The sequence below is a fragment of the Pecten maximus genome, chromosome 6, assembly GCF_902652985.1.
Source record: "Pecten maximus chromosome 6, xPecMax1.1, whole genome shotgun sequence".
NCBI lineage: Eukaryota > Metazoa > Mollusca > Bivalvia > Pectinida > Pectinidae > Pecten > Pecten maximus.
Window position 1 is genome coordinate 28,291,327 of NC_047020.1, and position 72,089 is coordinate 28,363,415.

Genomic DNA, 72,089 nt, shown 5'->3' on the forward strand with positions numbered 1-72,089 from the left:
TTTATTTCTTATGTTATATGCTGATGATTTAGTCCTGTTTTCGGAATCTGTCGAAGGTCTACAGAAACTACTAGATAACCTGGACGATTATTGCTCACAATGGAAATTAACTGTGAATAGTGAAAAAACAAAAGTTGTGGTTTTCCGTAAAGGCGGTAAAATTCGAAATAATGAATCGTGGACTTACCACGGGAAAAAACTTGATAGTGTTGACGAATTTTCTTACCTTGGTGTAAACCTTAGATACAACAATAAATTCACGAATTTACAAAAAAAATTGGCGGACCAAGGACGTAAAGCCATGTTTGCTTTATTTTCTAAATGTTCAAATATGAGTTTAAATTGTAAAACCATGTTGAGTTTGTTTGATACTTATGTAAGTAGTATTCTGTTTTATGCATGTGAAGTGTGGGGCTCGACCAAAGGACCAGATATTGAAAATGTACATGTTCTTTTTTGTAAGAAATTACTTAAGGTTAAAAAATCAACAAATAATGTAACAGTTTACTGGGAACTTGGTCGTTTGCCCTTAGAATATACACGCAGATATAGAATTATTAAATATTGGTTCAAACTACTCGACACAAAAAACTGTATTTTGAATACTGCATATGATTTTTTATTAAGTAAAAACACTGGTTTATGTTTTAATTGGGTACACGGTGTAAAGGAGTTATTATGCTCTTTAGGTTTCGGCGAAATATGGTTCTGTCAATCACCAAATAACTCTGAAACTATTTTACCTTGTATACGACAAAGAATTTTTGACCAAGCCCAACAGTATTTGAGAGATGCATTAGAAAAGTCCTCGAAATGTGTTTTATATAAACATATTGTGGATAATTTTTCTATTCAGTTTTATTTAACTAAGTATATACCTATGAAATTCAGAATATGTTTATCAAAACTACGCATGTCTGCGCATTCCTTAGCAATCGAAACTGGCCGCTTTAACAATATTGATCGAATTTTGAGACACTGTTTAATTTGTAAATCAACGACTGAGATAGAAGATGAATACCATTTTGTATTAATATGTAATAAGTATACCAATTTAAGAAGACGCCTCATTAAGAAATACTATTGGCAAAAGCCTTCAATGTACAAATTGATACAGTTATTAAGTGTACAAAATATCAAAGAATTAAGTCGCTTAGGCAAATTTATATTTGAAGCAAACAAAATCCGATCTTTATATCTTTAATCCGTACTCCACATTGTATTTGTACTGTAGCATTGCTGTTCTATGCCATTATCATGTATTGTTTTGTTTATAATATGTACTTATGGGCCGTATGGCCTACAGTCAATAAAGAAATTGAAATTGAAATTGAAATTGTCATATGGAAACTTTTTGCATTTCTCCTATCCTATAGTATGCCTTAGGGCAGTGGCTGTATGCCTCTGACCAATTATTCACTGATCAAATATAACGAATAGCATTCAGTATCACTGATTCAAACCAATATCTAATTGATGAATTAGTCTTTCGTATATATACTACAGTAGTCTGATATCTATAATAATATTTGGTATACTTAAGTCTTTGATATAGTATACGTAATACACATGCATATAATTTAAACTTACTGTTCAATCCAACAATTTTCCCTTCCACTTCCTCTCCGTCCCATATGCATTTCACAACTTCCTCTAATTTTGTTGTCCCGGTCATAATTTTGGTGGTAGAGATAATCCCACAAGTTTGATCCAAAAACACCATAGCTGCATACCGAGGCACTTTGGCTGTAAAATAAATCTGGTACTGTTTTCACGTTTTCCAAACACTAATCCTTATTAGCAAAATTACAAAATATATCTAAATTGTGAATTAAAAAAAAAAACAAAAAAACATTAGCTAAAGATACGTGTACATGAAATTGTAAAATCTTTGTTAAGAGTTAACATTTATATCTCTTACTCAGTTTCAATTATCTTTTAAAAAATATGTTGATATAATTATCAAAGTATATGAATCCATAAGTTTATAAACTTACAAATCATAGATTGTTGTCTGGCAGTCATTTTATTTCAGGAAAAAATGGTCCACACTCGTTGACAAAACGTCCAGAAATGACCGACACAGGTACAACTGAGGAGCCACTGGGAGATTAACTTGTTCCTCAGTTTGAACTGTTTTCATAATTATGTAACGCGACTAAACTTAATACAGTTCTGTGAACAGTATACCATAGTAAACAGTGCTCGGTCAATCGTTTCATATTTTGTATCTGCGGTAAACAAAATTGTTTTTGTTTTCACTGAATTTTCAGTTTCATTATTTAAATGACAATCAAAATGCAGTATTGCTAATTAGTATATGGATGAAATCTAAAATGATTTCTCATTTTATAACAAACATGACTTTCAATGGAGATTACTTATATAATTAAAATTCATATTAAACAGGTCATTTTTACTTTATTTCATATGGTATTGATTGAGTACATATATGTAATCCGTTCACTAAGTACAACGCGCCAATGGACCATGACGATCTATTTTTGTAGTGTGGGAATCACTGAGGTCACGTGATATTTTACCTGTATTTTAAGCCCAGGCTATCGCTGTACGTAGCGTAGGTCAGGATAGGCGCAAAACGACCATACCTCTTTGTTCGCTTATTCAATATAAAACAATTGATTAACATAAGTTGAGGGGAAGCTACATACTTTTACACACAATGAATTATATAGTGCCACTAAATCCTAATAAATTCTTAACTGCAAGAGACTGATACCAGTCCAGGGCCCTTGGTGCCCCTAGACCACTGCCATTTATACCTGTTACATGTACATATTAATTACCCTGTGTGGTGTGGGTCACACCTGATCAGGCCGGTTTCCCCAATTAACTCCAAGGGGGTCCATTTATAGCAGGCATTCATGATACCGATACCTTATCTAACTATAGGTATCCTCTCATAATATGTAAGTTAATGATTGATAAGATGAATGTACCTGCAGTCAGGTTTCATTAATACATCATTTACAAACATGAAATAAATATAAAATCAAACCACTAAAATGTCTGAAGATGGAACTTAAATATTTCATATTGTTTTAGCATAGTATTAAAAATACACATTTCCTGCATCTGGCATATGGATTGAATTCCTCTGGCCTTTATACGTTAAGACTGACATTTTGACAGAATATATTATATTATATTATATTAAGTCTAAATAAGAAATCTCTCTGTCAACAAGACTAAATTAGTACTGAGTCAAAAGGTTTAATCGTAGTGCACTGGAGTTAACATCGTAGTGCACTGGAGTTAACATTGTAGTGCACTGGAGTTAACATCGTAGTGCACTGGAGTTAACATTGTAGTGAACTCAAGTGCACTACAATGCTTAGTCTAGTGCACTACGTTGTTCACTACGTGTGCACTACAAAGTGCACTTGGTACCAAGTTTAGTTTGCTCCCAACTGTAGCTTGGCATTCTAGCCAGTGTCTTTTATAACTGGTAAATTCTGACTCAGTCACATTTTGCTTACACTTCTAACTTCAACAATTTTTTGAAGTGATATGAATCCCCTCGCATGCCGAGTATACCCGCTGAAATAGCCTGTGAAAAGTCTTGGTTACGGACAACTTGCTTGAAGCATGTAATCTCATAATACTAATCATGCAAGTTTTTATTTAAATGCCTTAAACAAGAAACTGCTAGAGCACTGACAAAGATTTTCTATAAATAGCAACAGTGACCCTGTCCTTGGCACCCTGAAGTACAGACTTGTTCATGGTATTCTCATACTCAATTCTTATATGAAGCTTGATTGGTTTAAATCTGAAGTGGTTAGAGCACTGACAAAACGTGAAATTACGAATGTCAACGACGTTTGTATTTACACACAAAGATGAATGGAATACTATATCTCCTTGTCGACTTCGCTGCAAGGGGCTAATTAACCCTAATTTGTGTTATTAGGTGTGTCTACAGGAGATTAATAGAATTACATTGAACTAGATATAAAATTGGATATTGTCTACCATTACAGTAAAAGATTCCATGCTTCATCATCAATACAATATAACTCTAATGTATCACTATTACTGTTTCCCTATACAAACCTTTAGTGATCATTCTGTTTCCCTATACAAACCTTTAGTGATCATTCTGTTTCTCTGTACAAACCTTTAGTGATCATTCTGTTTCTCTGTACAAATCTTCAGCAATCTTTCTGTTTCCCTGTACAAATCTTTAGTGACCTGTTCCCCTGTACACATCTTCAGCAATCTTTCTGTTTTCCTGAACAAATCTTACGTGATCATTCTGTTTCCCAGTACAAATCTTCAGTGATCTTTCTGTTTCCCGGTACAAATCTTCAGTGATCTGTTCCCCTGTACACATCTTCAGCAATCTTTCTGTTTTCCTGAACATATCTTCAGTGATCTTTCTGTTTCCCTGTACAAATCTTCAGTGATCTTTATAGATCTGTTTCCTGAACAATTCGTCAGTGATCTTTCTGTTTCCCAGTACAAATCTTCAGTGATCTTTCTGTTTCCCTGTACAAATCTTCAGTGATCTTTCAGTTTCCCTGTACAAATCATCAGTGGTCTTTCTGTTTCCCTGTACAAATCTTCAGTGATCTTTCTGTTTCCCTGTACAAATCTTCAGTGATCTTTGTTTACCTGTACAAATCTTCAGTGATCTTTCTGTTTCACTGTACAAATCTTCAGTGATCTTTCTGTTTCCCTGTACAAATCTTCAGTGATCTTTCTGTTTCCTTATACAAATCTCCAGTGATCTTCTTTCCTGATCTTACCCAAAATGTCACATAGTTTTTTTACCAAGAAAAAATGTTTTCCTTGAAAATCATGAAAAGGAAAACACTATCTAAGCAGATATCATATCACACATATATCTGCTTTGAAAAGGATGCTTTTCAATTTTTATCATATTATTATTATAATTTATCAATCAATACATTTAATTAGATTAATTATAACTTCAATATGTCAAACAAGTGCAATCAATGTTGAAAATTAAGACATAACCCTCCTCAAATCACTGGAGTGTAACTGAAAGGTCATGGAAGGATGCCCATTCCTTGAACATCAGAAATCAATATAAATTTACCTTCAGCAAGGCCATATTGATATAGTGTTCCTGCTGTAGATCGATTTTCTATAGAAACCATTTTACTCCATTAATACCCCAACTTTGATATGCTAATGGCAGGGGTCACATTGTAATTTATGAATGCATAATTAATAACATCTGTAGATTGTTGACATGGAAATGTGGGTTTACCTGATGTAGAGAGAAAAATAGACAGCAAAAGCTTGGGATGGTTGAGTGAACACAACTGCTCCATTGATTTTAATCAAATGGCAGGTCCCACGTCAAGCATTGTCCGTTTCATGGCATTTTAATTTGGTCTAGAGTTTAGAAGCATTGTCTCATCCAATGAAATTGAAACTGTAAAATAAAGAACAATTGTCAAGCGTGTTGTGGTCATGAACCTTTTTCAGACTTGATGATTGGTAGATATATAATTTATTACTGTATTTAAATGACTGAAAACAGACAATAAAAGTATATTGCACAAAATGATTAGAATCAAGTCCGGCACATGTCTAGGTAACAATTAACTCACTCCCCAATAAGTTGGACCCCATGCCTTTCATAAAGTATTTAGCTGTAGTCATGACTCTGCAGACAATTCAATATATCTCTGGTTGTCATAGGACGTGGGATACAACATAAGTCCATACAGCGAGTCGTAAAGTTAGAGAGAATTATGACCGGTTCACCTGGTCACCCGTCACTCTTCTCTCGTATTTAGGTTTTTATTTCCAAATCTGACACAAAAGCCTTTTCATGATATACAGCTGCAAAACAGAAATCAACATATCAGACTTGAGGATTTGAGTAAATGTAGTGAAGACGATTGAAATTAGATACAAGTTTACAAGATTTTTTTTATTAAAGTACGCGGTGACTGTTACACGCAAGTATCGTTCGAAATGACATAAGGCTGTACGAGTTATCCTCCTTCTTTGATTCTACAGAAGTGTGTGATCACATCAAATATTGAATAGTACATGCGGCAGATATGAATACTCCGTATTATATCTATGAAAAAACTTGCATACGAACTCATTATCTGTAACATTTAGTTATAATCTGCAAATGATTCTAAATTGTTTGCATGCTTACAGAAACAATTGGCAAGCGAGATGTACTATCCCTTCCCCTGTGTTCATTATCAGCCTGATAATGAAAACCGGAGGCGTCATTTGTACCAAATTTAATCTCTCTCTCTCTCTCTCTCCCCCCCCCCCCCCCCCCCCCCCAAAAAAAAAAAACAAACCAAAAACCGGAAAGGTATCAAAACGTGCTATACACACTAGGAAAGGTCCAAATACATGCAGACTATCACAAATTCTCAGGTCCCTGTGCTAGTCAACTATTTGACCGTACGAGTTGTCTCCCTTCATCTACCGTGACGTACCTTATCGCCTTTGTATGCGTCACTGTGGTAATTACTGAATAGAACATCATAAGATGACTTATTATCGTTTTAAATCAAATAAGCGTACATTAATTAAATACTTCGCTTCATTTATTACTCAGATCTTTAGCATGTCTGGGAATTCTCTACGGAGTTTTCGCCAAGTAAATGTTCTGTACATTTTGTAGGTGACTCTTGCCCTTCAGAATCACGAGCTTTTGGTATTGGTGTTTGTGGATTTATACCTATTAAGCAGAAGATACTCATCCTTTAAGAACACGTGCTTTCTTGTTATCGTCCATTAGGAAGTGTGACATGTTATACGCCCGTTATTCTCTTCTACAAAAATAACACCAATACAATAACTATATTTCACTGCGACATAGGCACTGACTGATATGTTTATTAAAAACATCATGAATGAAAAAAATAAATAAATAAATAAATAAATAACATCAAACAAAACAACAAAGACACAAAAACACACATTTCGCACACACATACAAATTCATCACTTACCTATACCTATCTCATTAATAGAATAAAAACATTACATGTGTTAGCTGTTACCCGTGTCGCCTAAATGAGACGTACACGTTAAACATAAGTCCATTTACACGTACAAGTACCGGTAGTGCCACCTCAAAGAGAAAATAATTACATCTTGATTCCTACCGTCAACTGGTTGAAAGCAATATGTATGTCTGGTACTTTCGTTGTCACTACCTTGTTCTAGATTTGAAAATTGAAACTGGCTTAACAATTGATTACCCTGCCCCTGCCTCAACCAAAGAGTTTGGATTTTTCCGCCTATAAAACTCATCATATAGACGATTCCTTCCTTCCTTCCTTCCTTCCTTCCTTCCTTCCTTCCTTCCCACACACTCACTCGCGTATACTATAACCGTTACTTATTTATATTAACGTAATATAATTCGTAACACGCCGACACAATTCGATCGTTAAACTTCGACTTTCCAACATTTTCAGGTACTTGATTTGGATGAGACCAGAAAAGCCGGAACCCCATTTTATGTATTTGTCTCAGTAATTCTAAATAGTCGGCGAAGATATTGACAGGCCAACGATTGGTGACAAAATGAACTTCCATGTAAAATTGTTTGACATCCTTTAAAATTCCGGTTTCCAGAATGTTGGGTAGGGATATCCATTCTGATCGCTCTATGTCCATTTTCAAAATGTCAATTTGACGCTGAAACACAGAACGATTTATGATTAAAAACATTTCATTAAGAAATCATTTATAATTCCAGGTAGTAAAATATAACTTAGGTACATTGTTTAAAGATTGGATGATTTTTTGAATGCCATTTTCTTGATCTTTATATACATGAATGATGTATTTTTCATAAAAGACATTTGGCTTTGAAACTATCAGTTGTCTAATTCGACTTAGCATGTTTATCATTTGTCTATAAAAACATTAAGGAACAATCACGTGATTGATATTTTTGACTTTCTTTTAGGAGTGCCATTTCCATTTATATATGTTTGGATTGGAATTTTTTCCTTCCGGCTCATCAGGTAGGTGCTCCGAGGAGAAGCTGTTCTGATCCTAGTGTCATCATGGGACAGACTCCCTGTCAATAGAGGCGTGACTACTTACATTGTTATGTCCCAACATCGTCCGAATCGATTTCAAATTCATCATGCTCCATTCGACGCCTTTCCTTTTAATGGTGCCATTTTGGCCGGACAATCCGAGATTGTGGAACCATTGTAGTTGAGATCGTCTTTGGTCCAGTAGTCCAATACTAAAACATATTTAATAATTGAAAGAATATAACACGTTCATAGATGTAAGAAACAACATCATTGAAACAAAAGGCAAGTCACTGCCCTTGCACTGTTATATTTCCGGTGGTATTTCGTTAAATATGAGAGTGGAAAATTTTCTCCTAGACCATCTCCCCCCTACATCTCCCATAGACCGTTTCCCATAGGCCATTTACCATAGATAATTCCCAACAGATCTTTTCCTATACACCATCTCTCCTAGACCATCTCCAATAGACCATTTCCCATATGCCATCTACCACAGATCATTCCCTATAGACCTTTCTCCCTTAGACCTTCAAAGTCCTATTATGACAAACTACATACCTAGGATCGAAGCTGTGCACTTCACAGCCAAATCGCGACGCTATCCTTTCATCGAATGACCAGTCATCCTTTATGCTTTAATAAAATAAGTAAATTGTTTTTAAAGACAACAATGCATTCTACATAAACAAAGGCATATATGGTAATAAGGTGTGAGTAACGAATAACAGTACAACGCATAACAAAATTAATTAAAAAAACACCAATAGTTTACAACATAGATTTGAAATGATTATATATGATTAACATAGCTTATTTCACTATTTTACTAATAAGATGCAGATCTTACCCAAATGAGTAGACTAGACATGGGGAGGACGGTCTGTATTTATCATCGACACATACATCCCAGCCGCCATCGTCAATGTCACCAACCCGTAGTATTTCTTTACAGAGTACCTCGGTCGTCAATAGGTAGCTAGTAACAGTACATCAAATATTACCTTTACCTGGCTAAATATCTAGACTTGTAAAAATATATACGATATAAAGTATTGTTAAAAGGAAATGAAAATTCCTATACTCCAGAAGAGTTAATCATAAGTGCGTGCGGCAACAAATACAAAGGCCTGATCAAGGCATGTATGTGTGAAAACTTGTTTTTAATTACCCCCCCCCCCCCCCCCCCCCCCCCCCCCCCCCTTTTGTTTTTACATATAATGCATTTGGCTAACTACAGATGTGTGCGTTATTGTAGCTATTGATATTTATTATAAATCTATACTATTGGATCAAAGAGTCTATAACTGGAATATGTTGCAACACAAGATTTCCAGAGATGAAGGTTGATGAAGACAACGGGGAAATCTTATGGACGTCATAATGATCTCATTTGAAAAAAATGCTTTTCTACTGGTATGTGAAGTCAGACAGGATCGATGTTTGTTGATACATATGCCCCGTGATTCCATTGTCACCGCCCTAGTTTTCACTTTGAGAACGTGAAGTTACCCGGATTTGCCCTAGATTTGTACAGCGCATGTCGTCGATGAGGAAGACGCTTGCTCTCAGGAACGCCTTGTCTTATTCTCCGTTTATTTTTTCAACGGGCTGTATTTTGTCATTTTATCTATTTCGAGTTGGAATTATGGTTTCGTTATTATGTCAGTCTATACTTTAAGTAAGTAGTTCATGCCAAAATATTTATAATTTATGAAAGCAGCCAGGCTGATTGGTAAATTGCGTTTAATGCCCTTTTAATAGACCGTTGACTACAGAAAATCCACCACGTACTATACATATATGGAAGCTTTCATATATGGATAGTACGTGGTGGATTTTCTGTAGTGCCAAAAGAAACATAGGACTATATTTACATTTGCTATAAATATATATTTCAATAAATCCCCAAAAAACCCAAAAACAGACTTCCTCTGTACAAATGGCTGATTCAGGTTTTAAAGCAACATTGTGATGTTTCACTGATCGACAGGAGATTTGCATGTAAGCCAAATTCTTTACCTTGTGCATGAAGTCATTTGATCAAAACTCATCTTTCTTTCCAAAGCGGGCAAACATCAGGTCATTTAACACCACAATTTGTTTCCTCTCCTCCCATATTTGTACAGATATCTCATTAGAAAGAATCTTAATAATAAGAATCATAATAATAGGACTGTTTCAGGAGATATCATACGTGTTATCGAAACATTATCTCCCTTCACATTAAGTTTCTCCTCTTTACATGATACCAACTGTATAGACTGGACAGTTAGGACAAGACAACAGTTCCTTCCTATTGTCTCACCCTCCTCTTCCTCTCTCGACACTAGAATATTACAAAATCATGAGCACATATCTGCCTGATGGCTACATCCTGGACACGATAGGACCATTTCCTGGTAGTCAAAAGGATGCTAAAATAACGAAGGCTGTGATCGATAGTCTTTCTTGGGTGGAAAGGGATGGAGAAATGCTTGATAGTTTCTGTTTTAAGGCATGTTTTAACCGTAGTAGATTCTCAAAGTTTGACAAAAATGCCTACTAAATTACGGGCATCACAACATGACGATCTACAAGCTAATTTTGGATGGATTATAAAGTAGAGATGGGAATCTTACCATGGAAGATTTGAACAATGGGCCCTTTTAAAACACAACTACTTCCCTGATGTCACTGAGGCACTTGACCTGACTTGACTTGATAAACCTTGCCTTAATGGTATCCGAAAACACATTTATTATGAAACAAATATAGTAATCAATGAAAAACAAAAACTGAAATGTCTTCTTCGAATGGACTACTTGGCATAACAAACGCAAGATAAGCCAGAGTTTCCATAGTGAGTCATGTCCTTGTTTGTCAAACTTGACGCCACGACAGCTAATTGTTGTTTATGGCTAGTTAAGTAATCACCTCATTGATGAATGAGACTATACAATCTGGACCTGTCAACACTCTCTCACGAAATATGCGCTGTCAGATCCACTCTCGGCACAAAAGCAGGATTGAAGTGCAGGGATACAATATGTGGATATACAATATACAAATGCAATGTAAAATAGATGAAATGTTAAGCATTCTTTAGCTGGATATCCACAGAATTAGTTCAATGATATTTTAGATGATAAATATCTAGATTTATTACCTCTCCACGAGACAATATTGAAAATCAAACTATTGATAAAGGTCTTAAGAGTATATCATAAATTATATATGAAATGCACAAATAAACAAGAAATATCTTTAAAAAAGATAAACGGCATAGTTTTAATGCTGATGGTTATAATGTAAAACTGTTGGTGAAATACCAACAGTTGGTACCTATATTAATTTAGTATATATGTCTCTGGTAAATGAATTAACGAACTAAAGCGTTTTAGCTAGAATAACAAAATTATATCAGTTTGAATCATTTTTGGTAATAATAAAACTGCATTTGAATCTGGAATATGATTATATTAATGTGTCATTTAAAAAGATACATCCACTTATTTAGCTTGCATTCAATTTTATCTTTGTTTCGTTTTTAACTGCATATCTGCATTTTCCTTTTACCGCTACATTGACCAATCACATACTTCATCTTGACCAGTAACGCCACCTGTCGCGTCATATCCGGGACCACAATCATTTACCTCGAAACACTTTTAAAAATAATAAGGAAAATCAGTTTTTTTGTATAATTCAAAAATGTGTTTGTGGCAGTTTTTAAAAGACTGCAAAGGGAAGGTTTAATTTTAGCTTTCAGACGATTTTTACACAGGTGGTTGGCGCAATTTCTGATCCATTCTTTTCCCTCTTATTCTAAAAGCAATCAAAACGAAATCTTCCAGTTTCGTTCATGCAATCTATAACATACATTCTCGAAGGAATAAAACAGTTTTTTTTGCTCCCCATTTTTTTGCATTTTCTAAAACCAACATGGCACTGCGTCGTTGCTTATGCTCATCATACATGGATGAGATTTAAGTGATAATTTCCAATGGTTAATCCTAAAGACTAGTATAAACACATAAACAATATTTGATTCCTATGCCACTCAACGTCGATCATGTAAAACTTGAATAAAAAATTTCTCGCATCATTATAAAAGAGTAGCTATATAGCGGAAAAACAACAGTTACGTTATCTCCATGCCATATTAGAGTTGATATTCAATACTGTGTTCATACAAATTGTAATTCTAAATTTCCTTCAGCAAATTCCTTAAGCAATATTTGCTGTAATTTTCCAGACAACTCTTTTACCTTAAAAAATCTATAAGTTACCGAGCCGATTGGATACGACTGTTGCATATACCACAATTACCTGAACAACGGGTTGAGCAACTGTCTTTTCGTCGAATTTTTCACCGTGATGGGAACACCTAGCGGGCCGTCTACTCTTCTCTCTCTCATCTTGAAAAGAACAGAAACACGTAAGATATACCCAATATGTTCAGGATGGTTGTCGCAATTGTATTAAGTTCGATACACTCATTGGGCCTTGAAATGATCAATTTTCCTGAGGTACTCAAGTTTTTCACACAATATGCCCCGCCTCCGTGCGCTTAATGCAGGTAAATAAAACTTAGTTATTAGTAATAGTTATTAATGAAAATTGTTTTACTATGATAAGAATTACCTTTACATTTTTGACTATGTTGAGTATTTGTCTGAATAGATATTCAGTATAGTATGATATTGTGAAGATTGGTTTAAAAACTATAGGCTTAATATAAATTATTAAAAATATCAACTTCAATTTTTGTGTCAGATGAATGATTGAAAATTAATTAAGCATTTATCTTTAATTATTTGTCTTTTATTCATTTGTTTAAGTGTTTAAATATAATAAATCAGGAGACATATAGTGTACTATAAACAGACTTTGGTTTGTTTCTTCGTTTATAAGGGACATAACTCGTTGAACCTCTATATAAAGGACACCTCTCTATAAAGGACACTTTTGTCTTGTCCCTTAGGTGTCCTTTATAGACAGGTTCGACTGTACCTTGTTTCATAATAATGACTGTAAGATAAGGACCAATGCAACATTCTTTTAAAACTATAATCCTTTCCATGATAATAGCCAATCAAGCACAATATCCAGGAATTACAAAAATGAATGAAAAACTGATGAATCAAAAACCTTAAAGAATATTAATTCCTTCTAATGCCATCAGAGACATGACCTGTCATAAAAGTGACTTATTATTGTAAAAACACTGGACGTGACACACTACCATATTTAGCGTGTATCCTCCTGTCCGCCAAGGATTGTCTGAGAAGATATATTTCGGATCTCTTTCAAAATGGTAGATTCTGAATCCTTCCTCGTAAAGAGTTTTTAACAGGAGTATTTGCTTGATGTAGTTGGAAACGGAAGTGACGTTATTCACTGCGTGGAAGTCTATGGACAGCTGGTCGACGTGACGTAGAACCCCGCGTTGGAGAAGTCCATTAGCAATGTCGCCTGCTCCGTCACCTCGTATTAAAAGGACGTCGATTCTTACCTGAAATAAACAAAACCTGTCATGCCTCAGCAGTTTTAATTTAGTGAGGGTGATGTTCCATTACTGTGTCAATAACTGTATTTGTTTACCAACATAGAAACAGCCAAGCTTACTTAAAGACGGATTCTTTATAATCATTAACGTTGTAAACTTGAAAAACTGAGACTTACCTCACGGGTCAGCATGTTTGTGAGAGGTGTCTCCAGGTTCAAACTTTCCATTTCTGTTCTAATATCACTGTGGTTAGTAAAGTAAAGTACACAATATATTATATACAGAAGGAGAGTCATATTCAGCAGGATATCACCTCCAGCCTACAGTAATAGATACATAGCAAACAGATGTACAAGGTACATTCACTGGGTATACAAAGGGAATCAAAACAGTTCTATACCGAGGCGATATAAACGCACGGTTTATTATCATTGGTAGACCAAATTTAACCCAAATTGTCCAATATTTTCCGAAAATATATATCATAAATTACTTCGTCTGAATTTACATTATGACGCAGACCGTTAATTATTTGGTCTGTATTTACAACCTGACGTTAGACTACTAATCATTTTGTATTCTGTATCAGTACTTAATCTTTAAATTAAGATAATACCTTGTTAGGTCGCTGTTTAGTTATTGGAGTTAGAATATTAATTATTTAGTCTGTATTTACGATTTTAAGATTTCCAATCCTCAGTCCTTTGTCCTATCTTACCTTGTTTTTAGCTGTCTTTGTTCACATTTGTACACATCTTCAACATCTGTTTTAAAGAACACAGTTTTCTTTTCATCGCTGAAATGACATGTTGAATTTGATAAATCACAAAATATCAATAAAATCTCAATAACCTAGTTTAACTAAAGTTACTTATACTGTACTGACTTCCAGTTCAGGTCTAACTAATGGATTGATATTTGACTGTGCTGAGCTCCAGTTCAGGTCTGACTAGCCACAGGCGCCTGACTCGTTTTTATAAAATAATAACATTTAAGAGTACATAAAATTTGAAAGGTTCCGAATTCCCTCAGACTTGAAATGTGATTTATTTATTTCTAAGTACCATAGCTTCGATTGTATTGGGTGGATTTATTCGAAGTAGGCCTCAAATTGAAGAGAGATGACCAATCTTTAAAATAAGTCATAACATGTTGTCTCGATATTAGTACACGAAATCGGGCGGGAAACTTCAAAATTCTCTCGATTTTGTTTACTCGGACAAGTTGACGTATTGGGGTCACCACACTTCAACTCCATTGGACATACTTTAAATACGAAATACGAGGTACACCTAGTTTGGTTGATATTGGGACTGTACTGACTTCCAGCTCAGGTCTAACTAATGGACTTATATTTTTCTGACTGACCTCAAGTTAGGCTAATATTGGATTGTGCTAATCTAAAGGTCAGGTCTGACTAGCTGGGCTGATGCTGGATTGTGCTAATCTGAAGTTCTGGTCTGACTAGCGGATTAATATTTGAGTGTACTGAACTCCAGTTCAAGTCTGACTAATGGACTGATATTTGACTCTTGTCTGACAAGTTTAACTGACATTGTATGGTTCAAGTGTATTGTTCTGAACACCAAATGCTGCAATGTATACCCTGTTAAGATTGACGTCACCCATCATACTCACGTGATATCGTAGACAAGACATTTCCCGTTCGTAGAGAAACCCGTACAGACGTATCGACCCGAACCGACACCTCCCAACATATCCTTGTTTGGACAGAAAAACTGAAGCGTGTTCATATATCTGAAACATTAGCGATTTCCTTCACATGACACGTTTCTAAAAAGTACAACTTCTTGACTTATAGGAAAAACAATTCTACAGGTGTATTACGTGCAATTCATAATAATAGATATCTCTGTATTATTACAGATATCTTTGTTATATCACCTCCAATCAGGGAACAGGGATGACTTAAAAAAACAATTGGCATATCAATTATAAACATACAATAACCTAGCTCGAGTTTCCTCTGGTCCTGACTCCATCCTACACCAGACATGGCCAGAGGGCTGACAATAACCATGGCGTAGTATTATAATTGTGACATAGATATATAATCCTTTTTGACTAAAGTTACGATGAGACTTAAGATGGTTTTTGCCATATTTAGTGTGTTATGACCTAATTAAGCGGGTTGTAAATATCCTGATAAAGTTCCATACATACCTATGATAGATCTCGGATACCACTTCTCTAGTCATTCTCTGTAAACTCTCGACACGTACATCCCTGAGGCTACTCTGTACGACGTGGCGGATTCGTTTGTATTGTGAGGCTCCGATCCTATAAACAGAATCCACACGTATTTCCTTTTGGAGGATAGCATCGTCTTTGAATCGCTCTGCCTAGTAAATAAAGTCACGTGGATTTGAGTAAAATTGACCATACTACAGAATCTTATCTGAATCCCTTCATATATTATTTCGACACGCCCCTTTACTCCCAGTCTCATCAGAAAAAGTAAAACTGGTCGAAATTTGAGGGCGCTACGAAAATATGAATGGACTAAGAAACGGATGATATGCTGATTCGCAATTTGGTTCTGGAAGTAACTACATTAACTTATCTACTGATACATCGTCGGACATGCACTTCATTTTAAAAGAAACATTTTCGTATGACACGAAAAGAACGAATTGCAAATTCTTCTATTTGATCAATTATTCAGATTCCTTATTACTGATAATTTATTCAATCACATTGTTAACATACAAGAGTAGATTATGACAGTTCCACCTCATATTTGAAATACAGTGGTCTCAGTATAAATGACAATCTGGTGGTCTGAGTAAAGTGGTCTTAGTACAGAGGTGGACCAAATTGTCCTTCAACCAAGAACCTTAACTCTATATGATACTAGTAGAGTAAATGTGTGTACTGCGTATGTGACACGTGAAATGTATCCTTAAATGACCATTGCTTTTAATATCCAACTCAACTTCAGTAAAAACACACATATATACATAAAATATAAATCATTCGTGACATGATTGAAAATACGCATACATTATCCTCATTCGACTCTCGAGTTCGACGTATCATAATAATTAAACACCGAATTATGAAGGTACTCATTTTGATAGAATCAATTATTCTTCTAATTATACATTTCAATTTCATTCATTATAGAATCAGGATTTCGACACGTTTAACAGTTCTGTAATTAATTCAGTCATGGAGACGGTCAACGATGTTTGAAATGAAGTAATCACAGAACGAAAATAAACATTATCAAAGGATTCTAACATTGGAAAGACACAACCATACGTTAACAATATGTGGTTTGTCACCACTTGGTATGTTAGACCCATAGTACTAGGTATGTTAGGCCCGCAGTACTAGGTACGTTAGGCCCATAGTACTGGGTATGTCAGGCCCATAGTACTGGGTATGTTAGGTCCACAGTACTGGGAACGTTAGGCCCGTAGTACTAGGTATGTTAGGCCCACAGTACTGGGTATGTTAGGCCCACAGTACTAGGTACGTTAGGCCTGTAGTACTAGGTATGTTAGGCCCACAGTACTAGGTATGTTAGGTCCACAGTACTGGGTACGTTAGGCCCGTAGTACTGGGTATGTTAGGCCCATAGTACTGGGTATGTTAGGTTCACAGTACTGGGTACGTTAGGCCCATAGTACTAGGTATGTTAGGCCCACAGTACTGGGTATGTTAGGCCCACAGTACTGGGTACGTTAGGTCCACAGTACTGGGTACGTTAGGCCCATAGTACTAGGTATGTTAGGCCCACAGTACTGGGTATGTTAGGCCCGCAGTACTAGGTACGTTAGGCCCGTAGTACTGGGTATGTTAGGCCCACAGTACTGGGTACGTTAGGCCCATAGTACTGGGTACGTTTGGCCCATAGTACTGGGTATGTTAGGAACACAATATTCGGTACGTTAGGCCCACAGTACTGGATAAGTTAGGCCCATAGTACTAGGTACGTTATGCCCACAGCACTGGGTACGTTAGGCCCACAGTACTGGGTATGTTAGGCCCATAGTACTAGGTATGTTAGGCCCACAGTACCGGGTATGTTAGGCCCACAATATTGGATACGTTAGGCCCACAGTACTGGGTATGTTAGGCCCGCAGTACTAGGTACGTTAGGCCCGTAGTACTGGGTATGTTAGGCCCACAGTACTGGGTATGTTAGGCCCGCAGTACTAGGTACGTTAGGCCCGTAGTACTGGGTATGTTAGGCCCATAGTACTTGGTACGTTAGGGCAACAGTACTAGGTACGTTAGGCCCATAGTACTGGGTACGTTAGGCCCATAGTACTGGGTATGACAGGCCCATATCACTGGGTATGTCAGGCCCGTAGTACTGGATATGTTAGGCCCATAGTACTGGGTATGTTAGACCCATAGTACTGGGTATGTCAGGCCCATAGTACTAGGTATGTCAGGCCCATGGTACTAGGTATGTCAGGCCCATGGTACTGGGTATGTTAGACCCATAGTACTGGGTATGTCAGGCCCATAGTACTGGGTATGTTAGGCCCATAGTACTGGGTATGTTAGGCCCATAGTACTTGGTATGTTAGGCCCATAGTACTGGGTACGTTAGGCCCATAGTATTGGGTACGTTAGGCCCACCGTACTGGGTATGTTAGGCCCATAGTACTGGGTACGTTAGGCCCACAGTACTGGGCATTACTGGTGGGTCGTAGAAGTGTTATGCAGTGTTATCTAGTTTGTCCCTATGGTATAGCCTACTCCTATTTGTTTTAAACGTGATAATATCTTGTGGGTCGTTTTACGATCCTGATGAGTTGTGAATGGATTACTTTCCCTGTAAAGTTCTCCTATTCACTTTATATAATATCCTACTCATTGAATGAGTTTAAATAGATGTTTCCGTTTTTCAAGTTTAAAGGAACGGTCCCTGAGTACATTGTGGTGTCCTGTAAATATTTTGAAAGCTAACGTTACTTTAAACCGATTAGTATGTATAATTATAACAATAGCTGGAAGTAAACAGTATACAAATGTTGTATACGCTACAATGGTCTACCAATACGACAGTGAGTGGAGCTGTGAAAACCCGTATTTTCACTGGCGCGCTTCACTGTAGACTGACTTACAATATATATCTCGTTAGCGTCAATCAGTAGCAGACATGTCTCTTAGGCGTTGGTGTGTCCATAAGACAAGTCGTCCATTTTACCACTTTCCTCCCCGTTTTATTTCAAAAGGGATGGCATGTTCGGAAAATTCTAAAAAAGGAAATTTCACTGTTCTGGCCTACGAAACTCCTCATCCATTATCCAACTGACAATCGGACAAGTATTTCTCTGTCTGCTCCGAATCTGCCATTGGGTGGTCTCATAGTCTCCCAATCCTGAGGACCTTGAGGCAGATCCTGTCCAGCTGATTCTTTCCAATCCGTAGAAGACCCTCCTGTTAGTTCTATTTTCGTGTAAGACGATAAGGATTCGGATGTGATTTCCCTGCCAATTCCGAACAGCTGAGTGGACTATACATCCTCGCTGTCCGAAGTCCGGTATAACATTGATAACCTCACAACGGCGACTATAGATGTGTGGACCGCTCCTGGACGGTTTGAACTTCTCTCTCCGAAATCATTGGGTTTGGGGTAAATCCAGTCTGCCGGTGTTAGGTGGCTCGAATAGCTCCAAATGTTGCTTCAAATGAAGGTACCACTTAACTTTGTCTGTCCATTAAGGAAGCAACACATACTTTGTAAAATGGTTCGATTGTACCGTTCCACACTTGCCCATTCAAAGATGGATGGTATGACGACGTACATGTTTTAGAAATATGCAGAAGCTCGCATATTCCAGCCACAACACTCCCATCTATATTTCCCCTTGGTAGTATGGTGTTCAGTTGGACATCCCAACCTGATTAAAATTCAATCAACAGCCATCTTCACTACTGTCTCGGGATTCTAGCATGGCAGGGGAAACCACTCAAACCACTTAATGAACATGTCCACTAGCATGAGGATATACTTATTCCCATCCCGCGACACTTGTTATGGTCCATATGTATCCGTTCGCGGATAGTGAGCATGGCGTGTTCCGAGTTCAGCCCGAGCTTTCCGGGAAAGGCGTTTGTTATAATAACAGGCCTTGTTGGAAGTATTGCCTTACGCTGCCAGCTATTCCATACTAGATCACTGTACGTTTGAGTTCTTGAAGTGTTTTAGTCTGCCCGAAATAGCGCCAAGATGTGAGGTCATGAGCTTTCTCCGGGGGGACCTGTTGTGTACATTTGGGGGTTAAGAACAAGAGTTTCGAGCCGGTCGGGTCCTTCCACACATAACATCGAACCCTGTTTCTACACTTCAGCTTGAAACGGCATCCCCAACAATTTCGGACTGCCGGACTGGTGAAACGCAGCTGGTTGGGATAAGCCAAGGTCATTGGCCTTAGAAACACTGACTTCAGATTATGGAAAGCAATCTGGTGCTCTCTAGTCCAGTAAGTTCGTGTTAACGGGGCAGCAATGCCTGCAAAGTTCTGCACATGTTCCCTGTGGTAGTTTGCGAAATCTAGGAAAGATTCAACCTCCTTGTTAGTCGGCACAGGCCACTCCTCTAATGTTTCGAGGTTGTTTGGATAAAGGGATACTCTGTCTATACAAACCGTCTTCCCAAAGAACAATACTTCGCTTCGAGACAGATGACATATCTTCTATTTCAGTTCCAGGTTGTAATTCTGCAGTAGTGTAAGAACCTCAGACAGGTTACCCAGATGAACCGAGTAATCAAAGTCCCCAAATGAGTGCCATCATAAAGTGGTCGTACTTAGAACTATAATGTCTTCTATGTAGGCTAGGCACTCCTTCCAACTTAGGCCCAACAGGACACAAGTTGTACAACACGACTAAATGTAGCAGGACTATTATTAAACCTAAACAGTAATCAACAGTGCTCAAATAATCCATATTTAGTAATGAAAGCAGTCTTATGTCGGTCACTCTCGTCGACTTCAACTTGCCAATACCCCGTAGCCATGTCTAAAAAGTACTCATAAATTGATTACCGGCTATTGCGTCAAAACAACTTTCGGGAGAGGGAAGACGTCTTTTAGGTTCCGTAAAAGTGATAAAAACACCCGGTACATTTGTAAGTTGGTATCATAAATGAATATTTTGCCTGTATCCTCCAAGGGCAATGCATATATGCAATATGTGTTATGACACTATAAACACCATTTGATCACAGACCACTAAAGTGGAAATCTGTAAAGAAAAACACATCGCCTACTGAACACTGGTGACATTAAGCCCGATTATCACGACAGCTTGAACACTCCGTAAATATGAAAGGTTAAATACATTTTAGATCTAATTCTCATTTCCTTATCACTGATGTCCCAACCGTAAAAAAGAAACTACACTGTATTACGAAAAGCAGTCCCTGTCATTAAATTGTAAGGAGTCCCAGCCAAACATTCTGCTTATTTATACAATATATTGAAGCCAGTGTAAATCGAAATGAATATCTAGTAACTAAGCAACTTATATGTGAACTTATATCTTATCATAATACCACTTTGAGCCTATTTTACGGAAGTATTCTCAGCCACCGTCGCTTCGATATCCGATCTCTAGTTTGTAAAAACGTCAAATATTTATGGTCAAATTTCGGATTCCGTACCACTCTGATATTGTACAAATCGTTTCTGTTTTAAGTGCTAAAATTGAAAAGAAAATAGTTGAGATTTTTGTTTCTGTATAGACCATAGTATAATGTTGTAATCACAATTTGGCGATAGTGGAAAATGTAACATTAGTGCGTATACGTTACACTCAATCAAAATAGTATTCAGCAATAAATATATGGAGTTCTGATACTTTAACATCCAATGTTATTGATGACAAAAACGGACTGTTGTGTGTTACAGTTAAATCATACTTAAATGAATCTTACATCGTAAAGTGCAAATGGCGCTGTGTCGCTAGATACTTCCTTTTTCGGCCCCTCGATGTGTCATGGTCATTGGGACGCTTTGAGTAGCGGCTTTACGAGTATTTGTCGTACCTCCAGGCTGGACTGGTGATTCCATGAATTGACAAAGTATATAATACACAGAAACGAGGAGTCCAATTACACACAAGGACGTCCGATACTTCAATGATAGCGACATCGTGTTGTTTCTGTGGATAAAAAATAAAACGTTTGTGTCACCATGAGTCAAATAGCCGAATCATACAAGCCTATTATATCCCTACGTTGTTTCAATTGGTATTGTCGATTTGGCTCTATGATGTTTACATAATCAATAATATCAATCAATTTCTAAGGTGTCTTTTCTTAGTTATGTATTATTGGATGTTTGTCAATCACGAACGTCATATGTTTACTTGTAACGACGCCAGTCTAGGATTATGTATGAATGTCAATTTTATATAAACGTTTTTCCAACTGGCATTTAGAGATAAAGTCACACATTTTTATAAGGTGGTTATTCCGCAGAATATGAATTCGTTTTAGACTACAGTTGAGTGTAGACTAAATGTTACACCCAAGTGCACTCCGAGTGCACTCCGTTTGGACTTGGAGTTCACTCCGTTTGGACTCCAGGTAAACTTGGAGTGCACTCCAAGTGGACTCCGAGTCTACCTGGAGTCCTATAAGACACCATGTCTGTTCCGGGTCTATAATCAGACTAAATCATATATAAATATTAATACTTTGATGCTTTTAATATAATTCATTATAAATAAAGAGATTTTTACAAATTACTTTTGTTCTGTTCATATTACTATTTACATTTGTTTAGTCTACTAGGAATATTTATTTTATTGTTAATACATGGTAATAATGCCTACATGTTAAATCTATATTCATTAAGATCCATAAAATACAGTTATACAATTTATGCTATAATCAGGTTTTTATGAAAGTTAATTGCTTATTATTTCATATTTTATTAAAATGTAATTAAACTGTATTTCATTTTATTAAGGAAGTAAAAAAATATTTCAATTAGAATATTTATTTCTGTACACATATCATGACTTTAAAGGAAGTTTAGATAATGTATCTATATTATGTTATTGATTATTCAAAATATTGAAAGTTTACAGTATTTAATTACTTATGTGTTTTTTTTAATAAGACATTCTCTACATGAAAGGAAAATATAACTACAGATATGTACTCAGTTCAGGCAAGTAATTATAAAATAAACATAATCAATATAGTTTATATAGGTTTATATTTTTAAATGTATTGTTAAAAAGTATACATTTACAACTGTAAATATTTACGAGCATTACCTGGTTAAAATAATGTTCTGACATAATGTACACACAAGTATGAAGTTCTGTACTACCCATAATAAATGACAGTATCTGTTATAATTGCTATTATTATTGGCCATGCATGACTGACTCTGGCCTGACACACCTGAGAACTGTGCCAGGTGAGTTTTAGTAGCCAGCTACAGGTACTGTCCTGGGTTCACAGAAATACCTATGTCCATATTTGTTGTTGTATGGCTTTAAATGATGAAGCTGTGGAAAGCTGGGTGTGTAGCCTCAGGCCATCAGAACAGTAAGATTATACCCTGACCTGAAGGAAAGGATTGTAGCTCTCCATCTGAGAGGCCTTAATCAGACCAAAATTATAAACGAAATACCGATATAATTAAGGTGGAAATGTCAAAAATGTAAAACCATTAACAAACTGGTAAACAGGTTTTAGAAGACCAACTTTATTGAAATGAAGTTATTCTATACCGAAATTAGAAAGTAAAAATAAGCTGTTTCTTATAACATTGTAACCTGTCTAAACTGTAAGTCATTGAGACTAAACGTATTGGCCGGTTTATGCAGGTGTCCGGTATGTAGAGGTGAAATGTTGAATGATACAAGTTAAGAAAAAAATAATGTAAATCAAATTAAGAAATGACGCAGTTCTTATCTTGTTATATTAAAAAATATAAAGACATTGCTTTAAAAAAAAAATTTGTAAAGAAAGAGATTAAAGTAAAAAAAAAATCAGTATAATTCCCAATGGTATAATAAATGTAAATTCACCATTTCCCAAAACCAACCTATAGCCGTATACCCGTAATTAGTACACATTGTTCTCGTCCAGGAAATGGGATCATAATAGGAAACAGGAAACTGCCTGAGGTACAATTTGCCCCGTGGCAGTTGGACACTGGCAACCTATGTACCATTTACCTGTAAAACTTACCTGTTGGAACTACATCGTTTTCTATTCCTATGCAGTCAATATCTATCATCGATGTGTCACTCATACATGTAACAGATACAGGTCATGAATGTACAATGGTTGTTCAAGACAATTATAAAATCATAAAGTTAAATGTTTAAACTTTAAAAAAAAATTCATAAGGTAAGCTGCAGTTAGTGTATGGAATGTTTGATAAGTATTTACTTATAACTCAAACATGGAAATCATATTAATCTATGGTGATTTACATTATAATTGACTTCTAATACTCTATTCATACTTACATTATAATATTAAAGACACAAAGTAATAGTACCAGTTTGAAATAAAATATCTTTTGTTATGTTTTTTTTTATATATATATATGATAATGACTTATAACTGTTGTTGTAATAGTATTTTAATAGTAATGAACAATCATATCATTTCAAAAGTGTCAGATATAGACAGTCACAAGTCTGTACCTATATTCTATATGACCTTGGTATAGGTCAGCCTGTGTTTCCTCTAGCCCTGACACCATACACCAGACATGATGTCAGGGCCAGAGGAAACTCAGGCTAGGTAAAGGTAAGGTGTGATGACCAGTTTCCTTCTAACAATTAAGGGGGTCTTTATCTAGTTAGATGACTGTGTACACCTGTCCTGATCTTCACACCTTATGAGGTAAACTTGGAGGAAGGGGTCATTATTGGGGTCAGTGTACAAGTCTGTCTTTTCTCCACACCCCTGTAATCATGCTTGATATACAGGTAAAATATTGATTCTGGAAGTGGGGGGGGGGGGGGGGGGGGGGGGGGGGGGGGAAGGGATTGTATCTTACATAACAGTTAAAAGAACTCCATGTATGACCTGGATTTAATTAGGCAAGTATAACAAAACAAAACAAAAACAGTTGGTTTACCAAATGGAAATGTAAGTCTGATGTTAAACTCTAAACAAAACTAGACATAGGATCCAGAATATGCTATCAAGGTGATAAAAAAACCAGCTTTCTTTTGTATTGTATGTTAAGTAATATATATACTGTTGAGTACAAGATAGTTCCAGTACACATTCAGACTCTACATTTTGAGAGACCACAAACAACTTGCCAAATACATTTCTGTTTATTCCCAATTTCTATTCATTTATGTCGTGGCTTGTTAAAATTCTTCAAATCAAAGGAATGCTGTCATATATTTTTCAACAAAGTGCCATATCTATTCAGTCACTTATACAGGGTTTTCTAATAAAAAAATCAATTATATTAGATGCATTGTTTGTTAACCAAGTAAAAATGAACCAACGAAATTATATGGTATATACAAAGATAAAACAGTAACACATATCTTATTGTTACATGTTTTAGGAGTCTTAATTGTATATGAGTATACATCTATATATAAACATTATGCGTATATGTACTTGGTTACAGGTACATGTGATACATGTGGACCAAGGTATAATTGGGGCCTGATAGGACTCCAGGTAAACTTGGAGTGCACTCGGAGTGCACTCCAAGTTTACCTGGAGTCCAAACGGAGTGCACTCCAAGTCCAAACGGAGTGCACTCGGAGTGCACTTTGTGTAACCTTTAGTCTACACTCAACTGTATGGACGACTCGAACTCGGAAATAATCCTGAGATGGTTTTGACTAAGTGTTGTTATTTTTGGATGGGGTCCGACATCCAAGATGGCCGGCTTAGCAGCCATCTTGAAAAACACTTTTAAAGATTATGTTTCAGTTCCACTGGTACCATTGAGCGGAAAATTGGTAGGGATGTTGAGGAAGAGTTTCCAACAAAGTGTTGTTATTTTCAAGCCTCTTAAAAACTTTGACATAACAATGGCCATCCATTTTGAGAAAAAAAATACGTTTCAAACTTCTTAAGTTTTATCACTAGTTGGTTTCGACTCAACCTTATATTAAATCATTTGATCATTTCAATTAACAGGTGTGCCTGTTATTTTCGGTGACCGCTACATTTGCAGAATGACCGTATATATGTGAAAAACCAACAACTAGGCATCTATAATAAGTTTATTTCAATTTTGTTCTCGTTTGAAATAAAGAACTGCGAAATGCATTTCTTAACAGATAATGGTGTATCTGTGGCGATAAAAATGTAAGATATTTTCTTCGGATGATCATAGCGGGCGGTGAAATTAGAAAATAATAAATCTTGGATATGCAATGGTTATAAATTCGAATTTTTTGATTAATTCAACTATCTAGGTGTCCTCTTGTACTATAATTGGAAGTTAGAAAAAAGAAGCTGAAGAAAGCCGAGGCCGAAAAGCACTATTTTATGGTTGTGAAACATGGGCTTAGCATAAGGCTCCAGAGGTTGAAAAATACATCTAACTTTTTTAAAACAATTAATAGGTCTACAGAAAAATACCTGTAATGATATTGGTTTACTATAAATTAGGCCGATTCCCTTTGGTGATCTGACGAAAGATTAAGACACTTCAATATCGGATAAAATTGAAGAATACAGATAATTGTATATTGCAAGCATGTTATAATGAAATGAAAACTAACGGAGATGGTTGGATGATCGGCATAAAACAAAATTTCAATAGAATAGGGCTTGGATATGTATGGGATCTCAAGGAGATAAACGATATATCATACCGATTTTTTAAAGAAAGGTTAGTAGATATTTTCAAACAGGATTGTATAGCACAATTCAATACCTGCAGTAAAGCTCAGCTGAAGGATTTATTGAATATTTTACTCAAAAGACTACAAATAATATCTACCGAGTCTACACCTGTTCTCTTTCCTAAACTCTCGATTCTTCATCAATTTAAAGACATGCATAACTATGAAAGCTTTGATTAAGTTTAAAAATATCAATATAATTAATCAGTATAGCTCACCACCAAACCCTCCTCCCTCCTATATATGTAAACAGTAGAAGAATCAAACTTTAGGATATTACAAGTGGTGTATATTTAATCAAATTCTCTTTCACATTTTGTTTTATTGCTGATATTTCCCATCTCAATATTGTAAATTTCAATAGAAGGGAAGGGGTTTAACATAAGCTTTACAGCTTGTCTTCATATCCTGTTCAGTCCTGAAGCGATATGAAACGAAATAAAGTTTATTCTAAAGTTCAGCTACAGTATATAACTGAATTTTGTTTACAGAGCTGTTTAAATAAAGCAGCCGATAATCAGTATTTGAAGGAGACCGCTAGAAGAAGACTGCCATCTCATAGAAACAGATAGATATCAAAATATTTATCGCAGAAATAGATCATGCTCCTTGTTTGATCTTGAAGATATAGAACATGAATTTCATTTTATTCGTAACAGCTAGCATTTCTCCGCATTGCGTATATCTCCAATAAAATCATATTTTACCAGGACTGCAAATGTCTTAAAGCAAGTACAATTACTAACGACGGGTATAATATATGGGGAATGGCAAACCTTTGGAAATAACTCGCTATGAAGAAAAGAAAAACTACATTAGATACTGAATATGTAGATGTGTTGTCTCCACTGGAGAGTGTACGTATGCCTGCTATGTACCTGTATTAGTGAGTACTTGTGTACTATAGTCTTGTTTTGAACCGATAACTCGTATGACTCAAGGTAATACCAAACTTGAACCAGAACTTGAACTCTTCTTGCATGATATGTCTCTGTAGGCTAAAATGATTCCATTAAGCCAACAAACCAGCTATGCAACAAAATGATATAAACTAATGACTTACCGTTAAACTGACGTTTACCCTTGGCCATTCAAAACAGGTGTTAACTGACCAAGTTAAGCAATCAAACATCATGTAAAGGAACGAGGTATACATTTAGACCTTGCCAAACTACCCTAGATTATGTTCTTGTTGATGAAACTACGTTTGACAATATATCCTATAGTAACATCACAGACAATGCCGATATTGAGATTGCTTCAGATCACCTTCCAATCGTGTGCGTGTTTGATTTCAGCGTTCCAAATCACGAAATACAACTGGAAAACAATAAAGCTAATTCTGCGTGGAATAAAGCAACCGTGGATCATTTAATTTTATATCAGCTATAAACAGCACATAATACAGCCCTAACATATAGACAAATTTAATGAGAACAGACCTCGTGGGCTACAGTTTCTTTTTCTTTTCTTCCTTTTGTACTCTCAAATTTTGAGGAATAAAGGATGATGATGATGATGATGATGATGATGATGACGAACAAACCCGTTATGCAACAAAATGATATAAAATAATGACTTACCGTTAAACTGACGTTTACCCTTGGCCATTCAAAACAGGTGTTAACTGACCAAGTTCCACCCTATCGGTGTATAGACCCAGAGCATTGATAGTAGCATTGTGTTAATATACCAAAGTCGCTCAGGCATGAAATTTATAGAATACACAATGCATGTAAGCTAAGTATAAACATGTTTAACGACGTCTTAATTACAAAGGAAATGGTCTGTCAGTTTTTACAACGTATAGACGACTTCCCCATAATGTATCAATAATACAAACTATTCTTAAACATTTTAAGTATATTGTCGATGCATTATACCTCATAGATTATTGATAAATATTCATCTAAACATACATTCTTCTCATAGTGTGTGTATTGTGTGTGACAAGTGTCCACGTGTGTGTTCAGTACATTTTCCCCATACTGTGTGTAGCGTGTGTGACTAGTGTCCACGTATGTGTTCAGTACATTTTCCCCATACTGTGTGTATTGTGTGTGACTAGTGTCCACGTATGTGTTCAGTACATTTTCCCTCATACTGTGTGTATTGTGTGTGACTAGTGTCCACGTATGTGTTCAGTACATTTTCCCTCATACTGTGTGTATTGTGTGTGACTAGTGTCCACGTATGTGTTCAGTACATTTTCCCCATACTGTGTGTATTGTGTGTGACTAGTGTCCACGTATGTGTTCAGTACATTTTCCCCATACTGTGTGTATTGTGTGTGACTAGTGTCCACGTATGTGTTCAGTACATTTTCCCTCATACTGTGTGTATTGTGTGTGACTAGTGTCCACGTATGTGTTCGGTACATTTTCCCTCATACTGTGTGTATTGTGTGTGACTAGTGTCCACGTATGTGTTCAGTACATTTTCCCCATACTGTGTGTAGCGTGTGTGACTAGTGTCCACGTATGTGTTCGGTACATTTTCCCTCATACTGTGTGTATTGTGTGTGACTAGTGTCCACGTATGTGTTCAGTACATTTTCCCCCATACTGTGTGTATTGTGTGTGACTAGTGTCCACGTATGTGTTCGGTACATTTTCCCTCATACTGTGTGTATTGTGTGTGACTAGTGTCCACGTATGTGTTCAGTACATTTTCCCCTTACTGTGTGTATTGAGTGTGACCAGTGTCCACGTATGTGTTCAGTACATTTTCCCTCATACTTTGTGTATTGTGTGTGACTAATGTCCACGTATGTGGGCATTACATTTTCCCTCACACTGAGTGTATTGTGTATGACTAGCTTCCATGGATGTTTTTATTCACTTGATGTAAATGTCAGAGGTGTAGCCGAATGGTTATGTCTGTGTACGCACGGGTATATGTAAGACTTTAGACAGCGCCATTTGGTTGTATTTGAATAGTCCTTACCTGGTAAATAATACCACAAATCATTCACACTGAATTGGGTTACGCCAATATGTTTACTTCCATCAGACGTCACAGAAAATCAAACATGTATCATGATTGGTCATTTACTGGCCAGTACGTCATCTATATACGTATATACAATATTCAAATATATAAATATACAATATATCAATAAATATTCATTTCTATCACTGGCAATGATTGTTCCCTCTAATGGTTGGTATTGAGATAAGTCGATGTAAATATCACTAGCTGATGGACTGTATTGATTAATTTTTGAGGAACTCTAAAAAAATCAGCTGTGGACAAGATATCTCCATTGTAAAACAACTCTTTACTTCGCCAATATTAATACTGCGAGAATTTGGGCTATTTAACCGATCAGGCATTCCGAATCCCATTGTGAGAAGAAGAAGAAAACCAAAACATAAAACAAATGAGTGCTCCATTTAAAACAAGAAGCCCAAGGGTCTTCACGGCCATCTGGCTCTAAATTAATGACCCTTATACTATTGTAGTATGCATTCTCTGTAGCAGGTATAGTGGCACTGTTGGCCATGGTGGCCATCTTGGAATTTGGATCAACCCGAAAAATAACAACACTTGGTCAGAATCATCTCAGGATCATTTTTGGTAAGTTAGAACTGAATCCCAGAGGTGGAATTTGAGAAGACGTCTGAAATAGGTGTTGTTCAGAAAAACCAGAATTGCGCAATCATGCTACAGAATGGCCGCCGTGGCTGCCGTGTCAAAGTTTTTACGAAGCCGAAAAATAACAACACTTTGTTGGCTCTCCTTCCTTGACGTCCTCACCAATTCCTAGCTCAATGGCACCTGTGGAACTGGAGAAGAAGTTTAAAATGTGTTTTTCAAGATGGCTGCCATGGCGACCATCTTGGATTTCTGACCGACCTGAAAAATAACAACATTTGGTCAGAACCATCTCAGGATCATTTTTGGTAAGTTAGAACTGAATCCCAGAGGTGGAATTTGAGAAGAAGTTTGAAATAGGTGTTGTTCAGAAAAACCAGAATTGCGCAATCATGCTACAGAATGGCCGCCGTGGCTGCCGTGTCAAAGTTTTTACGAAGCCGAAAAATAACATCACTTTGTTGGCTCCCCTTCCTTAACATCCTCACCAATTTCCAGCTCAATGGCACCAGTGGAACTGGAGAAGAAGTTTAAAATGTGTTTTCAAAATGGCGGCTTTGGCGGCCATCTTTGATATCAGACTGACCCGAAAAATAACAACACTTAGTCAGGACCATCCCAGCATCATTTCAGGCAAATTTCACCTCAATCCCACTGATGGAACTTGAGAAGAAGTTTGAAATGTGAAAAGTTTACGCACGGCGGACGGCGCACGGCGCACGGCGACGGACGAAACACGATGGCTATAGGTCATCCTGACCTTTCGGGGTATATTTGAAAATATCCCGCACGTGGAGATGTCGAAGTGTTAAAAGACGTTTCGTCCAAAATAGATAATATACAAAAATTGTATATAAGCATTTTCATACGTCTTTGTCGTTAATCACATAGCGTTCCATCATAGAACATGGCTTTGTCATTTGCAAGGACCCAAATCCAACCCGGAAATCAACCATTTATATCACTTCTTTGGCCCATGTATACAATGTACTATATATTTATATATATATATGCATGCATTTGTGTATATTAGTGTAGTCATCACCACATTATTTGGGGCTTGCTCCGCCATTTGTCTGGCCTAAACGTAATAACCATGAAGCTTATAATATATGGACTGCATAACTTGCATATCAGACATAGAACTATGAATACAATTATAAATAATTCTTATGAATGAAAAACTTATATAAGTCATATTTTTTATAATATAAGCACTAATATAGGTACATACATAATTTACTCTGCCACTGTATTTTTAAAATGTAAATAGCAATATGCAATAGGAACTCGTAAGTCGTTGTAGGGATGCACACTAGATTGCATCAGAATCTATAAAAAAAAACCACAAAAATACCTCTTCACAAGACGCCAACCTTTTTCGTTAAATTTGCTTAGTGTATATTATACGGTACATCTAAGTTTACAGTCTATGTTCGATATCATGAGAAAAGGGCAAACCATAACTTTGAGCTAGACTCCACTGTGGAGTTAGGAATAGTATAGGTGTCTCTTTAACCCCAACCAGGCCTCTTTAACCCCAACTTGACCTACTTTAACCCAACACCTGCGTGACCTACATAGACCGGGAAAACCCCAGTATGACCCAGCCCCAACCTAACCTAGCCCCAACCTGACCTAGTAATGTTTTAACCCCAGCTTGACCTAGCCACACAGAGACCTACTTTACCGTTTAAAAGATACGAGATTTGTATAGTGTAGCATCAGATATATTTGTATCACAGGAGTAGAAGCAACATAGATTACATGTTCTTCCCCGTTTTTCAAAGACCCGAGAGCTAGGTGAGTAACTTGCTTTTATTAACTTATTTGTAATTATCTCAGCCTTATCTGCTATATCGTGACCAACACGTACTGGCTATACACAACTCAGTCAAGCGATATGCATGGTGTTTAAAGGTGTACACACAGCTGCCTAGTGAGTTAAAACCCAATGGATTTATTGCTACGGATTCTGAAATACAATTGATAATACCAATCTGGAACTTTCCCATGGCGGAGTATCTGTTGTGTCATGGGTGCTTGTGGTTCGTTTCGGGTCAATTCTTTCCATTCTTCATTAGACATCTTATTTGCGCGTGCCCAACACACGGCTATGGAACGTGCCATACACATGCTGTCCTCGTTGACGATTTGGACAAGAGACGTCTTCTTTTTGATGGAATCATCTCCGCCGCATATGTCCGTAATCCGTCTCCTACCACTCCTTTTGGGGACGTTGATAATGCCAATGTCAATATCGAATCCTTCCGTCATGGTGAGCTCCTCGTGACTCTGCAGGACCTTTTCGACATGTTCCATGACAAGATCGGCATCAAGCTCTTCTAATGGATGTAATCGAACCACGATAGCATTGTCCAAACTCTGATGATGGATGAGGACACTCCCCACATCGTTGTCTGCTGCTCCATCTTTAGCTTCATCTAATACATGTTTAAACATGTCATGGATGTCGTCGTGTATATCTTTTAGTTTTTTATTATTCCAAAAATCCTTGTCTAAATGAACCTGATATTTGATGTCAACGACCGTCTTTGTTTTGAACTGTTTTTCTCTGACTTTTTCTAAGTGGTAAGGCCTGGGTAGATGCTGGCCGCCATACTGGTCAATTCTTTGACGTTTTGGTAGTGGTGGTAAATCCAGTTCCATTTCTATTTCTCTCCATTTCAATTCCAGGAATTTTGTTTCATGTAGTGATCGTCTAGGAATCCAGTAATCTCGGCAAATTCTCCCAATTCCTCGCTATTATCGAAGGAATCCACGATGTCTTTTAATTCGGGAAAATGTTCCATTCTGAAAAAAATACGAACACGTTCAAAGAACGGTAACTCCAATATTTTTAATATGACCGTATAAATAATTTTCTCGTCGTAGGCCCCTTTCATGTTTTTACTAATATGTAAATTTGGGGGAGCGTTAAGTGCCTTATCGTAAAACCGAGTGTGTAACAAGATTCCCCCAATTACAAGTGGAGGCGCACGACACTACTGTGTGAAGTGCTAACCCGAGATAATGAAAAACACATGGGAATCTATTCATATGTTTATATGAAGGGATCTTGTTTGAGCTGTGTATTGATAAGCTAAATGAAATATAAAAATACACGGATGGATTCACCGTATTTGTGATGTAGTATCAACAACCAATAGGTTGATAACATAACATATTTATAATAAAACCACGGCGTGAAATGTCACTAGAGATAATGAACAACACGTGGCATATTAGTAATCCTATGGACATTATACATATGAAATTTAGGAAACGGCAAATACACCACTCTTAACAGTAACTTGCTCGTAGCTTGACCCTTATAAAAACGAAATAAGATAAGTATTCACCATGTTTACATACTCGTCTTACATATGTATCTCTGCAGTGAAATGCCAGTAATAACAACACGTATTCGTTTGTTTTGTGTGTACATTGAAACTATAACAAACCAATTTTATTTCAGAATCCGTAGCAATAAATCCATTGGGTTTTAACTCACTAGGCAGCTGTGTGTACACCTTTAAACACCATGCATATCACTTGACTGAGTTGTGTATAACCAGTACGTGTTGGTCACGATATAGCAGATAAGGCTGAGATAATTACAAATAAGTTAATAAAAGCAAGTTACTCACCTAGCTCTCGGGTCTTTGAAAAACGGGGAAGAATATGTAATCTATGTTGCTTCTACTCTTGTGATACAAATATATCTGATGCTACACTATACAAATCTCGTATCTTTTAAACGGTAAAGTAGGTCTCTGTGGGGCTAGGTCAAGCTGGGGTTAAAACATTACTAGGTCAGGTTGGGGCTGGGTCATACTGGGGTTTCCCCGGTCTATGTAGGTCAAGCAGGTGTTGGGTTAAAGTAGGTCAAGTTGGGGTTAAAGAGGCCTGGTTCGGGTTAAAGAGGCCTGGTTGGGGTTAAAAAGACACCTATACTACTGTTAGGTATTTCTACCCCGGTATGACTTTTATAATGAAGTCTCCCCTCTCCGATACGTTTCGGATGATAAATGTATTTACATAATAATCCAAGTTCTTATGTTAATAACCGTAGCGACTAACTGAACAACAACTGTTCTGAAGACATATTGGCAAAATTAGATGCTCTGACCAAACGTGGACATTGTAAAAGACTTACATGCCGAAATAACGCTATTCAGATTCCAATTCCAGCCGTCTGGCAGCTTCAAGACGCCTTTCTTGTTTACAGCTCCAGCACTAGAGCAAATGCTCCTTTGAACAGCCAGTACCGTAAAGCTTCAAAACGATCATGCCCAAATCATTCTCTCGAAGGAAAATGTAACTAATACATTACATAGCAATTGTTTCCTATTTGTTTTCTTTTTGTACCACTTTAATTAATTCATACAAAATAAATTTAATTTTTCCCTTCAAAAAAATTCTTTTGAAAGTGATCCCCCTTATTTTTGAGAAAATAACATTCCTGTTTTGTGGTTGTATCATAATGTCGTCTGCTTCGCAAATATGTGAGGAAATATTGATTCGATGTATTGATTTTTTAATATTGCAATATGTTTTAAACTACATGTATATATAATTAACGAACATTTAGATTTTATGGTACCGTGTATTGAAATATGCATACGATCCGCATGATACAAGTAGGACTGTTTTGTTAATAAAGGATAAAAATATTCTCACAGAAGTGTTCCTCAATACACGAGTGGTTAGAATGTACTTTTGATGAGAGATCGATCACAGGTCTCTAGATTAAAAAAAAATCATTTCTATTTTCTTTTGTTTTGAAAAAAGGTTCAGCGGTTTAATAAGCGCGCGGATCGGTAACATAATCATGACGTCGTCCATTTGTGACGTTACCGGAGCGTCACCTAGACGTCGCCGTTTTTCAAATGACTGATCTACGCAATTGTAGCGTTTTCTACTGTTACCTGATGATCTCTGTACAAAAAGCTAATATCAAGTGAATGCTTTATCAAATACTAAACTGAAAATTGCAGGATACAGACATATTCGATATTTCGCATTAGCGCTATAAATTGATTATGTCTGTATCCCATTGCTTTCATACCACCGTAAACGCAATAAAAACACCGTTCAAAGCATATATTTACATCAAACAAACCATGCGAAGAAAATAAAAGTCGTGATGTGTTGCGACGTTGGTAAACAACTCAACATTTTTGTTTAATAAGCGTTCAATCCCCATTTGAAGAAGTGTTTATTTGCAGCCATAAATGTCGACGTAATTCACTATTACTTGCAATTGCATTGTAAAACAGTGTGCATCCCATTTACAGACTACCATATCAGATGAACAGCTTGGAAAGCAAAGCACAGCCGCAACAGTCTTAGATTTCACAATGTTACACTCACTCCTAAGGAAAAAAAGGTTTTCGGACCCCAAAATTATGGACATTTGCAGGTCACAACTGCAAGTCACCATTGGTAAGGATGATATATATCGTTCTCACATCAGTGGAAAAGAAAATAGGAACGGAAAATATCAGATCATATGCAGATTCAGAAGTTGGAATGTGAAAAACGAGGTATTTAAAAGCAAAAGAAATCTGAAAAATAACACAGATAAAATGTACATTACAGACGACTCAACAAAAATAAGACAATCAATCGTGCAACTCCTAGGAAGAGCAAAATGGAGTTAAGAAATTCACTCTTTCTCGACGTCAGATAAAAATCATTCTTCAACTTCTCCAGATCGTCCCGTCCCTAGGAGTTGAGGATGCAGCAAAAGTCCGCACGTAATCAAATGAACAAATCAATCTACGTAATTAATGAGTGACATCATATAATCATGAACAATAGGCGTGTTTTATAAATAAATATATCTGGTATCATATTGATTAATGTCTGGTATAATATTGATTAATGTCTGGTATCATATTAATTGATGTCTGGTATCATATTCAAATACTTAATTAATGTCTGGTATCATATATATTAATGTCTGGTATCATATTAATTAATGTCTGGTATCATATTAATTATTGTAATATGGCTGGAGTGTTTGCTTGAATTTCATTGCCCAAAAATAACCCAGCTGGGAAGTTCCCCATGCATTGGGGACCTGTTCGTGCTATTTTTAGGTCGACAATCTTTGCCTCCAATCACACAACGTGTTACTTTGGACAGCAGCTAATCAGAATGATGGAAACAAACGATTGTTCGGCATCACTTTGTTTACAATATGGCAGACGAGACACTTGAAAAACGTTTCGCTACAATTAACGGAGAGGAATTACAGGAAGAAAAGGGACTTGTAGAACACCCTTCAGGTGCAACAAAGCTATTCCTGCAATATTTAAGTGCCTAGAGTCAATCTGCATGCCGACTTTGAAAACTTTAGTCAACATGATTTGGACAGAACTCTTGGGATTTTTATTATTCATTCATTTTAGTTGGCCATATTACAAAACAGTTATTTCCTTTTGTGTTCGGTGTACACGAGACTATACGGACCTGGTCAAAAGTTTGTTCACCTCGGCCTGCGGCATCTTCGATAGCCAGGGCCTCTGTTCGTGGAATGAAACATAATCAGAAGCCTTGGCTAGCGAAGATGATTGAAACCCAGTTATCTGTCTTTGACACATTCGTAAGTAGTGTTGTAAATTATGCTTCCGAAATTTGGGGATTCCATCAAGCGCCCGATGTCGAAAAATAACACGTCAGTTTCTTTTTTTTCTTTCTTTTTTTTTAATATAAGATGTTAAAAAAGTACATGCAATAATTTTATCTACAATGAATTTGGACGATATCCTTTACGTATTATTAGAAAATTTAAAATATTAAAATATATTAGATAAAATTGAGGCATACAAACAACTGTATTTTATAATCTTGTTATAATGATATGTTGGAGAATGGCGATACGTGGTTAATAAATGTTAGACAAGAATTATATAATATTGGCCTTGGATATATCTGGGAGTCAAATGTAGTCGACAACACCTCATTTAATATAATTAAACATAGATTATGTGATATTTTCCAACAGAAATGTCAAGAAACCATAACGTCATCTCCTAAAGGTCATATTTTTTCAATACTTAACAAATATTTCACATTACAAAATTTCAAAAAGAACTCACCAGAATTAGAATGTCTTCGAATTCTCATAAACATGATATAGAAAGTGGACGATTCAGAAATATTGTACGGAATGAAAGAAAATATACCAAGTGTAACCTCGAGAAGGTTGAAGACGAATACCTTTTTTGTAATTGTTTGCCCGTTTTATCAAGATATTCGAAAAAAGTTAATTAAATCATACTACAGAAATAAGCCAAGCGTTTACAAATTTATACAACTACTATGTTCCGATAATGTGTCTGAATTAAACAGCTTGGAGAAATATATACTTTTAGCTAATAAACGACGGGAAACAAATGTGAGTATATAGAAATATTCATATGTGCTCATATGTATTTATAATTGGGACAGTATGAATTTTTCGGTTGCCGGTTGTATAGATATATGTGTTTGAGAAGATATAATGTATTGATTTATTAGTAACGGAGCATAATCGTATATCTACTTATTAATGTATTGGTATGTGTGTATATATATATATATATGTGTGTGTGTGTGTGTGTGGGTGGGTGGGTGTGTGGGTGTGTGGGTGTGTGTGTTGATGTGTGAGGTTGGGTGTGTGTGTGAGGGTGGGTGAGGGTGTGTGTGTGTGTATGGATGCATCTGTCTGACTGTCATGTATGCACGCATGTTCGTACCTGTATGTATGTATGCATGTGTGTGCCCATATATGTACATTTATGCTTAGCCTGCTGTTCAGAATTTAGGGTGTAATTCTGTAATCTCACAGTTGTAAGTTTTCCCGTATACCGTATTTCATTTTATGTCTTATACTAATGAATGTCTTATGAATAATTTGCAATACCCAAGGGTGTATCACTCTCCACAATGTCACTTGATGTATATTTATATCATAGGTATGCTGTAAAAAATCTGATTGGCCCTAAGGCCAAAGGAATAAATGAATTGAATTGGTATCGTGTGTATACCCATACCTAATTAATGTCTGATATATCATATACCCATACCTAATTAATGTCTGATATATCATATACACATACCTAATTAATGTCTGGTATATCATATACACATACCTAATTAATGTCTGGTATATCATATACACATACCTAATTAATGTCTGGTATATCATATACACATACCTAATTAATGTCTGATAAATCATATACACATACCTAATTAATGTCTGGTATATCATATACACATACCTAATTAATGTCTGGTATATCATATACACATACCTAATTAATGTCTGGTATCATATACACATACCTAATTAATGTCTGGTATATCATATACACATACCTAATTGTTGGCTGGTATCGTATCTTTAAAATTGTACAGCTTTTATATACTTATTATCTTCTTCATATTTTTGTATTTTTCTTTTTTTCTTCTTTGCTTGTTTCATTATGTAAATAAGTCACCCGCAACATAAGTATACAACTATTTTTTACAACCTGTAGCAAAACGAAGATCATGAAACATCTTACTTTATAACTCATGTGTGTTGTTTATATGTTCTTATCTTACTTTACCTTTCCTACCTTTGACCTATGCTTTCCTGATCTTTCTCAACCTCCCCAAGAGAGTGAATGTTCCAACTATTATTACAAATATGCTATGGTAAATGCGACCGGTTGCCCGTCTACATGTCACGTGCTGTTTGATGACCATGGGTAATGATTTAGTTCAGTATCGGGCGGCTATCGGCTACTTTTACCAGCGTACTCAGGGTTTATTGATTTCACAATAGTTGTTTTTCTATATAAAAATGTCCCATATTCTCAATGGCTGCAGATATAGCGTGATGTTTATGCTTACAAAACTACTTTAGTCATACACGTTTTACTATACAGCATGATAAATAACTAGTTTTCTCTTGATACTACAGCTCCTCCACCTAACCTGTAATGATGTCCATCCTAAACCAGGCCCCCCAGATTGTAATAACTGTATATCTATTTTCCACTTGAATATTCGTAGTCTAAGAAACAAGTTATCGCATTTAGAAAATTTAGCTTCTGATTATATTGTTTGCGTCACGGAGACTCACCTTGATGCTTCTATTTCTGACGCTGATATACTCCTGGGTGATTATAAGTTATACCGCAATGACCGGGGAACCCCGGGAGGGTAGCAGTATATACATAGAATTTCAAGTGGGTGAGGTTATTTGGACGGAGATTCAGTTTCCATATAAAAAAAACAGCTTCTGTGTACTCTGTATAGGCCTCCTAATATCGCACAATCCTTTTGGAATCATCTACAGAATTCTATAGACACTGCTATTCAGGAAACTCCGGATATAGTATTAGATGGTGATATAAATGATGATCTTTTAAGGTACATGTCCACACTTCTGACATAAATCCGTATTTGCCCAGGGCTATTGAGACAACACTCTCATGATCAATGAATCCTATTGTAACACCGTCATGCTTGACCGCAGACACCATACTGGCTTCCAAACAGGTGTTGCTGGTGAGGTACTGCATTGGGTATTTAAGGTTCATGACCAGCTATTATTTGCTATTGAAATAGTTTGTACAAACACCTGGGTGTTTGCGAGATTAGCTATGGTTTTACCTGTGCTTCTTTTGAAAATGGAACACTCTTGTATTCACAAAGACCTACCAACTCTTCCTAATAAACCAAATTGTTGGTTCGTTTACTCAAAAAAATCTATCCCAAAAAAGGTAACAGGTACGAAATTATACTTTTCTATGGATAACCATATGGCATTTACAAAGGTACTCCTATGCTTGAATTCTAAAAATACATTTTAGATTTTGACTTTCAGTGTTGCAAACTCACCTACCCTATGTAACAACAGACCACTTCAAGCATAGGAGTACCTTTGTAAATGGCATATGGATATTCATGGAAAAGTATAATTTCGTACCTGTAACCTGTTTTGAGATGGATTATTATAAAACTTTCTACTTATTCTCGCTATAAACGACGAGGTTGTACTCTAATTCTTTATTTGTTTAATGAGGATCACAAACAGCCCTAGGGCTACGAGATGCTCTCCTCAACACATAAAACAATACAGTATGTACAAGACGTAATCATAACACACGCTCTCTCACGCACACATACATTCCATAACATAAAGAAGATGAGGTGGAGAGGAAGGATGAGGATAGAGGGAAAGTGGTAAAGCAAAGAGAGTGAAGGTGTGGGAGGGTGGGTGGGTGGGGGGGGGGGGGGGTGTTATAAGATGAAATTGGAACCTTTTTGAATCAACAATATAATCAAATACAAAGTCAAAAATGTTTTTGTTTGAGGAATCGGTATTGTTGTCAGAGCCATGCAATATAATGTTTAAAAGGAGATCAGGCATAAGATTTACAATGAGATCTGGATTTACATTACGAGGTTGTAGGCCTTTGTGAATACAAAGTGTTCCATTTTCAAAAGAAACACAGGTAAAACCATAGCTCATCTCGCAAACACTCTGGTGTTTGTACAAACTATTTCAATAGCAAATAATATTTACTGGAAGTCTGGTCATGAACCTTAACTGTAGAAAACACGCACGTTGTATATTATATTTTCCACAACTTTTACCTAACTAATGTAATCGACAAACCGACACGCAAAGGACGCACGAGCTTTACCTTACTTGACCCTATTTTACTCTCCGACACGTGTACTTCTAACTTTTCTGACGTAATTGACATTGACGATGATGTATCTGACCATAAAGCGACCACTGTAGAACTGACTATGGGGACTGTAATTACAAGGACGTTTAAACGAACCGTCAGATGTTATAATGAAACTAATAACGAACTTTTTAATAGTAACTAGACGATACAGACTGGGTAGATGTATTCTCTACCGCGCACTCCCCAGACGACATGCATGTTAACGTGTAGGTATACATATATGTGTATAATAGTATATTAGACTATTAAGCGTAATGGGCATATACTTTTTTAATTGTGTATATTGTGTCATACTATATTATATTGTAAAGTTTTGTAATGTCTCTCTGGTGTGTTGAAAAACACAAAGAAATACAAGAATCTGAATCTGAAAAAAAAATTTACAGAAAAATATTAAAATATGGACATTGCTGAGGAGTGCATTCCTACAAAAACTGTTACTATACGACCTAATGACAAGCCCTGGTTTAATTCTGACCTTCGATTGACCTTCGACGTGAAATTAGGAAAAAAGACAGATTTTTTTTTTTTTTTTTTTTTTTTAAATCTAATCGCTCTATAAGAAACTTGACGAATTTTCGGGGACAACGTAATCATGCCAATAATCTAAACAAAAAAAGCACATCAAAGAACATTTCTATGCGGACATAAATGGTATTATAGACCGTTTTTTTCTGATTCGAATCCCAGCAATGTTTGGAAAATTGTCCGCATATTAATAAAATCTACTGAAACTGCTAATACTATACCACCCCTTGTAAATGATAACGGAGATCTTGTAATGACAGACGTAGATAAAGCCAATATACTAAATGATTACTTTGTTTCCATTTCTACATGTACTATTGACGATACAAACATCGAGCCAGGGGTCGAACTTAGGACGGACGCTACTATATCAGATATACAATTTCAACTCAATGGCATAATCGACATACTTAAATCTTTATCTACATACAAAGCTGTAGGTCATGATGGAATTGGTCACATTATGTTAAAAAATACTGCAGTATATGTAGCTTATCCTTTATCATTAATATTTAGATATCCGTTTGATACTGGTGTTCCATGCAGAACATTGGAAATTAACGATAATTATGCCATTTTTTAAAAAGGGGGATATATAAACATGTTTCTTCAAATTATAGACCTATATTACTCAGTACTATTCGTAAAGTTTTTGAATGCTTAGTTGTGAATTTTTTGAATAATTGTTTACTTGAAAACTCACTTATATACATACCAGTCTGGTTTCCAACCTGGTCACTCTACCGTTCATCAAATGATAGATCATACTGTTTGTGAACATTTTGAAAAAGCAACCTACGTGTCTAGTATTTTGTGATATCTCCAAAGCGTTCGATCGTGTGTGGCACAAGGGACTGAATGTAAAATTAACAAATTATGGAATAAATGGAAAACTTTTAAAATGGTTAAATAGTTATATCAGTAACCGGAAACAACAAGTTTTTGCAGGAATAATAAATCTTCCATCAGAACTACTAATGCTGGTGTTCCGCAAGGGTCAGTATTGGGTCCTCTACTTTTTATCCTATACTAGTATATAAATGACATATCAGATAACCTTGAAAGTCTTTCACAATTATTTGCTGATGATACCTCCTTATTATGTTCTGGTCGATCGCCTTTGGAAATTGAAACTATAATAAATAATGACTTAGTTAAAATTCAAAATTGGGCAGAAACATACAAAATTGTATATGATATAAATTTCACAACATTTGAACTTCAAATGAGCGATTGAGGGGATGGAGTCATTGGTAATAACATTTCGTAAAATAATAAATTGTGTGAGACCTTTATATGTTGTAGTTATCTCCCTTACTACGGTAATTAGTTCATTGCAATGGTTTCATTATTGAGGCCATTCTTTGGAGATAATCAGTATTCTTATTTGTTATTGAAAAAAGTTTAAAATGTTCACATGATAATTGGATAAACTATTAATTCTTATTATAGATCTACTGTATGAACTATGTGCTGCTGAAGTTGTCTCAAATTAATAACCGAGGTTAAGTTCCGTACTTCCGTAGGACAGAAATAACAGATAATTACTTTTTTCGTAAAATGTCTGTATTATAAGACTTGCTGTTTTGCATAAACGCACATATAATTCCAACTACAACATCAGTGAATCAGGGAAGAGTGCAATGAACTGTGGAAGGAAATAAAATGGAAATGCAAGTGTGAGGTTGCGACGACACGTCCGTTGGTGATTGCAATTACTAATGTTACAACTTTATTTGGTGACAAGATATAATAATTTGGTCTATCTTGATTTACAAAGTATAAAACAAAGGTTGTGCATTTTATTAAGTGGACTTCATAACATTAATTCCTTTACCGAAATCAATCTTAATCCTAATGCTATAACTTTTACTTCATGAGCTGCGTTAATCTGGCTTCCAAGGATGAGTAGGAGTGTCGGTATATACAATGGGTATTAATTAAATGTCGTTCAGACCGCTTCCATCAAATGAGCTAGCTTGGTTGCAGTTGAATATTTCCATAAACTTATCTCTATATGGAACATTTGATAGACCCCCTGACGAGAAATACCAATGCAATATAGTGACAATGTCTTAGATTGCGTCCAACGTTATATGTGTCTCTCAAGACGTCCTTTTAAAATCACATTGTATCCAAAGTCAACGAACTTGATTCAAGTTACGGGTTAACTCCAGCTCCGCTTCCAAATTTAAACATTTGTTTAACGTCCATTTTATTTCTCTGGCTTGACTTTCCTTATTGATTTTCATGCTTTTTGGTCCTAGCATCACCGAGAATTCCTAGAAGTACGCAACAGCTTTATGATGTCCTTAACATCACTAAAGGGTCCTAGAATGACGTATAAGCTATATCCATAGACAGGTCCTAGAAGGACGAAATAGCTGTTTTATGTCCCTGATATGCCGACGAGTCCTAGAAGGACGCAACCGTTGTATGATGTCTTCAGCAGCACTTTGGGAGAATGGAATGTCGAAATAACTGTATGGTGTCCTTAGCATCATGGGCATGTCCTAGAAGGACGAAACAGCTTGATGATGTCTCTAACACACCGACGAGTGCTTACAGGACGCATCAACAGCTCCACATTCAGGTATTCGGCATATCGAAATATATTTTTACTAATGTGCTAAGAATTTGTGTCTGTCCTGCAATTCTCCTATGTCTTTCATTCCACTTTGTGATCAGGCGAACAATGTGACGCCATAACAAGAAAAAGAGTTTCAAACTTTTAATAAAATTAAAACACATCAAAAATGGAATATGGCAGTCATTACAGTTAACAGTATAAACTTCAACATCACTGTGTCTTCTAAACTTACATTTCACTCATAATTTCAAAAAGATTTTAATATAAAAACATGGAAAATACTAGGGCTGATTGATATGTTGTGAGCCTCATGATTGAAGGAGGTATTCAAGGATGTCCTTATTCACCTGATCTCGATCCATCAAACTTTCATCTATTTCCAAAACTGAAAACAGCTATTTCAGGCACCCACTTCAAGTCGGAGGATGACGTCATACATGCAGTGAATGACTTTCTGAACAGCCAAGAAAAGAAGTTCTATAAAAGTGGCATTGAGGCCCTTAAACACCGCTGACACAGTATAGATACTGAAGGGGATTATGTTGAAAAATAATATAATATGTCCGACAAAATTCAAATCCTACAATATGAGGCTCACAACATATCAATTAACGCTCGTAACAGTAACACGGAGTTCTTTATTTTGGTTCTCATAAACTTGATATTCTTAATAAAACAACATAAAAATGTTATGGAATTAATACTAGAGTAATCATTTCACTTACATTGCACTCTATTTGCAATTTCAATTTCAAAATACAAAACAAATTAAGGATTTTACATCTGTGTTAATATAATTTAGATACTTATCAAAATTTACGTCAATGTGATAGGGTGTATCAAGCTTTTAAACGTCTGACATTTGAAATAATTTTATGGTTTTCGACATAAAACGTATTGCCTATTATATACATTCATCAAAAAAAGTAAAACCTTGTATCTAATACTTAGAGGTTATTCCTTGCTTCTTGATGAACGAGTGAGAAATACCAAAGTTTCCACCTCAAACTCGATGAAATATAAGTGTTATTCATCAAGAAACAAGGAATATTCTATTTATAATACATTTTTCTCACATTTACAGATGTCAGTTTAAATCTGCCGCTCTATCTATATGATTGCCGTGTTATTACTACTCCGCTGAATAACATAGTTCCACATATATGGGACACAAGCTTCCCAAAAAAAATAATTATCAACATAGAGTAAAAAAAAATACAACATGTGTGACGATTGAACAATTTAATGGAAATATTCTAGGATCAAATGATTATTGCTTCGACAACTAGAGAGTTATTGAAAATTTTCGCGAAATAATATCACAGCTGTCATAATATGGCGAAGTGACATGTCTGAGGTTGTGAATATTACACGTAGGCCGGCCTATTTAAGTCGCTTTCATTGTCGACGGACATGGAAAATGGAAACCAACAAATCTTAACTGCAAAGATCAAGGTATGTGCATTCAACCACTACCATCGTCAAGAAATAGCCTTATACGATTGTTAGGCTTTCTAAATAGGTGCGGTCATCAGTCGTGACGAGACATGCTCGTTTGAGTTCTGAAGGCGGGTTCGTTGTCCATGAAAGTGGAATGCTACTGCCTAATTACATATGGGATTCTCAGAGAACATTTTAAGGCTAGTAGAAGAAAACTGATCCTGAAGTGAATGGGTTTCATTTGTAGTTTGCATGATTCCCGAGAGGCTGGGGCGAGAGAAGACGGGTCCATCATGAATTGTTGATGATAGAATATGGGAGATGTCGCGATTCAAATTAATTTTGCTGTAGTAATTTAGACTGTTTACATTAATGTTGCCTGTCAGTAACAGTGATTAAATATAATACCAATACTTGTCGGAAATTTGGAGACAGCAGCCGATACCAGAAGAGTGCTGTATGAAGGGAGATAAACAATTTTTTTTTTTTTGATATCTCAAAATAAATGTAGTTCCGTTAAAACCGTTATTTTCACTGTAAATACCGTGCTCTGAACGGTCAGAAATAAATGACTTAAATTTTATTTTCTCGAATTTAAAAATCACTTTCATTTTCACCGTAAAACCTTGAATTTCACTGCGAATAATGCAATGAAGATGTGTAACAAAGGCAGTGATAGTTTTTTTTTCTGGAACTTAAATTTGAAAATAGGCTGTTTTGAGAATAAAAGCAAAGTGAGTAGGAGCTCCCATAGATTAACCCCAAAGCCCTCATCCATCTTATAAAATAAATCTGTCCAGGAGTTCAAGCGATATTTTATACACCACTCTTTTTTAAGTGTGATCTTTGACCTTTAACACAGTTCGATGAATCAGGTATAGAATTTGATGCCTCGATGGTGTGAATATGAACCAAATCTGCACTAATGGATAGAATGCAAAACGAATTCATTACAGTGGCCTTCCACTCTAACGTTTGGTTCGGTCAGCACTGATGCAGAATTTTGACATTTATGTGACAAATTATCAAAAAAAAAGAGTTAATTTCTATTAGTTGTCGTTATTAATGAGAATTAAGGTTAGCAACTGCTTTTATCCAAAATAATGTCCCTCTATAAGAGTATAGGTCTAATAACAGTAAACAGTGGCCACATCATTTACTTTCACCTTTTTTTTTTTCTTTTTTTTTTTTTAAACCTTTAGCTTTATATTCGATTGGAACCTTTTTTTCATCAATGTATCTGAAATGCTTCAATTTTCAATCACCGAGACCAGGTATACCACGATACTTACGTTCTTGAGTGATACAAAATGCGAGATTATTCACATTATAAAAGTAGATAGACTATATTTTGATATTAATGAAGATGTTAGGTAGATGAAATGGCTCGTAATGCCAATGCATGATACGGTCATCCAGATGTTCAAAAAGATTTGATACATCCATGAGTTCTCCATACACTCACGTACATGTACGCACACACGTTCAAACACACTCACGTACGTGTACGCACACACACACGTTCAAACACACTCACGTACGTGTACGCACACACGTTCAAACACACTCACGTACGTGTACGCGCACACACGTTCAAACACACGCGCGCGCTCGCGAGTTATTACGGATATCGGATATACGAATATGTATTGTGACATGAATATTTTGCGTTGTTGGGTAACAAATATACGATATCTACCTTTTCGGGTATCAAACATACGATATCTACCTTGTTAGGTATAATACATACAATATCTACCTCGTTGGGTATCAAACATACGATATCTACTTTGTCAGGTATCAAACATACTATATATACCTTGTCGGGTATCAAACATACGATATCTACCTTGTTGGGTATCAAACATACGATATCTACCTTGTCAGGTATCAAACATACGATATCTACCTTGTCAGGTATCAAACATACGATATCTACCTTGTCGGGTAACAAACATACGATATCTACCTTGTCGGGTATCAAACATACGATATCTACCTTGTCAGGTAACAAACATACAATATCTACCTTGTCAGGTATCAAACATACGATATCTACCTTGTCATGTAACAAACATACGATATCTACCTTGTCAGGTAACAAACATATGATATCTACCTTGTCGGGTAACAAACATACGATATCTACCTTGTCAGGTAACAAACATACGATATCTACCTTGTCAGGTATCAAACATACGATATCTACCTTGTCATGTAACAAATATACGATATCTACCTTGTCGGGTAACAAACATACGATACCTACCTTGTAGACATGTGTATCTTGTGAATGCTGGAGTGTATATGTATGTATGGGCATTGATATCGTTTAAGAATTTTCGTACACCAAATTAACAATCACGTGATCTATTTGCTGCTATATCTAGCATTTAAATAATAAAGCTCATAACAGACAGTCACTTCTCTATTGGTTCCGGCCAATCGCCGCTGGTTACCTCTCATTTGATTGGGGTGAGCCCAAAATAACCGGAATCCGCTATTGTACAGTCTGTTAAGAATTTCAAGTTTCTGAAGATAATGTTTCCCCGGCGTTACATTCGGCGAGTGGAATTCCACCGCTAACTGTCGAACATTCTTTAACACACCAGAAGTCAACATCTGTCCTATAGCGCCCCACTCACTCTCTTCAATGTCCATCTTCACGTAATCCAGAACTCGCTGTCAATAGAGGATGCAAAATGATAAGTTGATAATGTTCCTGGGTACCAATAAAGAATACCAAAGGAAAACAGTTCTGTAGGGTAGTATACTTTCCCTTGCAGCGAACACTTTACAGTTCACCGGAAACGCACTATGCGCAACCAATCTACTTCCGGTATGGGTATCAGTTGGTGATTGCGGCAAACACAATACAGATTTCACAAAGAAAATTAAATGATTAATTTCCAATTCTATACCGTATCTTTTGTTTTCAAAATATATAAAATACTAGTAGAATGAATAAATGAATAAACGATACGCTAAAATTCAGTCCGTGGACATTTTCTGCTGTAACCTCTACAAAATACGTATAGTCCCAACCAGAAGTTGCAGATACTTTTCCTTCACTAAAGATTTGGTCGCGGGTATTGCCTTTTCTAAGTGTGTACGATTAAGCATCCCCGTATACAACAATAGATCACAACATTAGATAATTATATCTCCAGATTTTGATAGTCTATTAATGGATTAACCGATGACGAACAGACAATTTCGTCATACTGTGTTTATGTAAACAGTACGTTTTGGTTTGCTTTATACATCTATATATTTCAATCGTTACACACGTGATTCATTTTCGAATCTTAAAAGGAAAAGCAATCTCTAGTTAACATCTGTTATCATTTTTTTTTTGCTCAATTTCGAGACCGTTGTTCGTATTTTTGACGACAAACGATCCGTCATTGGTCAATTACATGTTTGAAATATAGGCGAGATATTATTAGATGGTCAAGCTATCAAGCATGTTTTAGATATACCCAATACGAAGACTTGTTACGAAAGTTGACTGCTAATATAAATATATTCCCCCTGAAGACTAGACTATATAGGCTGATCCGTTAAGGTCTATATCCCAATGAATGTTGTCGCTCGATACTTACGTCTGAATGCCCCAACATCTTTTTGATGGAGTCGAGCGTCTTCATCTGCCAGCTTCCCCTTTTACCGTCGGCGTTAGACAAGCCGAGGTCATGAAACCATACTTTTTCAGAGTGTTTGTGATCCTTCAGACCAATGCTACCGAGCACAAAACAAATTCGATTGATAAATATAAATACAACTGGAATTTTCATTGATGGATATAAGTAATATCAGTTTGCTTACATTGTCGCCATAATTCTCCTCCATATTTGACAATTTGTTTTCAGAAAAACCTCGATCTTTTTTTTTTATTGTCACATTATCTTACCATATTTTATTTTCTGGTTACAAATGAAACAAAGCTTTAAATCCAGAATTTCGCTTTAAGTTGAACTCTCGTGTTGTACCTTGGATCAAAGGAGTGGACCTCACAACCATAAATCCTAGACACTTCCTCGTCAAACGTCCAGTCTTTGTCTATCCTAGAAAATTGTTATTGTTTAAAACAAATTGCATACTTTAATTTGTCTGATATATTGACAATTATGTATTTGATATTCTTATACAAACTAATAACAAATAATGAAAAACAAGGTTAAAATAAAAGCTGAAACAGACTATATCATAAAGAGAAATTATGAATTCCACTTAGTCATCATTAAAAGGAGGTTAAAGTAACAATAATCCTAATTGTGATTCAAATGTTTAATATAGTGTCCATGCTGTTTACACGCCGCTGTGTAGCTAGCTGTGCCATATGCATGCTATATTTGGTTGAAACCGTTGCAAACTTTCGACCAATGAGAATGCGCGATAATCGCCTAGGATTTACGACGGGTCAGACAAAATGAAATCTGAATAATGTATTGGCTACGGAGTACTTACCCAAAGGAGTAAACGAGACAGTTGGGGGACGGTCGGTAATCCGTATCATTACAAACCTCCCAGCCCCCGTCATTGATATCCCCCACACGTACCACGTCCTGACACAGGATCTGCGTTGATAAAGAATAGCTGCCAACAGAAAAAAATATATATGAATTTAACAATTGTCTTACAATGATATCCGTGAGTTATCTCTCTTACCTAGAGAACAATTATCGTACAATACTATCTGTGAGTTATCTCTCTTACCCAGACAACAATTATCGTACAATACTATCTGTGAGTTATCTCTCTTACCCAGACAACAATTATCGTACAATACTATCTGTGAAGTATCTCTCTTACCCAGACAACAATTATCGTACAATACTATCTGTGAGGTATCTCTCTTACCCAGACAACAATTATCGTACAATACTATCTGTGAGTTATCTCTCTTACCCAGGCAACAATTATCGTACAATACTATCTGTGAGTTATCTCTCTTACCCAGACAACAATTATCGTACAATACTATCTGTGAGTTATCTCTCTTACCCAGACAACAATTATCGTACAATACTATCTGTGAGGTATCTCTCTTACCCAGACAACAATTATCGTACAATACTATCTGTGAGGTATCTCTCTTACCCAGACAACAATTATCGTACAATACTATCTGTGAGTTATCTCTCTTACCCAGGCAACAATTATCGTACAATACTATCTGTGAGTTATCTCTCTTACCCAGGCAACAATTATCGTATAATACTATCTGTGAGGTATCTCTCTTACCCAGGCAACAATTATCGTACAATAATATCTATGAGTTATCTCTCTTACCCCGACAACAAATATCGTTCAATAATATCCGTGAGATATCTTTCTTACCCCGACAACAGGTATAGAATGGGGTTGTTGTACACGAAGGTGATCTGTAAGGACGTTTCTCGTCAGGTTTTTAACATTTGTCCTGACTGATATGTAGAGTCCAACTATATATTTTCGTTTTTACATAGAATTTTGGTATATTATCTTTCCAAGTGAAAACGAAATTTACATGTTTTTTTATTTAAGTCTGTTGCAAGACGCAGTGTTAGATGATACGTAAGTATCAAAATTTGTTTACATATGAACATTTTGTAGCATTAAAATGTGTTTACGTATGAACTGTTTGTAGCTGTTTTAAAGCCTATATTTGCTCAAAGTTCCTTAAGCTTATTATATAGACAGTATTTATCATAAATGCGACATCGACCTGACAACTGAAGATGTCTACCTTCATTATGGCTGGCCACAGTGGATCAACATTATGCTAATGAGGACACAGATTTACTTCACCATTGTGTAGGATTTGTGTACCTGTTGTATCAGGGACCGGTGGAGTGATATATACCTAGCGGATTACAGACTGTGTTACATTGTATTTTTGTTTTAGTATTAAACTAGGCGTTGAAAGTTTAACGATAAGCTAAGTAAACAATATGACACTATGTATCAGAAAGTTAAGCTTAAAATGTGATATATAGAGCAAACATTTCAATATTCTTAAAACTTTAATAACATTTTGTAGAATCTTGTAGTTTGGACAGTATACACCGATGTCATCACTCTAAATAAATGTAAACAAATGAATCAGTATTGAGAAAGTATATCAAACTCCATGAAACGATCTCGGAAAGAAATTTATAATCCTCACATACTTCACGGGTAATCCCGTGGTTGCTATGGAAGATTAAATTGATCTCACATGGGCAGGGGAAGCCATTGATGGGGCGATGAAAAGGTTTCGCAGCTTAAAAACACTTTACAATTGTTACTTTTTATGTATCCTATACCGTAGACAGGGATATCGCAACTCTCGTATAAGAGTTTGGGAAGCCCGGTTTGTACATGCTTGCCAGCCAAACTCTTACACTCGGGTTGAGATACCCTGTCACGGAACAGGTCCATATTTATCTATAATATTAAGACTATGAATATGATTACAGGTGTTTGTAGTACATGGTATACAACAAAGAATTGTGTAAGTCTGGTAACAAGCAAATGTCACATGATTTCAAAAGTTACTGAAACCTCATCTCTGGTAAGAAATGAGACGCATGATTATGTTTGCGAGAGCAGATCTATCTAGAATTCGGGCAGGGGGGGGGGGGGGGGGCACTTTTGGCACAAACAAGTCTATATGAGGTAAATGAAGAACTACTCTCTCTCGCCTCGGCTGGTGGTAGCCATAGTATTATATATATATTATCCGAATTATTTACACCTTAAAGTTAAAAATGTAGGCTAAAGCAAAGGAGTGATTTAATTACAGAATTGACAAACTAGCCTTCACTTAATATGTGTAGTATGTCTGTCGATCAAAGGCAGATTTATGGACATATTACACAGCAACCTATGGTAGCCGAATATAAATATTAGAACTTATTAACAGTGAATGAGAAAGAACAATAAAAGATAAAAAAAAAAAAAAAAAAAGGTATCAAGAATGTATATAGGGACAACATGTGTGACATAGTGACAAGATAGTTCTAAATGAAGAAATAGCAGAGTTGTTCTGGGAAAGTGAAAGTGAAAACGGCCTTATGTCTGTAAGATCGAATACTGTAAAACATAGATGGTGTAAATCTTCTTTACATTTACATTCGTAAACAAAAAATGGCTGAGGGTTATATATATATATAATCGCAGTCTCACCTGTGGTACAGCAGGGCACTGTTTGTCGGTGACATCTTATTTAGCTGCTCGGTCGGGGGGATTAGTATCGGGGGCTGTGTACTTTTACATCGCATCTATCAACACAAATCAATATTGTTTAAGTCCGAACCACGTGGTGTAGGAACAAGGGAGTAATGTTCTCAACAGTTTATTGTATGTAACGGTATCCCATAGTAAATATATATAAAGTAACAATATATCACCATGAATAATGTAGCAACATTTCAGCATCTTACGGTAAACATGTACTATATACTAACAGTCTTTGACCATAGCATTTACCAATTATCAATTATGTCACTACGACCCCGTATATTCGGTATTCCACTTGAAATGAAATATCACAAAAGATTTAATCTAAAACATATATCATCACAAAAAACTGCTATATCTAATAGTTTTTTTGTATTGGTCAATTCGAGCACTACTGCATTTTCATCACATTAAAATCTCTCGAGTTTCCGTTCAGATGAAAGTAAAGATATCTTTTTTTTTGCTGCATACAATATGTTATTTTATTTAGATACATTTTAATAACAACTTTAAGCATTTCCCCAAAAAAGTAAAACAAGTAACATCGGGTCGAGTAGTCCATTCAGAATACACTCTTATTCAAGCGTAACTTCTTATAATACGTCAACATTTCTGCAGCATATAACGTAAGTTACTGACGCAGAAACCTTACTTTTGATCAATTTCACGTATTCACACAAGTGACAGAATATTTTATTGTTTACGTGTTATCTATAGAGAAACCAATAAATAGCCTTCATCTTATTTACCATTTGCCATTTATAAGGGAGTTTGTGTTTTGTTATGAGATGAATATGACGTGGACATGCTGATTTAAAAGTACATATACAGAGTTACTCTATGTAATATGTACCGTGTGTGCTATTTTTGACTCGGCATGCTATCTGCGAGTAAAATAAATATTCATATTTATGTTAAAATGCACGTATAGAATTGTACAACTATGAATGTAACATGTTACATGCGTTGTAACACATGTAATACATGTTGTAATAGGGCATTACCATGTATATTATATAACAGCCAGTGACGTCACGTCCGTTCAGTTTATATATACACTTTGGTTCTGGGTCACGTGACACGTAGAATATTCTAAATCCGTCGTCATGGAGACGAGCCAGAAGCACGATCTGCCGGATGTAGTCACCCTGGGAGGATGTCCGACCAACACTCTCAAACTTGACAATGAGCTGATCGACAGACATTAGCGCCCTCTTTGTATCCAGCCAGTGAACAATGTTGGCTGATTCCTTCCCGGCATGTATCAACATGATGTCGATCGTTGTCTGAAATACATCAAATAAGTGGTACAAAGGTCATACGAGTAATGGTATTTTATCAACTCAAACCTAATGTAATCCAAGGTCAATCTTCCGGAAAGAAACATGCATTAATATTTAATCATCGACCTGTTTTCAGGTGAATACGATGACTTATCAAACTACGAAAGGGGTATTTCCTGAGGCCGAAGGAAGATGATAAATAATCGTATTCATCAGAAAACAGACTGATGATTGTTTTTATATACAATTGTATTACATTAACCCAACGCACTAAGATCCCGACGATTCCTACATATATATTCAATTAAAAAAATGTTAACTATTTATTAATCTATATATGAATTTATCTTGTTTATTTTCTGTAAAAAGAGGTTTTACGTATTTGTTTGTTAAAAACTCTTGTGACAGTTACAAGCATTAGCAACATTTCACTGTATGTAATAAACAACTGGATGTAATCGCAATAGAAAGAAAAAGAATGACTTTATTACGATAGAGAAATAATATGACAATCAAATTATATAGCTCAAAAAACACATTGCGTTAATTAATTGCAACTGGACCCGCATGTGCATGCCATATCGGTAGGTTATATAATGTATTGTTACCATGGGATTTCTACATATGACAACAGAACGAGCTCACTCTCTGAGTTACAGGTAAAACAGCGTTATTGACAACAGAACGAGCTCACTCTCCCAGTTACAGGTAAAACAGTGTTATTGACAACAGAACGCGCTCACTCTCTCAGTTACAGGTAAAACAGTGTTATTGACAACAGAACGAGCTCACTCTCTCGGTTACAGGTAAAACAGTGTTATTGACAACAGAACGAGCTCACTCTCCCAGTTACAGGTAAACCAGTGTTATTGACAGTTACAGGTAAAACAGTGTTATTGACAACAGAACGAGCTTACTCTCTCAGTTACAGGTAAAACAGTGTTATTGACAGTTACAGGTAAAACAGTGTTATTGACAACAGAACGAGTTTACTCTCTCAGTTACAGGTAAAACAGTGTTATTGACAACAGAACGAGCTCACTCTCCCAGTTACAGGTAAAACAGTGTTACTGACAACAGAACGAGCTCACTCTCTCAGTTACAGGCAAAACAGTGTTAATGGCAAGAGAACGAGCTCACTCTCTCAGTTACAGGTAAAACAGTGTTATTGACATCAGAAGGAGCTCACTCTCTCAGTTACAGGTAAAACAGTGTTATTGACAGTTACAGGTAAAACAGTGTTATTGACAACAGAACGAGTTTACTCTCTCAGTTACAGGTAAAACAGTGTTATTGACAACAGAAAGAGCTTACTCACTCAGTTACAGGTAAAACAGTGTTATTGACAACAGAAAGAGCTTACTCACTCACATGATCTGATCAACAAATGAAAGAAAGAAGTTAAAGAAATACAAGAAAAGACAAAAAAGAAATAATTTGACAATTCATTGACAAGTGCAAATTATCTATGACTGTTTTTTTCTGATTGAGATACATTTTGAGATATGACCTTGCAAAAACCCTTTCACGTCAGAATGGGTTAACAAGAACCGATAGCGTATCACAACGGAAAAGAGGGCGATCTTTTGTAATGTTCATTATTTCCTTCCATTCTTAACTTCGGCATACAATCTGGACAACGATCAGCGTCTGACAGAATTTCGATCCATTTCCCCATGTAGGTAGCTTCTAAATTTGTAGAAACTCTCCTTTCTAAAGTAACTTTCTAAAGTAACCTTGAATATGTTCCTCGTTTATCGTTGTGGACGTTCAATCGTCAATCAACAAATTACATTTTCATCAACGTCATATAAATGTGGCAAATGGTCCATTCTTGAATTTCGTGACAAAATATGGAGAGAGTCCTTTGTTTTCCCACGAACTTATGTTGTTAGCTTGTTATTATGCTATTCCCTTGGTAATAACCTTTTGTAGCCATACTGTAACATGACATTCCTAGCTGTGTATGGTACTGTAACCTGATGTACATGTACATATGTATTATCGAACAAACACAACATTATTACCAGTTTCATCATATCATACACGGGTTTGGTTTCAATAGACTGGGTCTCCGTCTCCGACTCCGACATTGCTTTCAACACGAGACTGTAAGTAACAAGTAAACACATCCTATATCAGAAAAGAGACAATGGCTGATTCGTTTTTCTGATAGAAAAAACATTTTCTCTAATTCTAAAGTAAGTGCCATATTGTCCGGCATTTATTTTTTGACTTTAGCGAAGACAAATCATACCTTTAAACTTAATGCCATGAAACCAGCTGCCTTTTGAGTGAATGCATTTATAATAAAAACGATAAATGCAAGAATATGTAGCTGTATATTCACAACACCGAATACATTTATCTGTACCTCCACAACACTGAATACATTTATCTCTACCTTCACAACACTGAATACATTTATCTCTACCTCCACAACACTGAATACATTTATCTCTACCTCCACAACACTGAATACATTTATCTCTACCTCCACAACACTGAATACATTTATCTCTATCTCCACAACACTGAATACATTTATCTCTATCTCCACAACACAGAATACATTTATCTCTACCTCCACAACATTGAATACATTTATCTCCACCTCCACTACACTGAATACATTTATCTCTACCTCCACAACACTGAATACAGTTATCTCTACCTCCACAATACTGAATACAGTTATATCTACCTCCACAACACTGAATACATTTATCTCTACCTCCACAACACTGAATACATTTATCTCTACCTCCACAACACTGAATACATTTATCTCTACCTCCACAACATTGAATACATTTATCTCTACCTCCACAACATTGAATACATTTATCTCTACCTCCACAACACTGAATACATTTATCTCTACCTCCACAACACTGAATACATTTATCTCTACCTCCACAACATTGAATACATTTATCTCTACCTCTACAACACTGAATACATTTATCTCTACCTCCACAACACTGAATACATTTATCTCTACCTCCACAACACACAACACTGAATACATTTATCTCTACCTCCACAACACTGAATACATTTATCTCTACCTCCACAACACAGAATACATTTATCTCTACCTCCACAACATTGAATACATTTATCTCTACCTCTACAACACTGAATACATTTATCTCTACCTCCACAACACTGAATACATTTATCTCTACCTCCACAACACTGAATACATTTATCTCTACCTCCACAACACTGAATACATTTATCTCTACCTCCACAACACTGAATACATTTATCTCTATCTCCACAACACTGAATACATTTATCTCTACCTCTACCTCCACAACACTGAATACATTTATCTCTACCTCCACAACACTGAATACATTTATCTCTATCTCCACAACACTGAATACATTTATCTCTACCTCTACCTCCACAACACTGAATACATTTATCTCTATCTCCACAACACTGAATACATTTATCTCTACCTCTACCTCCACAACACTGAATACATTTATCTCTACCTCCACAACACTGAATACATTTATCTCTATCTCCACAACACTGAATACATTTATCTCTACCTCTACCTCCACAACACTGAATACATTTATCTCTACCTCCACAACACTGAATACATTTATCTCTACCTCCACAACACTGAATACAGTTATCTCTACCTCCACAACACACAACACTGAATACATTTATCTCTACCTCCACAACACTGAATACAGTTATCTCTACCTCCACAACACACAACACTGAATACATTTATCTCTATCTCCACAACACTGAATACATTTATCTCTACCTCCACAACACTGAATACATTTATCTGTACCTCCACAACACTGAATACATTTATCTCTACCTCCACAACACTGAATATATTTATCTCTACCTCCACAACACTGAATACATTTATCTCTACCTCCACAACACTGAATACAGTTATCTCTACCTCCACAACACACAACACTGAATACATTTATCTCTACCTCCACAACACTGAATACAGTTATCTCTACCTCCACAACACTGAATACATTTATCTCTATTTCCACAACACTGAATACATTTATCTGTACCTCCACAACACTGAATACATTGATCTCTACCTCCACAACACACAACACTGAATACATTTATCTCTACCTCCACAACACTGAATACATTTATCTGTACCTCCACAACACTGAATACATTTATCTCTACCTCCGCAACACTGAATACATTTATCTGTACCTCCACAACACTGAATACATTTATCTGTACCTCCACAACACTGAATACATTTATCTCTACCTCCACAACACACAACACTGAATACATTTATCTCTATCTCCACAACACTGAATACATTTATCGCTACCTCCACAACACTGAATACATTTATCTCTATTTCCACAACACTGAATACATTTATCTCTACCTCCGCAACACTGAATACATTTATCTCTACCTCCACAACACTGAATACATTTATCTCTACCTCCACAACACTGAATACATTTATCTCTACCTCTATCTCCACAACACTGAATACATTTATCTCTACCTCCACAACACTGAATACATTTATATCTACCTCCACAACACTGAATACATTTATCTCTATTTCCACAACACTGAATACATTTATCTCTACCTCCACAACACTGAATACATTTATCTCTACCTCTATCTCCACAACACTGAATACATTTATCTCTACCTCCACAACACTGAATACATTTATATCTACCTCCACAACACTGAATACATTTATATCTACCTCCACAACACTGAATACATTTATCTCTATCTCCACAACACTGAATACATTTATCTCTACCTCCACAACACTGAATACATTTATCTCTACCTCCACAACACTGAATACATTTATATCTACCTCCACAACACTGAATACATTTATATCTACCTCCACAACACTGAATACATTTATCTCTATCTCCACAACACTGAATACATTTATCTCTACCTCCACAACACTGAATACATTTATCTCTATTTCCACAACACTGAATACAGTTATATCTACCTCCACAACACTGAATACATTTATCTCTACTTCACAACACTGAATACATTTATCTGTACCTCCACAACACTGAATACATTTATCTGTACCTCCACAATACTGAATACATTTATCTCTACCTCCACTACACTGAATACATTTATCTCTACCTTCACAACACAGAATACATTTATCTCTATCTCCACAACACTGAATACATTTATCTCTACCTCCACAACACAGAATACATTTATCTGTACCTCCACAACACTGAATACATTTATCTGTACCTCCACAACACTGAATACATTTATATCTACCTCCACAACACTGAATACATTTATATCTACCTCCACAACACTGAATACATTTATCTCTATCTCCACAACACTGAATACATTTATCTCTACCTCCACAACACTGAATACATTTATCTCTATTTCCACAACACTGAATACAGTTATATCTACCTCCACAACACTGAATACATTTATCTCTACCTCCACAACACAGAATACATTTATCTGTACCTCCACAACACTGAATACATTTATCTGTACCTCCACAATACTGAATACATTTATCTCTACCTCCACAACACTGAATACATTTATCTCTACCTCTATCTCCACAACACTGAATACATTTATCTCTACCTCCACAACACAGAATACATTTATCTCTACCTCCACAACACTGAATACATTTATCTCTACCTCCACAACACAGAATACATTTATCTCTACCTCCACAATACTGAATACATTTATCTCTACCTCCACAACACTGAATACATTTATCTCTACCTCCACAACACTGAATACAGTTATCTCTACCTCCACAACACTGAATACATTTATATCTACCTCCACAACACTGAATACATTTATCTCTACCTCCACAACACTGAATACATTTATCTCTATTTCCACAACACTGAATACATTTATCTCTACCTCCACAACACAGAATACATTTATCTCTACCTCCACAACACAGAATACATTTATCTCTACCTCCACAACACTGAATACATTTATCTCTACCTCCACAACACAGAATACATTTATCTCTACCTCCACAATACTGAATACATTTATCTCTACCTCCACAACACTGAATACATTTATCTCTACCTCTATCTCCACAACACTGAATACATTTATCTCTACCTCCACAACACAGAATACATTTATCTCTACCTCCACAACACTGAATACATTTATCTCTACCTCCACAACACAGAATACATTTATCTCTACCTCCACAATACTGAATACATTTATCTCTACCTCCACAACACAGAATACATTTATCTCTACCTCCACAACACTGAATACATTTATCTCTACCTCCACAACACTGAATACATTTATCTCTATCTCCACAACACTGAATACATTTATCTCTACCTCCACAACACTGAATACAGTTATCTCTACCTCCACAATACTGAATACAGTTATATCTACCTCCACAACACTGAATACATTTATCTCTACCTCCACAACACTGAATACAGTTATATCTACCTCTACAACACTGAATACATTTATCTCTATCTCCACAACACTGAATACATTTATCTGTACCTCCACAACACTGAATACATTTATCTCTACCTCCACAACACTGAATACAGTTATATCTACCTCCACAACACTGAATACATTTATCTCTACCTCCACAACACTGAATACATTTATCTCTATTTCCACAACACTGAATACATTTATCTCTACCTCCACAACACAGAATACATTTATCTCTACCTCCACAACACAGAATACATTTATCTCTACCTCCACAACACTGAATACATTTATCTCTACCTCCACAACACAGAATACATTTATCTCTACCTCCACAATACTGAATACATTTATCTCTACCTCCACAACACTGAATACATTTATCTCTACCTCTATCTCCACAACACTGAATACATTTATCTCTACCTCCACAACACAGAATACATTTATCTCTACCTCCACAACACTGAATACATTTATCTCTACCTCCACAACACAGAATACATTTATCTCTACCTCCACAATACTGAATACATTTATCTCTACCTCCACAACACAGAATACATTTATCTCTACCTCCACAACACTGAATACATTTATCTCTACCTCCACAACACTGAATACATTTATCTCTATCTCCACAACACTGAATACATTTATCTCTACCTCCACAACACTGAATACAGTTATCTCTACCTCCACAATACTGAATACAGTTATATCTACCTCCACAACACTGAATACATTTATCTCTACCTCCACAACACTGAATACATTTATCTCTACCTCCACAACACAGAATACATTTATCTCTACCTCCACAACACTGAATACATTTATCTCTACCTCCACAACACTGAATACATTTATCTCTATCTCCACAACACTGAATACATTTATCTCTACCTCCACAACACTGAATACAGTTATATCTACCTCTACAACACTGAATACATTTATCTCTATCTCCACAACACTGAATACATTTATCTGTACCTCCACAACACTGAATACATTTATCTCTACCTCCACAACACTGAATACAGTTATATCTACCTCCACAACACTGAATACATTTATCTCTACCTCCACAACACTGAATACATTTATCTCTACCTCCACAACACCGAATACATTTATCTCTACCTCCACAACACTGAATACATTTATCTCTACCTCCACAACACTGAATACATTTATCTGTACCTCCACAACACTGAATACATTTATCTCTACCTCCACAACACTGAATACATTTATCTCTATCTCCACAACACTGAATACATTTATCTCTACCTCCACAATACTGAATACATTTATCTCTATTTCCACAACACTGAATACATTTATCTCTACCTCCACAATACTGAATACATTTATCTCTACCTTCACAACACTGAATACATTTATCTCTATTTCCACAATACTGAATACAGTTATCTCTACCTCCGCAACACTGAATACATTTACGTATCTCTACCTCCACAACACTGAATACATTCATGTATATATCCATAACAGTGAAAGAATGTAATGTATCTTCATAACAGCGAATGTTACCTCTATAATCAACTTACTCACGAAATGTTTAACAGAATGAATCGCATCAGCCTTAAGATCTTAACAACGTTAACAACAAGATGCACCTAGACGAGCAAATCCTAGTGATGAAAGTTGAAGAAAAAGAATACTATTGTAGAATTATGTTAACAATATGGGTCATCCAATTCTTACTGCTCAGTCCAACGAAAATGTCATCAACAAGTGATTAGGTAAATAAGGTTTACCGATTCTTACTGCATAAACCGTTTATAACCTCGCTCTGTACACATCTTGGTAGAATATACCTCATCTGTTATTGATGTATTACTAATTCCTCCCCAGATACCTTTATAGCCATACTCTGTACAATCATCAAACCTTACCTACTGGGTAACTGTACAGTGGTCGCGCGGGTGTCAGCAGCGATCTCCTTCAGAAACCGTGTAGCAATCACATCATCTTTGGTCTGACTACAATTAAAGGAATTAAAGGATCTGTACAATAAAGACAATCGAAAAGATAAAGGAACGGAGCGCCGAGTAACAGTATCATAACCTCTATGTGAGTCAATATTGTGTTTCTGATATACTCAATTTGAAAAATCGTTACCTGCAAGCAAAAGTAGAATTATTCGTATGAGGCGTGGCACGAGCTTACCTAATGAAGTAGACTCTGGTCGAAGCTCCCCTGTGGAATTTGGCCCAGACCTACCTGATGAAGTAGACTCTGGTCGAAGCTCCCCTGAGGGATTTGGCCCAGACCTACCTGATGAAGTAGACCCTAGTAGAAGCTCTCCAGACGGGTGTGGCACAGACCTACCTGATGAAGTAGACTGTGGTCGAAGGTCCTTCTAGGGGTGTGGCACAGACCTGCCACCCAGCATTCATGCCAGCATAGATCGGTTTTATAGGGCAGAGAATCTGAAGGTTGTTGACGTGCCTAAACAGACGAATAACATTAAATGTTTCAATTAAAATTTAATACAAATGGTATATAATTAATACAGAGTAGGTGTCAGAACAAAGATATACATACATTGTACATTAAACAACATTATATACAAATATATACCCACAATACAAATGAGGGAAATAACAGCATTCTGGAGCACCAGTGAGCACTACCTACCAGACAGATAATCAAGGTTATTATTTTCTGAAACAAGTCATAATGTCTATACACATCAAGGGAGACAACGGTGGATTTTATATTTTTTTGTCTACAAGTCTATATGGTAGGATTTACCTGTGGTAAACCTCCGAACCCTCAGATATATACCGCTGTGTGTCTACAAGTCTATATGGTAGGATTTACCTGTGGTAAACCTCCGAACCCTCATATATATACCGCTGTGTGTCTACAAGTCTATATGGCAGGATTTACCTGTGGTAAACCTCCGAACCCTCGGGCATATACCGCTGTGTGTCTACCAGTATATATGGTAGGATTTACCTGTGGTAAACCTCCGAACCCTCGGGCATATACCGCTGTATGTCTACAAGTCTATATGGCAGGATTTACCTGTGGTAAACCTCCGAACCCTCGGGCATATACCGCTGTGTGTCTACAAGTCTATATGGCAGGATTTACCTGTGGTAAACCTCCGAACCCTCGGGCATATACCGCTGTGTGTCTACAAGTCTATATGGCAGGATTTACCTGTGGTAAACCTCCGAACCCTCGGGCATATACCGCTGTATGTCTACAAGTCTATATGGTTATGTCTACCAGTATATATGGTAGTATTTACCTGTGGTAGACCTCAGAAACACCTTCCAACGACATCTTTCGTAGTGTCTCCTCAGAAGGCAGCTTGTGCTGGAATCGGAACAAAATACAAAATATTTTTAATGATCATGTTCTGAAAAATTCGAGATATATGATATAATTATGTTAGTATATCTGACATCATCATGCCTGGTTTAAGACGATGTGTCTAGTTATAACCTGGTATAGCTGTTATTTGTGTATGTGTAATTCTGAAAATATAGTTGTTTTATACAGATGGCATTCTGTTTTATTAATGTTGTAGGTTAATTATCACTATGGACATATCGTGCCCGCTATGGAATAAATATGTGATGAACGAGAAATCCGAATTTTTCGTGTATTATCCCGAGAGTCACGTGACAGATGTATTATTGAATTAATTGTCTTCCATCCCATCAAAAGATCGATAGCAAGGAAGCATAGTATTAATACACTCGTGTAATAATTATAGCATATTCATTCTACTAGCCTACCTTTCTCAGTTCGGTTGACTTTTTAATGAGGTCCATGTTAAGCAGAAGATCGGGGTCACCAGAAGACAACTTAATTAATTAGAGTATTGGAGTTACTCGGTACTTGGATTATGGTATATTTTATAAGAAAGTCAGTAGAATTTATTTTGCATTTAGACCCATGTGCACTTAATCCTCGAAGTCTTGGTTGCTTAGTCCTAATTGTGCCAGCAATGATTCTATTTAACAATTAAACGCTTGTTCGATTGTATTTATTGTCAAAATAAATGCAATCTGGGTGACAGATAAATAGAATGGCACCCGTTAGTGCGCCATGAACATGTATCTGTCATCCAGATTGCATTTATATTGACAATAAATACAATCTAACAAGCGTTTGATTGTTATATTAACATTTACTTATGTTGACAATATATATGCCTTTCGTATATATATACTTTCTTAATTTCATTCATTTCTTTGTGTGTTCATTTGAAAGAATGGCTTTTTAAAATCAACTTCTTTTCTGTGATTAAATTGCAATCAGTCTGACACACAGTACAAAGCCTTGCCATGACGATGATCAACATAGCGCCAAAATGATGTCATAGTAAATGCAGTTGTTCTCAATCAGTATCCTCAACGTGTGTTTGATTCAATCGTAGCGCATAGCGAAGTATTTCCATTATATTGACCAAAATAACGTTACAGTCACGTCATGTGATGATGCAGCCCAGATTCACTGAGAATATGGTGCCAAATGTGAATATATTGTTATTGCGGTTGCAGTAGTGATATGTAATATTCCTCCTCATAATTTTTCTTCTATTTACAATGTAATTTTTTTTACTTTTTTAATTTAAACCTTGCATTTTGTCAAAAAGGTCATTTTCAAATCTTGTATTATTGATTTACTTTAAGTATTGTTTTAATATTTCTTTCCTATTTAGAATGAAATTGTCGTATCAAAGTCACATGCATACCTGTTTCCGTGTGCACTCCTGGTCCACGTTTGAAATCATAGCCTTTTTTCCTGTTCCGCCGACCCCTTGAGCTACCACGGCTCCTTGCCATGTTTTGCCTCCGAGCCAAGGAACCTGTTGTTGACCAGCGTTATAACTAAGATCGTCGTTATCACTGCTGTGGTGAACTACCAACAGTCCAATAACAAGGAAAAAAACAACAGTGACGATCACTGCCTTCCTTTGAATTCGTTTATCCATGTCTGTTCCTACAAGGTAAATGACTAGTGTTTACACTCGTACACCCTATCATACACCACCCACAGGAGAATCAACGTTTGTGATGGACCGCTATAACCAGGTATTATATTCTGATACAATCTATCTTAGTCGTCCTGCCACACACCATCCAATATGTACATCATTTAACCCTACATATGCATGTGTATGCGTGTTGATTGTATCGATCGATAGACTGGTCATTCACTCGAGTCGTGTGCTACAAAAGGTAAGATACAGATTGTACGATATCAGCAATCGGCAAAAGGCCTGGATGTTCAAACAAAACCGTCCTCAAAGTTACAATCTAGTATACTATTTAATTTATTCAGTTTACTATAAACATGTCCAACCAAAATAGCTTATTAGACACGTTCATTTAAGCACAATTTTCAATCCAATCCTCTTTGAAATGTTTTCCTTCAAATTGTTGAAGTTGGCCAGTATCATGTAGAAGTATAAAGAACAGGCTGGTTATCAACTAAAAACAATCACATCACAGTCTCAGATATGTTATGTTATACCTATTGTTTGAAGACTGTAAGTTATATGTTTCAAAGTGAAAGTACACGCTACTTACATAGCTGGTGACTGAACTACATGCCGTCATGTACCCATCGTCAGCTGATTACAGTGTGAAAGATATGCAGGAGTGGTTTGAGATAGCCCTACTAAAAAATATTGCTCACATACAAACGAGGGTGATCATGTTGTTGCTAGAGAAAAAGATATAGAGGGTCCCCAACAAGTGACGGTTGTTTATCATGCTTACTCTTTTAAAATACTTTATGACGAAAATAAATGCGACCTATTTCTTGCGCGTTATCAGTTCCTGGACCCATTGAAGCGTCCTTCAAGTGTTAGCAATAAAACAGAAACAAACAAACAAGCAAACAAACAACAACAACACAAAAAAAAAACAAAAAAAACCCACACAAAACAAAACAGAAAAAACAAACAAACAAAAAACCGAATGAAACATATGATTTAAAAATAGTTCCGGTCAAAGATCACCGTGTCAACCAATCAAACCGCATTAAGAGTTCATTCCACGTGTGGTACTGGATGTTATTCAACAGTTGCATGGATTATTTCATGCCTTGTTCATTAGCACCCACCAATTATGGCAGAAAGTAGGATCTCAAGACGGGTGAATATTTATTTTTCGTTTACTGCTTATTGTCTTTAAGCTAATGCAAGACAACGTGACTTGATTGAATTATCGGTGGGACCTCTTTGTATTGTTGCCATGACGTCATAAAATTGTTTAGAATGTGCAAAAAGCTTGCCCAGCTTGGCTCAACCCTAGGGTTGATATTGATAGTGTGTTATACTATTCCACCTGTTACACAGACAGGGGTTTATCTAAAAAACAGCGCTTGTTTTACAACTGTTATATCACATGAGAAAAGTGTAACAGTGTGTTATTATTGTTGTGAACATACTGTGATGTGTAAATACGACCACAGCCTCCATTGGTCGTTTGTGACCTCCAACAAATCTAACTGACGTCATTCTCCGTATACAGTGCACCCCGATAGCCATGAATCATCAAAACAAATAAGAAATGTACTACGAAATGGTAAAATCGCTGTCCCTTGTCATGGTCGTTTGAATGAAACGGTCACGGCATCTAACGTAGGCCTCAGCCTCATGCTTCCCTTTCCCACACGTAGGTCGCCGTCATTCGGTACGGATATTGTACCAACAGAAAAAAACACCAAATAAACAATTTCTTATCATTTCACTTACTTTTATTACAGAGTTATATCCCAAACACAAAGATGTAAAAATCTATTTTGGAACACTTGTATCGTGTCCGTAAACTGATAAGAAATTTCCCACACGTAGGTCGCCGTCATTCGGTACGGATATTGTACCAACAGAAAAAAAACACCAAATAAACAATTTCTTATCATTTCACTTACCTTTATGACAGAGTTATATCCCAAACACAAAGATGTAAAAATCTATTTTGGAACACTTGTATCGTGTCCGTAAACTGATAAGAAATTTCGTGTAAACACACTGACAAATGTGAAATACAAATATTGCCCATAATCCATTCTATGCAGAATCATCCATGCCAATGGAGGAGGAGATAAAAAAAATAAAGCATAGGAAATGAGCTCACATGTAAATACAGCAAAGCACATAGTGACCATCGATCTTTACAAACAGCAGAGGCTGAAATGTGATGAACATCTATATTGTTGTGAATTTATAATTAAGATACTTTTTCTCTATTTTACCTTTACTGTCATATACTATGCAGAATCATCCATGCTAATGCTACAGCTCGCTCTTTTTTTTAACTAGGGCTTACTGAGTCTGGTCCAGAAGCACGGGCATAATGCCTAAAACACAAAACAAAATAATGTAAATTAAAATGTGCTCTATTAATTGTTTTACATCAAACTCCGGAGTAGATATATTCTTAAAATTCCTTACATGTCCCAAAGCGAACAGGATATATCAGAAATACATTGATAAGTCACAACAAAGCTAGACAGCCTGTCCCTTCAATAATACCGGAAGTAATAACGACGATATCGTGTCCTTTCAATAAGACGGAAAGCAGCCAGGACATCCTTTCCATAGAGCGGAAAATATTAACGACATATTGTCCTTTCAATAACGGCCTTGATAAATACTCCTCCAATTATTTGTGTTCCCTAGTAAAGAGAAATTGGGAGACATGTTTTGTGCCCGTTAACACAAACCTCTAGATAGCGTCATATCAACCCAAGCACTTATGTACAGTTAGTAACCCAATGTTGTTTGTCGGTAGCTAGTTTAAAATAACATATAAGCGTGACTTATAGCTTAATATATACACGTATTTATATGCATTATCTTAATGTACTGTTTTAGGTAACTGTCTTTTTTTCTTTTTTGTTTTTGTTTTGTTTGTTTGTTTTTTGTTTATCTCTAGTAAAATAATTGTATTATTGAAACTGTAGATATAATGCCGTAGTGAATTGTGTATATAGGATGTTATATTATATAGCAGGTCACCGAGTACAGTGTGTACATACCAAGTCAAAGGGCAATAATCAGACAGGGCAATTTCAAGACGAATCACAATTCTCAATGTAAGTGAGGATGATGTCATATTTTGCTTTAAACACAGACGTTTAAGTGGTAAGGAGCGGAGAAGACAATTGTGTAAAATCGATCATTGATCGCAAAGTAGATTTTATATGCGATTCAAATGTGTTCTGGATGTATACTCATCAAGGCTACATGTAAGAGACTTAACGGAATACTGCAGTTGAAGTTGTAGGGGCGGTGAAAACTACTGTGCCAAATCAGTCATTGATTACACACAGTAAGTTCATATTCGCACCTCATCGAATGTGTCAAATGTGTTTTGAATATAAACTCATTAAAGCCACATGTACGAGTCTAAAATAACTGTATCCCGAGCACCACCTTCTAAAACAGTTTACTTTAGAAATTACGTCATCTTAGATAGACAACAGCTAGGAACATTGGGAAGGAACATCGCTGTACGTGTAAATGTCAGTTCGTGTTTTCATTCTTTCATTAATCACTATGAAAGACATCAAAACATGTCTATATCTATTTGTTACATCATGATTTGAGATGGAGAAAGTCATTGAAAACGTTGACACATCAACAATAAGAAATTCATACTAAGTTAAATAAAACTGTACTATTTGTGCGAGAAGTACTGTGTCGCGACCCCGTAGGGTAGAGACCTGTATATTCTCCCACATATAGTACAGTTTGAGGCTAATCTCTAACTTAAAACACAGTGTCTTTTGTGAAAATATAAACCAGAAATAAAAAATATAAGCTATGAACGTATACCTCTGCACTCTAGCGTACCAATCCATTCATCACATATAAACCAGATACATGTAAAGCACGTGTATTCTACCGTATCAATCAATTCATCACATATACATAACCAGACAAAGGTATCTTATGATATTGAATGCATGTAGAAAAGTTCCTTTCCTGCATTTCTCATTTGCAAAATGTCTTGCGGCGATGAAGATGTCTTCATTACACAATCAGCGTATTATACGCAAAAAGCTGGCGATACCAATGAAGTATTGAGTGACATATTAGCTCTGGAAAAGGATGTTGATAATATTCCTGATGTTACACTTAAAACAGCGATTTTTCTTTATTGATATTTCAGGCGCAGGAATGGACAAATTTCTCAGGAAATGGATCGTGTAGAGTCAGAAAAATTACAACAACACAGTAGATTTAGCATTATTTAGTGAAGATGTGTGCGGAAATACAGAATACAAGACAAAATGGGCCATTAATGTCTTTACTGGATGGCTTCAGGACCGTGACAATAAAAATGGAGAAAATGAGGATGCAAATAGTTTCGGTACCGACAGTTTGAAGCTGAACGATACCTGAACAGAATGAATCATTGAGTTATTTTGTTGTTGAGGTGAGGAACAAAAACGGTGATGAATACAGGCCAAACGGTATATATGAGATGGTTGCAAGTATTCCGAAAAAAATGGAATATTCATTAACTTTCTGGACGATGCTGAGATTGCAGGGCAATTTTGGATGCCAAGATGAAAATCCTATCGAATTGAGGACTAGTCACCAACAAAAATCAGGCCGAACATCATTTCAGAAGAGCAAGAAAAACAGCTTTGGGACAAAGGCATTTTGGGGGACGACAAACCTCAAAAACTGTTGGATACAGTTAGGTTCCAGATAGGATTACATCTTGCACTAAGAGCGGCCAAGGACCATCGTAATCTTAGGTGGGGAGAACTAAGTCAAATATCAGAAAAGGGAAATCAGAACGGTAGAAAATATCTTCCGTACGTGGAGGACGTTTCTAAAACTAATCCTGGAGGCATCCTTCACCGAACATTAGCACCCAAAGTGACCAGAGCCTATCAGGATACTACATATACTAAGAAATGCCCGGTACGGATCTACCAATTATACATGAGCCGCAGGTAAATATACAAAATATACACAATAAAATAAAATATGTTATTATACCTTTCCTTATTTTACACTATATAAAAGGTAGACAATAGAAATGCTATTTGAAACACATCCTCCACCCATACAATAACTGTATACAATAAACTCATAGACCAATTGACGACTAATAAATTAATAGTTTATAACTAACTATCAATCAGTTGCCTGTTTCCTTCTCATCAAGTTAAAATGCATGTAAAAATAATACAATATTGTATTTTTATTTTTCTGGGCCAAAAAGATGGAAAATGTGACGTCCTTTATCTTCTCCCCAAAAAATACATTACAAAGAACTGCTGGTTTGTGGATTATTCTGTTGGAGTTCATCAGATACAACAAAAAGTTAGTCGGCTATGTAAAACGGCCGGATTTAGTGGATTTTTTACAAGTTATTCTCGGAGAGCAACGGCCGCTACAGGGTTATATACCATGCGGGTGTTGATGAGCAACTTGTGATGGAAAAGACAGGACACAGGTCGGCAGCAGTGCGAAATTATAAGCGTACCAATGATATTCAACTCGCTAACGTAACCGCTGTCTTACAGAGGAAAAGTATCGAGTCACCAAAAAAAAAAAAAAAGTGTGTGAAAACAAAGAAAACAGCATTGAAGGAGGGGAAAGGGAATTTAATTTATGTGATGGCAATGTGTCGTTTAACCAAAAATTTTGAACGGAGTGTATATGTTATCAGAATTGTTGATAAAATGTCTTTTCAGTATTTTTATGCCTTACTTTTACCAATCCGATTTTTAATTACTATGTAAGGGTCCTTTATTTCCATGAGTGCCTGCATGGGATTTACCTGTGGCTGTACAATAAGTTACCTGTAACTGGTTTATTAGTGACGTTGTCCAAAAAAATCATCACTTATCAACCAGTAAGCAGTCCAAAATCTTAATATAAACCGGCTACAGGTAACTTATTGTACAGTCACAGGTAAATCACACACACTCATTGAAATAAAGGACAAATCGAACAAAAGAATGTCTGCTAACTGTGTTTTAAGATCATATACAGCATAGCAACTAACTACATTTCAGTGCCAACCTCAACCTTACGTAAGCTCCAAGCTTACAAGGGGCGAAAAGGCCAAAGATAATTTGCGATACCTGAGGGAAAAGCTAGATAGTCTTGAGGTTTCACTAAAGAAAACACAACAAGAACTCCAACACTAAAGCTGGAATGTGGAAAGTGTACGTAAAATATCTATAAAACAGACAGCCTCCAGTCTCCAGTGGTACATGGGGAATCATATCTCAAAATCTACATGTCATACAGATGGATTTTCTACTGAAAGAAATCACGACTTAAATTTTAACAATAGATAAGGTGTCGTGGTCTTTCGAATATCGAAGGGGGGAGGGGAGACAGTTAAAAATATTCACGAGATATCAGAAATATGCGAGATATGTAACGCAACATCTCTTTCCAAGAACATGTGGAGAATCATCCAACACCACCTCTGTAGAACTCGCAGCATAGATCGGAATAGATCTATCCATTGAGGCTCAATTTCAAAATTACTGAAAACTATCAGTTTCGATCTCTTACACCCCCTCTGTAAAACTTGTTATAGACATACCTTTTGGGATGAATGTATAAGATGAAACTCAACCACAACGCGACGAAAACGATAGTGATGCTGCCATATATCGGTATTCAGTTGAACGCAATTTAAATGGCTATTTAACATGTGGAACATTAACACGAACAAACGAGAAAGTGGTGCTACAAAGGAGGAAGTAAGAGAACGTGTGAAATCGAAGCGTTAAGAACTCAGTGAG

At 36.2% G+C, this 72,089-nt stretch overlaps 2 protein-coding genes across 5 annotated transcripts; both read right to left on the reverse strand.

Annotated features, from left to right (window-relative positions):
• Positions 1-6,830: 6,830 nt before the first annotated feature.
• On the reverse strand, positions 6,831-39,351 carry LOC117329444. 3 transcript variants are annotated; one of them, XM_033887394.1, is made up of 12 exons: positions 39,089-39,351; positions 21,440-21,666; positions 15,703-15,881; positions 15,157-15,276; positions 14,237-14,314; positions 13,695-13,761; positions 13,255-13,524; positions 12,339-12,427; positions 8,878-9,006; positions 8,589-8,663; positions 8,092-8,239; positions 6,831-7,677 (listed from the first exon to the last, which is right to left on the reverse strand). In XM_033887394.1, the coding sequence occupies exons 3-12, from the start codon at positions 15,735-15,737 to the stop codon at positions 7,372-7,374; spliced, it is 1,317 nt and encodes a 438-aa protein (XP_033743285.1). In that variant the 5' UTR covers positions 15,738-15,881; positions 21,440-21,666; positions 39,089-39,351; the 3' UTR covers positions 6,831-7,371. The 3 variants fall into 3 exon arrangements, with proteins under 3 accessions (XP_033743285.1, XP_033743284.1, XP_033743283.1); XM_033887393.1 differs by lacking the exon at positions 39,089-39,351 and adding an exon at positions 27,951-28,068; XM_033887392.1 differs by lacking the exon at positions 39,089-39,351 and adding an exon at positions 27,431-27,542.
• A 4,602-nt stretch (positions 39,352-43,953) lies between these two features.
• On the reverse strand, positions 43,954-67,661 carry LOC117329445. 2 transcript variants are annotated; one of them, XM_033887397.1, is made up of 12 exons: positions 67,557-67,661; positions 65,047-65,294; positions 63,592-63,659; positions 62,661-62,780; positions 62,225-62,311; positions 55,784-55,865; positions 53,478-53,759; positions 52,420-52,514; positions 49,738-49,866; positions 49,260-49,334; positions 48,873-49,008; positions 43,954-47,949 (listed from the first exon to the last, which is right to left on the reverse strand). In XM_033887397.1, exons 2-12 carry the CDS (start codon positions 65,284-65,286, stop codon positions 47,638-47,640), a joined length of 1,626 nt encoding a protein of 541 aa, XP_033743288.1. In that variant the 5' UTR covers positions 65,287-65,294; positions 67,557-67,661; the 3' UTR covers positions 43,954-47,637. The 2 variants fall into 2 exon arrangements, with proteins under 2 accessions (XP_033743288.1, XP_033743287.1); XM_033887396.1 differs by lacking the exon at positions 67,557-67,661 and having other exon boundaries at positions 65,047-66,124.
• Between the last annotated feature and the right edge of the window lie 4,428 nt (positions 67,662-72,089).

Excerpts from the sequence above, each read along its gene's own strand:
- LOC117329444 (XM_033887394.1), bottom strand. The coding sequence starts at position 15,737 with ATGACTAGAGAAGTGGTATCCGAGATCTATCATAG. Across the intron at positions 14,315-15,156 it reads TGTCTTGTCTACGATATCAC|CGATGAAAAGAAAACTGTGT; the intron begins GTGAGTATGATG and ends ATGTCATTTCAG. Across the intron at positions 8,240-8,588 it reads GTGCACAGCTTCGATCCTAG|TATTGGACTACTGGACCAAA; the intron begins GTATGTAGTTTG and ends AATATGTTTTAG.
- LOC117329445 (XM_033887397.1), bottom strand. The coding sequence starts at position 65,286 with ATGGATAAACGAATTCAAAGGAAGGCAGTGATCGTCACTGTTGTTTTT. Across the intron at positions 62,312-62,660 it reads ACCACAGTCTACTTCATCAG|TCAGACCAAAGATGATGTGA; the intron begins GTAGGTCTGTGC and ends CTTTAATTGTAG. Across the intron at positions 53,760-55,783 it reads TGTATGATATGATGAAACTG|ACAACGATCGACATCATGTT; the intron begins GTAATAATGTTG and ends GATGTATTTCAG.